The sequence below is a fragment of the Ixodes scapularis genome, unplaced genomic scaffold (assembly GCF_016920785.2).
Source record: "Ixodes scapularis isolate PalLabHiFi unplaced genomic scaffold, ASM1692078v2 PGA_scaffold1__304_contigs__length_218370807, whole genome shotgun sequence".
NCBI classification, from domain to species: Eukaryota; Metazoa; Arthropoda; class Arachnida; order Ixodida; family Ixodidae; genus Ixodes; species Ixodes scapularis.
In genome coordinates this window covers 118388844-118460932 of record NW_024609846.1, presented here as the reverse complement: position 1 = coordinate 118460932, position 72089 = coordinate 118388844, and the positions used below count along the sequence as shown (strand labels likewise).

Genomic DNA, 72089 nt, shown 5'->3' with positions numbered 1-72089 from the left:
ACGTCGGCGGCGCGCCACTTCTTGGACGGTGGTCCCCATTGTATTTTCCACCGTTCGACGGGCACATAGCATACAGGAAACAAATTGGCCTCACCTGCCGTTTCATTTTTTTTTTTTTCATTTCTTGCTTAGCCTGTCTTTTGCCAGAAATATCTTGACTGCTGCTCCTAAAGTACACGAACGCGATTTATGCCAGCGACAGGAGAAATACCGGCTTGTACCAGGAAACCGGCCCAGGACTAAGACGCTATTTTCAGTAGCTAATGTTCCTAGAAAACGGCTCAGCATTGGGACCCAATCTTGGAGGTTGGAAGACGTCAAAGCTACACCTGAGAGTGTAATGCCGTTCGCAATTGAAGAAAGAGATACATGCTTACGTGTCTCCTTGAGTGGCATGTTGTTGCTTCAAGTTCGGGAGCAGGAAGGAACTGCACGTGAATAATGCGCACGGGCATTTCCTCTTCTCTCTTGTTTTCTTTTTCTGGTCGACTTTCTTACTTCACCGTCTAAGCGAAATTCAGCTGAATTAGTATAAATTTCCATTAGCTGAAACCCTTTGTGAGAAGGGTGGAAAGTTGGGCCAGTTGGTAGTGATTCATGGTGAAGATTAAAGCGCACAAGAAACAAGGACAACAGGGAAGAAACACACATCATAGACTATAAGGGGACTGGTGTCATACAGGCGAAAGAAAAAGAGGGGAGAAGTTGTTCTTGCTTGCATGCAGAACTGTTTCTCACCACAAAAATAAAGGAAGCGAGGGGAAAGGGCTAGGGAGTAAGAGTGACTATGGATGGTGTGGCGCTTAGTCGCAACTGATCGATTTATTGTGGCCTACTAAATAAAGAAAACACAGAAAAGGTAAACTGCCCCAGATCGCCTGCGCGCATCCTACTTTGATAATAAAAAAAATAAAATAAAAGGAAAAAAAGCCGTTTACAACTCCCTGTAACGCCGAATTAGAGCGCAGCTCTTGAGGAGAAGGAGGGAAGGTTACTGGGGGGTGGGTCAAGTGACCTCGGGGGGCGGGGGGTCACGTGACCTTGGGGGTCACGCGACCTTGTGGGAGTCACGTGACCTTGGGGCGTCACGTGACGTCGGGGGGTCACGTGACCTGGGGCCACGTGACGATGCCGATGACGTCATCAGTGACGTCACTGATGACGCCATCAGTGATGATGATGATGCCGATGCGGATGCCGGTGACGTCACCAGTGACGTCACTGATGACGTTATCAGTGATGATGACGATGACGATGCGGATGCCGGTGACGTCATCAGTGACGTCACTGATGACGTCATCAGTGGCTATGACCCCCCCGGGGTCACGTGACCTGGGTAACCATCGTGACCCTCGTGAGGGTAACCCTTGTAACCCTTGTGAGGGCAACTCTCGTGACCCTCGCGAGGGTAACTCTCGTGACCCTCGTGAGGGTAACTCTCGTGACCCTCGTGAGGGTAACTCTCGTGACCCTCGTGAGGGTAACTCTCATAACCCTCGTGACCCTCGTGAAGGTAACCATTTTGAGGGTAACTAACCCTCGTAACCCTCGTGAGGGTTACGAGGGTAAGTAACCCTCGTGAGGGTAACCCTCGTGAAGGTAACCCTTTTGAGGGTAACTAACCCTCGTAACCCTCGTGAGGGTTACGAGGGCAAGTAACCCTCGTGAGGGTAACCCTCGTGAAGGTAACCCTTTTGAGGGTAACTAACCCTCGTAACCCTCGTGAGGGTTACGAGGGCAAGTAACCCTCGTGATCCTCGTGAGGGTAACCCTCATGAGATTAACCCTCGTAACCCTCGTAACCCTTACGAGGGTTACGAGGGTTGCGGTTACGCCGACGCCGACGGCGACGGCGACGCCAACGGCGACGCCGACGGCGACGCCGCTCAAGCCGGGAACGGGCCCCTAAGAGCTGCGCTCTAAAATTAATGAATAAACAAATCTTAAAACACGTTCGTCAACAATCCACATCTAAAACACACGAGATATGGAAGATTCAAGATAAAAATGAAAGCCGTTCACAACTCCCTGTAACGCCGAATTCGAGCGCAGCTCTTGAGGAGGGGGGAAGGCGCGGAGGGGGGGGGGGGGTCACGTAACCTCAGAGGGAGGTCACGTGGCCTGGGGGTCACGTGACCTCGGGGGGTCACGTGACCTGGGGGCCACGTGACGTGGGTGGTTAGGTGACTTGGGAGGTCGCGTGACCTGGGGGTCACGTGACCTCGGGGGGTCACGTGGCCTTGTGGTTACGCCGACGCCGACGCCGCTCAAGCCGGAAACGGGCGGCTAAGAGCTGCGCTCTAAAAATGTAAGACTAGAAATCTTTTAAATGCGATATTCGAGCGCAGCTCTTTAGGAGGAGGAGGGGACGGTACGGGGGGGGGGGGGGGGGGACAGAAATGGAGGACGGGAGGGTCCGTACCCCCCTCCTCCTCCTTCGTTCCCTCCGCCTCCTCCTTCTTTGTAAAAATATCAGTCTCACTCCGAGCAATGCTAATGCAGTTCTTCCCCCTTGTATTAATTTCAAAAGCCTCAAAAACTTCTCTGGCACTCTGCTCTTTAAACGCACCCAAAATCTTGGTGCAATCAAGCAGAGGGGAACACTCGCACCTGCTGCGATGGACGGCCAGGTGGCCCGAAGGTATTCGCAACTTTCAGGACCTATAGGGGGCGCACTGGTGCCTATCAAAATGGCTGTCATTTGGATGATCGTCGTAGAACAGCAGTACGAGGCTGGGTCTGCGACACCTAAGTAATCCTTAATTGTTTTGATATATACGAGCAGTATAAGAAGCTTACGTTATTTTTTCGCGTCAGGAAGGGGTAGGCAAGCCCCATTTATTATGAGGCCAATCATCCAGGAGCTAGGGAGCGCAATTCTCACACCGCGGTATCACCATCGCCGAAAGTGGCGAATTGAGAGTAAGCAGGCGCTGGGCTCAATACGTCTTTGATTGACACATTTTCCGGTCTGACCTACGTACACCTTTCCGAAACACAACGGAGTACAGTAAACCAGTCCCATACAGCGGAGACATCAAGCTGCTCAAAACTTTCATTTCGCCGTTTGGGCATTTTCACTTCAACCTGCTTCCTTTCGGAATCTTTTTAGCTCCCGAGAATTTCCAGAAACTGCTCTCGAGCATCCTACAAGGAGCAAGTGGTGTTGTCTGCCACATGGACGACGTTCTCATTTGGAGCTCCACTCCCAAAGAGCACAAATACCAGACTCCCCGCCGTCTCGCAATGACTGGCAAAGGCCGGCTTGACGCTCAGCGAGGACAAATGTTCATTCAACTTCCAAGCACTCACGTTCCTGGGCCACAGGATCAACGAGCACAGTATCCGTCCCGACGATACTAAGGTTGAAGCTGTCAAAGCCATGTCCCCACCGCCATTTAAAACAGAGCTGCAAATGGTGCTGGCGATGGCAACGTAAATGGCTAGATTCGTTCCCGACTTAGCACTCGTTCTTCAATCACTCAGCTGGGAGGCTATTTTGACCTCACAGCCGGTCCTTGGAGTTTACGACCCTGGAAAAAATAATTACGGCGGATGTATCTTGTTACGAAGTCGGCGCCGTTCTGAGACAAAAACAGGAATGGAGCAAATATAAAGTCATCGCGTATGGTTCAAGGCTGCTGAATGACACCGAAAAACGGCACACGCAAATTGAAAAAGAGAGTGTAGCGCTCGTCTTGGCTTCTGAAATGTTTAGTGATTACCTAGTTGGGCAAGTTCTTCAACCTCGAAGACCGATCTCAAGCCCCTGGTGCCCCTTTTCTCAACCAAGGCTTTAGACGGCCTCACCTCGAGACTACAACGGTTCCGCATGCGTATGATGAGGTACACTTACAGCATCACAGGCTACGTTTACATGGATACGACAGCAGCGCATCGGATCCATTTAGCGAATCGGATCCACTTCAACCACTAAGTTTACATGGATTCGGATCGACCAGCAGCGGCACCTCGTGTCGAAGGATCACAACGCAAATCTCGTGACCTTCAGATTGTTTTCGAGGTGTCCGGTTTGCCTAGCGGCAGGCGAAGCAAAGCTCCCGTAATCCCTCGCTCGAGCACTCGATTCGATCCGCTAGCGTATACATGGAGAGTCTCGATTCGGATTGACCATCTCAGACCACCCCGTCCCAGCGGATCGGATTGGATCCGATCCGATCCGATCCGAGTTGTTTACATGGACCGATTCGATTCGTTAACTGGATCCGATGCGCTGCAGTCGCATCCATGTAAACGTAGCCACATACGTGCCAGGGAAAAAAACATTTCGCCGCAGACACGCTACCAAAGGCAGCTTTAAAGCAGACTTTTCCTCTTGACCTGGATAGAGACTTTGGAACTTTCGTCCAACACATCAGGTCCACATTATCATTTCAAGGTACATCTCTTCTGTGGATTAGTAACCACCAAAACCACACAATGCCTGTCAATCCTTGAGTAAGTATTCACAACGAGCCTGGCCTAGCCGGCGAGACCTCGACAACGACGTGAAGCCCTGCTACAAGTTCCGGCATCAATTCCCTGTTGAGGAAGATGTGCTTCTCTACGCTGTTAGGGTAGGGGTGCCAGTCAAGCACCGACCCTATGTCCTACGACTTCTGTACGATGGTCACTGCTGCACTGTAAAGACTCAAACCAGAGCTCTAGGCTCAGTATGTTAATTGACCCGGACTACAAAACGAGGTGGAGGAGACAAAAAAAAATGAAAGACGTTTACAGCTCTTGAGGAAGAGGAGGGGACGGTACAGAGGGGGTATGCCCCTCTTCCCCCTCCTCCTCATCGTATGCTCTCCTCCCATTTAGCAAAAAATTTTCGCTAAATTTAGCGGGCAATTTTTTAAGCTAAGTTTTGGGGGGAATTTTTTCCCCTAGGTTTAGCGAGAAAATGTTTTTGCTACATTTAGCGGGAAAATGTTTCGGCTAAATTTAAGGGTAATATTTTCCGCTAAACTTTGCGGGGAAATTGTTTGCTAAATTTAGCGGGAAATTTCGTCCGCTAAATTTAGCGGGGAAATTTTCCCGCTAAATTTTGCGGGAAAGTTTTTGCAGCTAAATTTAGCAGGGACATTTTTTTTTTTGCTAAATTTAGCGGGCAATTTTTTTCATAATGCAACGGGCGGTTACGCCTGCTTGCATTATTCCCATAATGTAACGCGCGCGGTTACGCCGACGCCCACGGCGACGGCGACGGCGCTCAGGCCGGAGACGGGCGCAAAAGGCCTCAATCACACAGCCGTTTTCTCCCCCGTCCCGGCGAGAGCGCCGGCGGCGTTCCCCCGGGGAAGAGGGTTTTTGGACCGGTTTTCGACCCGAATTGTGCCGCCGGACCCGAAATGCACCGAAAGACGATGTTCTACGTCTCCGGCGCCAACGGGAAACAGAGAAAGCCGGCGCCCCGCCCCATCGAAGGACGGCCAATCACAAAATAGGAAAGTTTCGCTGAATCTGGCGGATCCTCGGAAGTTGGGTGACCATTGGCACGGCCGCGGGAGGGGGATATTGACCGTACTGTGTCATAACGACGAAGCCAACAAAGCTCTTTTCGGGAAGGAGCGAGACGACGGGTGCATTGTGTGACGTTTACGGCTCTTGAATAACGGGCCACACAGAGATTTGGATTTACCGCTAAGCTGCTGCTCGGAATGATGATACCACATCGGTTCCTTTGCGAAAGACGTAAATTCGATTTTAAGGAAGAACAGCCGAAGAAAGAAAATACGGTCGTGGATCATCGAGGACAAAATGTGGCGTAAGGAGTGATTGATGTGAAACGTGCTCGCGGTGGGTTTTGTCGTTTTGTTTCGAAACGTGGAGAGAAATAAACTATTCTCCAACATGTAACATCGTTATCGGCGACCCGAACGCCAGCTCCAAGGAACAAAACAATTGTGGCGGCGCCCATCGACGCCGATCGCCCTCTACATTTGGAGATCCACGCCGCCACAAAGTAGTCTCGAATAAGGGGTTACAAGATTGGTAGTAGAGATGGAGGGAAGTGTGGAATTGCGCACGGAATTAATGGGTTATACCGGTTATGCGGTTAGACGGGATACAAAATTTAGACGCAGAATTTGAAAGATGTAGAAAAGATTCTAGGCTACGGGCGCAGGCTACCGCTCAATACAGTCAGACCCGTTTATAACGAACAGCAGGAAACGCTACGATCAGTTTGATATAGCAAGTAATTCATTAAAGCAAAAACCATTTACAACGAACTTCCACGATGAGTTCATTGTAAGGCCCGAGAGATCCTCTTTGTTTCTCATCTCTTCGCTTCCGCTTTGAAACAACGGGCTGGAAAGTTTTTCTTTGTTTTGTTTCCATGCGTGCAGTGCTTGTTTTTTTAGCTTATCTTCCCTTCTGAATCGCTACTCTTCGCTCAATTTTTTTTTCGCAACTGAAGCGTTTAAAATTATCTTTCTTTTCTATTCTTTTTTTTTTTTTTTTTTTTGGGGGGGGGGGGGGGGGGGGATAGGCGAGAAGATGATTGGTTGCGCGTTTTGGAAGCCTTCCCGGGGAAAAAAAGTTCGATATAGCCAATATGTTATTCGTTATAAAAAGTACTTCTTCCATGCATTTTTATTTAAATTTTCCGTGAGCTCAATATCGACAATAATTTGCTGTACGTGGGTTCGTTCTAAACGGGTTTCACAGTATAAGCGTCTACAGCCGCCAGTATCTATCCATTTACATAGCCACCGCCGGCAGCTCCGTCATAATACATTATGGCTCCGTCGCCACTGGTTCGAACACTCCACCATCCCCGCACCGTCCCGAGTCCGGCACGGCGCCGACGGCGCTTGCACCGGGACTGGGCGAGACGCCGGCAGTGTGAATGAGACCTAAGAGCTGCGCTCCAAAAGGTGTCATCCCTGCATTGAGAACTCAACAAACAGGAAAATGCCCTTGCTTCCGACAAAATTTCCTGACAGACCATGGTAGAGGTTGGCAATAGATCCGTTTTACTATGAAGGCCACTGGTGGTTAATCGCGACCGATTATTTTTCTCGGTATCCAGAGAGAGAGAATAACTTTATTTTGTGCCTGCAGCTTCGGCCCCAAAGTTTCTAGGACGCGGCTTCTCGTTGCTTACGACGGCCTGGGGAGAGGGGGGGTGGGGGAAGGGGGGGGGGGGGGCGGGGCAGTGCCTTTTATGAGCGCCGTGGCCTGCTGGACGGCCTGGGGTTGGATGTCGTATTTCTCACTCCGGATGGCTTCTTGTAGTTCGGGCGGGAGACCTTCCTCTCGAGTGGCCTCCTCCGGTCTCTTAGTACAGACCCACATAATGTGCCCGAGTGTCGCTGGAGCACTTTTACAGAGCACACACTGGTCGTCCTGATATAGTTCGGGAAGCACGTGTTTTCCGAACACTGGGTTGAAGATGCACCCCGTCTGCAGTCTCCTAAACGTTACTGCCTCCCTCCTGATTAGGTTAGGGTGCGGAGGTGGCAGTCTGCGTCTTCCTAATCTATGGTTTCTAATTATCTCGCCGCATTCGCGGGGGTCGTAACGTGAAGCCTGGGGGTTGGCCCGGTCAGTCATCGCGCGGGCCAGCGCGTCCACCATCGCGTTCCCTGCCTCGTGTGCTGGGAACCACTTAATTGTCACTGCTCTGGGGTTGCCCCCCTTTAACACCCGCACGGCTTCGGCGCTTGCGAGTCCCGTTATGTAGTTTCTTATGGCCACGATAGAGTCACTGAACACCGTGGTCACTCCGGGGGAGGAGACGGCCAAGGCTATGGCCACCTACTCCGCACAACTACAAAGCCTGACTACGCAAGCAGTTGTAACCCACTGCAAGCCAATTTTTGCTCGTCACGGCATACCAGCTTTTTCTGTATACGGACCTCAGTTTTTTTTCGCGTAGCGACGTCCGCGTTTACTACATTTGCTATGGAGTGCAGATTGACAGATGTCACATCCAGCCCTCGCTATCCCCAGAGCAATGGGTTAGCGGAGGCCGCCGTAAAAATAAACAAAAAGTCGATGTCAAAAACAGAAGACCCCTACAGGACACTTCTCTCGTACCGTACGACACCTTTAAAAAACGGGTACAGCCCTTCGGAACTCCTTATGGGAGGACGCCTCCGGTCAAATGTATCTACAGCAAGCAAGATGCTGCTTCCAGTGACCCCCGACCTAGACCGGCTGAAGAGCTTCAAAAAACAAAGTCGGGTACAACAACAAAGGTCATACAATCGCCGAAACGGTGACTTGGTGGACATCGTGGATTGCACAATGCTTCGATTGTAGACCTTAAAAGGAGAGGTACTGTACAGCAGCCAGCGCATGAACTGAGGTCCTACATCAGGATAGCTAGGTTCGACATTGTACATGTACCTTCTTTTAGTACACGGAAGTGACGTCATCACGTCTGATTGGTTGGAAACAAAAGTGACGTAATTTCCCTAGAAAAATGTGGGCGGAGTCGGCAAAACTGGGCGGAGTCGGCTACCGGACGTGACAACAAAATGACGTTTCGTTTTGTACCGAGTACGTTTCAAAAGGTACTTGCTCGGAACTAGGTGTCATTGGCAGCATGTTTTCGGCGGCGAGGTGTCGCCGTCTCGTCACTTCGACTTTTTCTTTAATAGAGCTTTTTTTTTTTCGCCAGAAAGGCTGTATCGGGAACAACGCGATGCATTCGAGCTCCCGGAGGAGACCTTTCGGAAGCAATACCGCTTGCCCAAGATCGTGGTGCGGTGGTTGTGCGACGAACTTCGCGAGGAACCGGAGGTGAGGAGAGTGCGTACCACGTCATGACTGTGGAGCTTCAAGTGTTGTGTGCACTGCGCTTCTACGGCACGGGGAGCTTCCAAGGCATGGTGGCGAGCGACGAACACGTAGCGCGGGACCAAAAGACAGTCAGCGTTGCGGTCCGCGCCGTGTCCGTCGCTATCGTGCGTCGTCTCGGGGTCCAGCGTGGCTGGATCCACTTCCCCGAGACGCCGAGCGAGAGGTTCGACGGGGAGAAGGGCTTCAGGCTGCTCGGCAGGATACCCGGCGTCATCGGTTGCGTGGGCGGGACCATGGTCTCCATCGTCGGCCCGTCCAAGAACGACCCCACCGTCACGAAGGCAGCGTACTGGTGCCGCAAGTACTTCTACGCCCTCAACGTGATGGTGGTAAGTACACTCATGTTACGTTGTCAAAACGCGCCCCAAATCTGTAGAAAAAAAAAACGTATTGCCGATACGGTTTAAGTATGCCGTTTTATGACTGCGGGCTGTGGGGTCTCACGACTGCGCGAGCGTGTGCTCTACGTAGCATATGAGCCGTGAGACGCTTCTCCCAAAAATAATACTTGTCTGTTAAAACGTGCAAGCTTCCGTAAAAAAAAAAAAAAAACACACAAATTATTTTTGTTTCAAGGTAGTTAGTTGTACCTTGCATCCAGGAAGGTGTGTTGACATGCATGTGTCAGACAAAATAACTTAAAAGGTTCTGAAATTGCGACTGCTTTGTGAACCATAAGCACAATCTACTACTTGTGGATTCAGGTAATTACATGTCAATATCTCTCTCACTTTCAGGTGTGTGACGCCGACTGCCGGATAATGTGCATCGACCCACGGTATCCCGGGTCGGTGCACGACTCCTTCGTGTGGCAATTTTCCTGGCTCCGAAACCAACTCGAGCAAGGGCAGGTGCCACGCGACGGCCGGTTCCTGCTTGGTGAGCATACTAAATTCATTCCTTACGCACACGGTGGCTCCCACTGCTTGAAAGCCACAGTACCACACGTACTGTGCTTTTTGTGAGGCACACAGACACAGTTGCTGGAACTCCTTGAAGTGAGACAACACCCAAAGTTTGGCCATTAATCTCTGTTTATGTCCACATAACTCTCACACTCTGCAGGCTACGAAAGCCACACTACACCAATCTCACGACAGTGATAGACTGCGCAAGGCATGCGACCGCAGTGCGAGTCGCTGTCCGGTTCGGCCCACTCACTGTTACTGTCTGCCTGTACCCTCTTGCTGGTTTGTTTTTGCATGAAGTTGGAACTCTTTCACTGATACCTGGGGGCTCGCCTGGTCGCTTTGACGGTCGTCAGTTTGTACGGAATGGGATCAATTCCTCCTTGGCCACTTGGGGCTCGCCAAATCTGTCCTCGGGTCGTCTCTGTCCCACACACTGGATTCTTTTCCCTGACCCTTGTTCTTCGGTCTGCCTATATAACTCCTCCCATTAGACCCTCCGTGTCCCAACAGGACCTGACTCCTTTCCAATCTAACCACCCCCTCTCTTTTCCCCATCTCCAACTCCACCGAGGAGTAGGAAAGAGGTTCGTCGAACTGGCGCCTTATCCCCTTGCTTGCCAAAGACAAGGCCAGCGTGTTCTGCTCTGCCCGTGCCTAAGGTCACGGCCACACTCCCAAAAGCAAGAGAGCTTTTATCTGTCGGATGCAGGGGCCTAATAATGCACTTGCATACAACACAGCACCCCTAAGGAATCGTGCACACATCCCATACAACCCACCAGAAGAACACATAGTTACATGAAATAACAGGGAGTTTGCAGGCAAGCTGGTGCTAATTAATCATAATGTAAACTGATACTGTAGTGCAGAAACATTAACACACTTTTAAGTCACACTTAAGTTACATTATAATTGACATAGTTGCACACAGCTGTTTTCTTGCCTTTTATTTTAAAAAGTAAAGAATGTAATATGTTCCATCCTCTCCATGTGCAAGTGACAGCGGCTACCCCTTGGAGCCTTGGCTCATCACCCCTGTTCCCGGGAACCACGCGACCTCCACCGCTTGCGGCCGGTTTAATAAGGCGCATTCCTCGATCAGGTCTGTTGTGGAGCGCTGCATCGGGCTGTTCAAAAACAGATTCCGGTGTCTGCAAAGGCACCGGGCTCTGTATTACCACCCTTCAACAGCCACCGCCATTATTTCGGCATGTGCAGTGCTCCACAACATCTGCCTTGCATCTAGCGAGCCAGAACCGGAGTCAGACTCCGACCCTGAAGAGTCAGAGTTGGAGTCTGAGCCGAGCTCGGACGGTTCTGAGCCGAGCTCGGAGAGGTCACCGTCGGCTCCCGAGAGGCTGGCTCCTGCCGGCCCTCCGGTCGGCCTTCCGGTCGGCCTCTCGGACAGGGGGAAGGCTCTGAGGCAGCGCCTTGTCGCCCGGTTCGGAACCCGCCGCAGACGTGCCCGTGCGGAGCGCCACACGCAAGGGGTCCGCCGCCACGACGGTAGTCCCGACCACCAGGGACACCGTCGGGAAGCCCCTCAGCGCCCTCGCTGCGGTGGTGCCCAGCACGGACGCCGCCAGCGACAGGGAACCTCTCGCCACCACGACTGAGGTCCTGACCACCAAGGACCCCGTCACACCTTTGCCCTCAGTGAAGCCCTCCCCGTGGAAGCCGTAAAGTGCACACTTCGCTTCCTGCTCCACAGTCATGGCCGTCCACAAGCTACATACTCTCTTCAGCTCCTACACCTTGTGAAGTTCGTCGCACGGCCAGCGTGCTGCCTCCGGATACGTGTCGAGTGCATCGCGGTGAAATCGATACAGCCTTTTTTATTTTTATGAGCAGAAGGCACGAGACGCAGTCGACAGTGACATAAAAGGTTCGGAGGTTTAGTTGCCAGGCCAACAGGTCATCTCGATTGCCCCTGCAAAGAACTCAGAAGTAATTTAGACTACCTCTAGAAAGAAATGCTTGCTTTTGCAGAGATTGCTTTCTTAGTTGCTGATTGAACCAGGGGTATTGTTGTCATGGACATTGTTTCATTTTACAAATGCTTCAAAGCGTCTTGCCTTCTGCTCCATTTTATTATCTCTTTTATGGTACTTCATCAAAGTTAGGTGATTGTGTTATCTCAAGACAGTGCACATGTAGTTTGTTTTGAAAATTGCTTTATTTCTTTAAGAAAAACCTGTGACTTCATGAATAAAAGTGCGATAACATGGAATGTAATATTTCATTCTTGGAAGTAAAACTGAGCATCGGCTGGAACCATGTAAGCAATTGGGCAATCTTAAGTATATATCACAGATATCTTGTTAAACACTCTGGTCTTATTTGAGCACAATAGTTAAATTTCGAAAGGAAAAAAATATATATATATTCTCTGACTAGCATACCACCATATAAACACTGGACCACTTTGAAAGAATTATCACAGATGTTGCGCCAAACATTCTTATTTGAGCAGAGCAATAGCAAGTTCTCGAAAGATAAAAAAATTGTTTCTGACTAAAGCAGCCGTCACTCGCGCGCTCCCCGTTGGTTCCGCCGACCCCTCCGCTGCCCCCGGCACACCCGGCTCCTCGTGGTTCGACATTTTGGTTTGAAGAAGGCGCGTAGCGCACATCCCGCATAATATTGGAACAACTTTCTCTCCAATTAATTCTTAAATGTATTGCAAAAGGGTACAAAAAAGCGCTTTGTTTTAACAACGCCCAAAAGGTTTTGATTGTTTTTCAATACTTTTACCTGTACTAGAACAGATGCGACGGCCAGCGACGCACAGGATTGGTTGCCGTTCCTTCGCTAAACGCAGGAACTGCTCCCCGCGTCGTAGTAAATCCTACCCCGTATCCCGCGCGTAGGGACGCCTCGGGAATGCGTAGCTACTTCCGCTCGTCGGTGGTTGGCTCCGGACGTCGCTAAAACGGGTGACGGGTGTCAAGTTTGCGATGACGTAGCGGCGTCAAACTGGGCAGAGCCGCCACGTGTGTGTTGCTAGGAAACGCTCCTCCTTTGCATTACGTCACTTCCATGTACCTTTTCTCAAATGTCCAACCTAGCAATCCTGGATAGCTAGGTTCGACATTGTACATGTACCTTTTTTTAGTACACGGAAGTGACGTCATCACGTCTGATTGGTTGGAAACAAAAGTGACGTAATTTCCCTAGAAAAATGTGGGCGGAGTCGGCTACCGGACGTGACAACAAAATGACGTTTCGTTTTGTACCGAGTACGTTTCAAAAGGTACTTGCTCGGAACTAGGTGTCATTGGCAGCATGTGTTCGGCGGCGAGGCGTCGCCGTCTCGTCAATTCGTCTTTTTCTTTAATAGAGCTTATTTTTTCGCCAGAAAGGCTGTATCGGGAACACCGCGATGCATTCGAGCTCCCGGAGGAGATCTTTTGGAAGCAATACCGCCTGCCCAAGATCGTGGTGCGGTGGTTGTGCGACGAACTTCGCGAGGAACCGGAGGTGGGGAGAGTGCGTACCTCGTGGACGGTCATGACTGTGGAGCTTCAAGTGTTGTGTGCACTGCGCTTCTACGGCACGGGGAGCTTCCAAGGCATGGTGGCGAGCGACGAACACGTAGCGCGGGACCAAAAGACAGTCAGCGTTGCGGTCCGCGCCGTGTCCGTCGCTATCGTGCGTCGTCTCGGGGTCCAGCGTGGCTGGATCCACTTCCCCGAGACGCCGAGCGAGAGGTTCGACGCGGAGAAGGGCTTCAGGCTCCTCGGCAGGATACCCGGCGTAATCGGTTGCGTGGACGGGACCATGGTCTCCATCGTAGGCCCGTCCAAGAACGACCCCACCGTCCCGAAGGCGGCGTACTGGTGCCGCAAGTACTTCTGCGCCCTCAACGTAGTGGTGGTAAGTAAACTCATGTTACGTTGTCAAAACGCGCCCCAAATCTGTACAAAAAAAAAACGTATTTCCGATACGGTTTAAGTATGCCGTTTTATGACTGCGGGCTGTGGGGTCTCACGACTGCGCGAGCGTGTGCTCTACGTAGCATGTGAGCCGTGAGACTCTTCTCCCAAAAATAATACTTGTTTGTTAAAACGTGCAAGCTTCCGTAAAAAAAAAAAACACATTATTTTTGTTTCAAGGTAGTTAGTTGTACCTTGCATCCAGGAAGGTGTGTTGACATGCATGTGTCAGACAAAATAACTTAAAAGGTTCTGGAATTGCGACTGCTTTGTGAACCATAAGTACAATCTACTACTTGTGGATTCAGGTAATTACATGTCAATATCTCTTTCACTTTCAGGTGTGTGACGCCGACTGCCGGATAATGTGCATCGACCCACGGTATCCCGGGTCGGTGCACGACTCCTTCGTGTGGCAATTTTCCTGGCTCCGAAACCAACTCGAGCAAGGGCAGGTGCCACGCGACGGCCGGTTCCTGCTTGGTGAGCATACTAAATTCATTCCTTACGCACACGGTGGCTCCCACTGCTTGAAAGCCACTGTACCACACGTACTGTGCTTGTTGTGAGGCACACAGACACAGTTGCTGGAACTCCTTGAAGTGAGACAACACCCAAAGTTTGGCCATTAATTTCTGTTTATGTCCACATTACTCTCACACTCTGCAGGCTACGAAAGCCACATTACACCAATCTCACGACAGTGATAGACTATGCAAGGCATGCGACCGCAGTGCGAGTCGCTGTCCGGTTCGGCCCACTCACTGTTACTGTCTGTCTGTACCCTCTTGCTGGTTGGTTTTTGCATGAAGTTGGAGCTCTTTCACTGATACCTGGGGGCTCGCCTGGTCGCTTTGACGGTCGTCAGTTTGTACGGAATGGGATCAATTCCTCCTTGGCCACTTGGGGCTCGCCAAATCTGTCCTCGGGTCGTCTCTGTCCCACACACTGGATTTTTTTCCCTGACCCTTCTTCTTCGGTCTGCCTATATAGCTCCTCCTATTAGACCCTCCATGTCCCAACAGGACCTGACTCCTTTCCAATCTAACCACCCCCTCTCTTTTCCCCATCTCCAACTCCACCGAGGATTAGGAAAGAGGTTCGTCGAACTGGCGCCTTATCCCCTTGCTTGCCAAAGACAAGGCCAGCGTGTTCTGCTCTGCCCGTGCCTAAGGTCACGGCCACACTCCCAAAAGCAACAGAGCTTTTATCTGTCGGATGCAAGGGCCTAATAATGCACATGCATACAACACAGCACCCCTAAGGAATCGTGCACACATCCCATACAACCCACCAAGAAAACACATAGTTACATGAAATAACAGGGAGTTTGCAGGCAAGCTGGTGCTAATTAATCATAATGCAAACTGATACTGTAGTGCAGAAATATTAACACACTTTTAAGTCACACTTAAGTTACGTTATAATTGACATAGTTGCACACAGCTGTTTTCTTGCCTTTTATTTTAAAAAGTAAAGAATGTAATATGTTCCATCCTCTACATGTGCAGGTGACAGCGGCTACCCCTTGGAGCCTTGGCTCATCACCCCTGTCCCCGGGAACCACGCGACCTCCACCGCTTGCGGCCGGTGTAATAAGGCGCATTCCTCGATCAGGTCTGTTGTGGAGCGCTGCATCGGGCTGTTGAAAAACAGATTCCGATGTCTGCAAAGGCACCGGGCTCTGTATTACCACCCTTCAACAGCCACCGCCATTATTTCGGCATGTGCAGTGCTCCACAACATCTGCCTTGCATCGAGCGAGCCAGAACCGGAGTCGGACTCCGACCCTGAAGAGTCAGAATTGGAGTCTGAGCCGAGCTCGGACGGTTCTGAGCCGAGCTCGGAGAGGTCAGCGTCGGCTCCCGAGAGGCTGGCTCCTGCCGGCCCTCCGGTCGGCCTTCCGGTCGGCCTCTCGGACAGGGGGAAGGCTCTGAGGCAGCGCCTTGTCGCCCGGTTCGGAACCCGCCGCAGACGTGCCCGTGCGGAGCGCCACACGCAAGGGGTCCGCCGCCACGACGGTAATCCCGACCACCAGGGAAACCGTCGGGAAGCCCCTCAGCGCCCTCGCTGCGGTGGTGCCCAGCACGGACGCCGCCAGCGACAGGGAACCTCTCGCCACCACGACTGAGGTCCTGACCACCAAGGACCCCGTCACATCCTTGCCCTCAGTGAAGCCCTCCCCGTGGAAGCCGTAAAGTGCACACTTCGCTTCCTGCTCCACAGTCATGGCCGTCCACAAGCTACATACTCTCTTCAGCTCCTACACCTTGTGAAGTTCGTCGCACAGCCAGCGTGCTGCCTCCGGATACGTGTCGAGTGCATCGCGGTGAAATCGATACAGCCTTTTTTTTATTTTTATGAGCAGAAGGCACGAGACGCAGTCGACAGTGACAGAAAAGGTTCGGATGTTTAGTTGCCAGACCAACAGGTCATCTGGATTGCCCCTGCAAAGAACTCAGAAGTAATTTAGACTACCTCTAGAAAGAAATGCTTGCTTTTGCAGAGATTGCTTTCTTAGTTGCTGATTGAACCAGGGATATTGTTGTCATGGACATTGTTTCATTTTACAAATGCTTCAAAGCGTCTTGCCTTCTGCTCCATTTTGTTATCTCTCTTATGGTACTTCATCAAAGTTAGGTGATTGTGTTATCTCAAGACAGTGCACATGTAGTTTGTTTTGAAAATTGCTTTATTTCTTAAAGAAAAACCTGTGACTTCATGAATAAAAGTGTGATAACATGGAATGTAATATTTCATTCTTGGAAGTAAAACTGAGCATCGACTGGAACCATGTAAGCTATTGGGCAATCTTAAGTATATATCACAGATATCTTGTTGAACACTCTGGTCTTATTTGAGCTCAATAGTTAAATTTCGAAAGGAAAACAAATATATATATATTCTCTGACTAGCATACCACCGTATAAACACTGGACCACTTTGAAAGAATTTTCACAGACGTTGCGCCAAATATTCTTATTTGAGCACTGAAATAGCAAGTTCTCGAAAGATAAAAAAATTGTTTCTGACTAAAGCAGCCGTCACTCGCGCGCTCCCCGTTGGTTCCGCCAACCCCTCCGCTGCCCACGGCACACCCGGCTCCTCGTGGTTCGACATTTTGGTTTGAAGAAGGCACGTAGCGCACATCCCGCATAATATTGGAACAACTTTCTCTCCAATTAATTCTTAAATGTATTGCAAAAGGGTACAAAAAACCGGTTTGTTTTAACAACGCCCAAAAGGTTTTGATTGTTTTTCAATACTTTAACCTGTACTAGAGCAGATGCGACGGCCAGCGACGCACAGGATTGGTTGCCGTTCCTTCGCTAAACGCAGGAACTGCTCCCCGCGTCGTAGTAAATCCTACCCCGTATCCCGCGCGTAGGGACGCCTCAGGGAATGCGTAGCTACTTCCGCTCGTCGGTGGTTGGCTCCGGACGTCGCTGAAACGGGTGACGGGTGTCAAGTTTGCGATGACGTAGCGGCGTCAAAGTGGGCAGAGCCGCCACGTGAGTGTTGCTAGGATACGCTCCTCCTTTGCATTACGTCACTTCCATGTACCTTTTCTCAAATGTCCAACCTAGCGATCCTGCTCGACCGTCATCATCTCTCATCGTCGCCGTCTCTCGTTGTCACACTGCGATCACACGGTGCTTTTCGACAAGCGGTATTGTCGTCAGAAACAGTCGTCGTGCATCGCGAAGGCAACCGGGTGCTCGCGGAAAACCCGTCATTGTACGCGTAGCCATCGTTGAGCAACAAGCATCGCTGCCATTTTCTACGCTCTAGAATCCTGCCCAAACCTTGTTCCGCTTCGTGCAATAGAAAGAGAGGTTAAAAGCACGAGCGCATCACCCCGAACGATCTTGCACGAACGTTGGCTTGCACTGCGCAAGCGCGCCTGCTCGACAGGGACGTTGAAAGCCCGGAGCACGTTCTTGTAGCTCCTACACCCGCACTAGCTCGCACTCATAGTGAAACAGAGAGTAGGGTGTGTCGAGTAATACCGCAGTTAATCTAGTGACGCGACTTCCGCTATGTGCTACGTGGGTCGGACGTGGTCATACGTCACTTTGTCGTCACGGTCCGAACTCGAAGAGAGACATTTACGGCAAACGGTTGCTTTCGTGTTTCGCGAACGTTCCCATGGGAACCGCGTGGAATTATCACGCGGGCTGTGGCCAATAGGAGCGCGCGGTTCGTAGGGGGGAGGAGTTTTCGAGAAACACGAACGTGACCGTTTGTGACCAGAATAGCACCCCAGGACATTGTTTCATTTTACAAATGCTTCAAAGCGTCTTGCCTTCTGCTCCATTTTATTATCTCTTTTATGGTACTTCATCAAAGTTAGGTGATTGTGTTATCTCAAGACAGTGCACATGTAGTTTGTTTTGAAAATTGCTTTATTTCTTAAAGAAAAACCTGTGACTTCATGAATAAAAGTGTGATAACATGGAATGTAATATTTCATTCTTGGAAGTAAAACTGAGCATCGACTGGAACCATGTAAGCAATTGGGCAATCTTAAGTATATATCACAGATATCTTGTTGAACACTCTGGTCTTATTTGAGCACAATAGTTAAATTTCGAAAGGAAAAAAAAATATATATATATTCCCTGACTAGCATACCGCCATATAAACACTGGACCACTCTGAAAGAATTGTCACAGATGTTGCGCCAAACATTCTTATTTGAGCACAGCAATAGCAAGTTCTCGAAAGATAAAAAAATTGTTTCTGATTAAAGCAGCCGTCACTCGCGCGCTCCCCGTTGGTTCCGCCGACCCCTCCGCTGCCCCCGGCACACCCGGCTCCTCGTGGTTCGACATTTTGGTTTGAAGAAGGCGCGTAGCGCACATCCCGCATAATATTGGAACAACTTTCTCTCCAATTAATTCTTAAATGTATTGCAAAAGGGTACAAAAAAGCGGTTTGTTTTAACAACGCCCAAAAGGTTTGGATTGTTTTTCAATACTTTTACCTGTACTAGAACAGATGTGACGGCCAGCGACGCACAGGATTGGTTGCCGTTCCTTCGCTAAACGCAGGAACTGCTCCCCGCGTCGTAGTAAATCCTACCCCGTATCCCGCGCGTAGGGACGCCTCAGGGAATGCGTAGCTACTTCTGCTCGTCGGTGGTTGGCTCCGGACGTCGCTGAAACGGGTGACGGGTGTCAAGTTTGCGATGACGTAGCGGCGTCAAAGTGGGCAGAGCCGCCACGTGAGTGTTGCTAGGATACGCTCCTCCTTTGCATTACGTCACTTCCATGTACCTTTTCTCAAATGTCCAACCTAGCGATCCAGGAATACCTATGAAGGCCTTATGAAGGCCTTATGAAGGCCTTATGAAGGCCTTATACCTATAAAGGCACCGATTGGAGGAACAGAACTAATCTCCTTCCATACGCCGATAAAATCCCGGCGATTGACTTGTCATCACAAGGATGCCAAGGGACCCCGCATGCCCAGAGCAAGAGTGGCTGCTGCTTACAACTGCCTCAGCGGTACACTGCAGTCTTTAAAATGGGGAGATGTGGTGTGAAACATTCCGTCAGCCACCGGCTAGCGCCCCAGCTGCCAGCTGGTAGACAACGACGAGATAAAAGCGTGTTCTACGTGGCACTCTGGCCCACGACCAATTCTATTCGCGACTCCAGCGAACTAGAGAGGGCGCGCTGCTCAGGCGAAATGGCGGACGAAAGGAGGTCTTTTTCGTCGTTCAGCCCGCGGACCACCACAAATTCCTGCACTGCAGCATAAAATCAGTGTTACATTTGAAAGCAAAGCGATTTTTCGAAGGTAAAAACCTTCTTCTAGTCACTGCTTAGGAATGACACGGCGCAATTATGAGAAAAATTACTGGAAACGATGTTTGTTTCTATGCTGCCTACGAGAACCAAGCAGCGATAGCAGACGACGGAGTCGAAACGACCTCCTTTCCTGAGCTTCCCGGCGCTGCCGCTACGCGGCGTCGATTTCGCTGGAGTCGCGAATACTTACGACCACTCCATCTGGAAACACTGCAGCACGCACCTTCGGAGGGCCGAGTTTCAGCGACGCCTCGTGGCGGGGCCTGGAACTCGGTATTTTATTTTTTCTCGTATTTTTTCGCGCTGCACCAGGTTGTGGTAGCCTCCATGGTGTTGGCGGCGCGCGGGCGCAGCCAATACCATCTGCTGTTGGCTGCGCAAACTAAACAAAAAAAAAAAAAAAGAAGCGAAGTAATTAACGAATTGGACTCCTTCACTGTCCTTTGCATAGAGAAAAACATTTTACAGTGTGAACGCGCTTGGAAGCAGAAAGCGCGATCAGCTGGCACGCACCCACGGATAATAGAAGTTGAGGAGGTAGGAGGACCGAGTTTTGTTGCGCCTAGTGAAAACGCCTCTCACTACACTCCGTTACACCTTATGCTGTATTGCAGCGAAGGGTAAAAGCGCGAGCTCATAGCGTTGGCAGCTGCCCTTGGTGCACGGGAGCTTGTGCCGCCGAGATGTGCCCTAGAGCAAGGAGCTCGCGCTTATAGCCTTTCCTGCGGTACAACACAAGGTGAAACAGAGTATAGGCAGCGCTAAAATTCTGCCCTTTGCCGGAAAAAGGCACTACGAAGCTGCTTGCGACTCCTTCCTTCAGCAGAGAACGTGGCGACAATTGTTGCAGCGGAAGGGTGGCTGCTGTGTTTCAGACTTGAAGAGAGGGCGCTGGGCAACATCGCTCGTAAAGTAGCGCAAGGTTTGGCAAGGTTCGGTGATGCACGGGGCACATGCAACGTGCAGCCCTTGGGAAGATCATGGTTGTAGAGCGCAGCACTGAGCTAGATTTCAGACGCCATGAATTTTCCAGAAGTGGCGCGCGGCACGGACCTCGAGCATTTCTACAACAATGAATGGCGCCACTTTTCCCAGGATAGAGGGGCTTTATCGCTCGTATGAGCAGTCTCTTCACTGGGAACACAATCCGTAAACATCTCTTTGCCCGGCCGAACTCTCACCTAGGGCGCCAAGCAAGACGATTCGACTTCGAGGTTGGAGCTCCTAGCGAATTTATCCTTCCTCAACCACCACATTCCACGCGCCCTCCCCTGGAGATACATGGGACGCTCCCAATCCCACAGCGCAAGGCGAATGTCCCAGCGTTTGTCGCTCGCCCAGTCGCTCTTGAGCGCATAGACGAAGTCTACAAAGGTTGGGTTCATGTTCATTCAGAGTCCTCAATTAACCTTCTAAGCGGACTGCCATGGTATGGATTACCATTCCAGAAATGGGCTATGATATATCGGGCAGGCTAAATTTTGTATCGCCGTCAACCACGGCAGAACTCGTTGCCATCTGGGCTGCTCTTGAGTCTATTGGAAACACCTCGTCACCAACAAAAACTGTCGTACTCACAAACTCAAGAGGTGCTCTTCAGCAGCTTTAGGGACTTCATAATGGAACCCCACTGCTGGCGAGAGTCGCATCTGAGGCAGCGACAGTTGAAGACATGGGATGGTGCCTTGCTTTGCAATTGATCCCGTCTCATGTCGGGATTCCTGGCAACGAACGGGCTGACCAGCTGGCTGCAAAGGCACATGACGATCCAGTCCCAACCTTCTTACTGGATCGCTTCAAAGAGGCTCATCGATTCATGCATGAGATCCTCGCAGAACGGCATCCACATCCTGGGTTCGCACCGGGGAGGCCACCCCCCGTGGTTCCCCCAAGCTCCCTAAGGCGGAGACAAGCCTTCTCCACAGGCTTCGGGCTGGTTGCCCATACGCTGCCATCCGGCTCCACATGATGCGTCGCAAAGCGGATCCTAACTGCCCCACCTGCCCGACCCAGAGGACACAGAACATGCCCTTCTGGTTTGTTCCAGACATCAAGAGGCCAGAAGAACTCTTTTCCATCACCACACACTACCTGGACTGCCATATGGAACTATTACAGAACTTTTTAACCCCAGAGGAACCAGAGGAACAGCGGAGAAAGCCTTCCGCACTCTTCTGCGCTTTCTTCGTGACACTGGGCTGGCGGATAGACTGTGATTTGCTTCCACTTCGCTCCCTAACCAAAGGCTTTGAACTATGTTGATAACTAACTAACTGGGCGGATATTTATAACTAGATTAGTTGTTAAAAATTGACATTTTAACTCCTCTTTTTGTATATAATTTCATCTTCCCTCTTTCCATCCTTTTTCCCCAACAACCAGGTAGCGACTTGCCCATTAATTCAGGCCCACACATCTCCTGGTTTCCCCCTTTCCCGACACCTCATAATAAACAAACAAACAAACAAACAAACCGGAAGCAGGATCTTCCATACGAGTGTTCAGATGTCGTGGTCGTAAGTATAGAGTTGGTCGTGGTAGATACACACGCACTCAAATTTTTCAAGGGTAGAGAGCAAGGGTTCTTAGCAGTTCCAATGCGCGAGGGCTGCATCGGCGCCTCCCATTAATTTGGCCTGGCGGTCGTAGCCCTCGTTTTATTTAAAGTATAAGTGTAAAACAAAGCGTAGTTCTGCTTTACACCTGATGAGCCGTCCGAATCTAGGGGCAGATAGCTATAACTAAAACTGTAACCATAAAACTGAAAACAAAAACTTAAGGATTTTGTTTTATTTTTTACGTGGCAACCACGCACGTATTTTTTTTTTCTTCTTTCTTTTTTTTTTTTTATTGGAACGATGTTTTGCAAGGCGCGCGTGGATCAGAGCCCGTGCACACAGCGCGTGTTAATATTCCTGAACGAGTCCCGACTGGTGCCGACGTGGACAGATCGGGCCCCGGCCATGGCCATAAACACGCTCGCAGCGGTGTGCATCATCTTCTACTACATCGCCATCCTGTTCGTGGGCGTCTGGGCAGGTCGCAAGGTGCACGCCGACAAGATCCTGGCCCAAGCTAGAGGAGTTCATCGCGACAAGAAGTCCAGAAAGGAAGAAAATAGCGTGGACAATTTCCTTCTGCGTTTCTTCGTTGCCAACAGGTGCTTGCCGCTTACTATCGGATTTGCCTCCATGACAGGTAACACGGATCCCTGCTGCATGCAATGTTCCATTCAACTCACAACTTGCAGCGATTGTGGCAGTGTTAGAATCGCGCTTCCTAGCTCCTGGATGATCGGTTTCAGGATAAAGATGCTTGCTTACACCTTTCTGACGTGGAAGCATGACGCAATGCTCTCGAATTGCTCGTGTTCTACAAAACTAGAATTACGGACGCGTCGGGAACCGAACCTCGTACTCCTGTTCTACGACGATTATCACGATGACAGCCATTTTGATGGGAATAAAAGCGGCCCCTATTCGCTTTTTCTCGCGTGAGTTGAAACACGGCGGCACCACTGTGCAAAAAGACCCCAACCACTTCCGCTGCTGAACTTGACGGCGGGTTTCGCAGTATTTGCGATATCAAATACACGCGCTATCTTCTGGAAAAGGGCACTTATAGCAGTGTCAGACTTAATCCGATCTTATGATAAAAGAATTATGAGTAAAAATTTAGGAGATATACGTGAACCGGAAGTATGCCGGGGTAACTCAATAGATGGCACTACTAAATTTGGTGCAAAAAAAAAAAAAAACTAGTTGCAAATAGGTTATGTTCTACGCAGGCCATGTTTGAGTGCGCTATTTAGAGCAAATGTTCAGGACGAGCTATCCTTATTAGGAAGCTAGGACCGGAACTCTAGACGGTATGGAATGCACATTACAAAAAAAAAAAAAAAAGAAAAACTGTGCGAGCTCACTACTGATTTTTGACTAATTGCTGGATCGCGTTTGCCCGCGCCGCGAATGCTGCCACTCGTGGCGACCTTTTTGGTAGAGTTATATTACCTCTAGTCCATGTACAGCTGGTGCAGCCACTATCATCCATCCAAGGCAGACAGCGTTGTGGCAGTTGTCGTGGCAGGCTGCCATAAAAATAGCCGTGGGTGATATTTCGTTCGTGATTGAAATTGTTCGACGAAACATACTGTTGAAACCCGGCGTGAACGGTAGCCCGATCTTTGAGGACCCGGTGAAAGTTTCACGAAATCGCAGTACCGGGAAAAAGCAGCACAGCACGCATCAAAAGTCGCATCGAAAGAAGCATCGAAAGCGTACAGCGCCGTACTGGCGTCTGCTTTCGATGCAAGCTGCGCTGCTTTCCCCCGGTGCTGCGCTTTCGTTGAACTTTCGCCGGGTCCTCAAAGATGAAGCTACCGCTCACGCCGGGTTTCAAGAATTTGTTTTGTTGAACAATTTCAATCAAGCACGAAATAGCACCCGCGGTACAGTGCACTAGACCCACGGCTATTTCTATGGCAGCCTGCCGCCATAGCGCTGTCCGCCATATTACTATGATGGCTAGAGATGATCTAACTCTACCAAAAAGATGGCCGACCGTGGCCGCATTCCCGTTCATAGGCGGAGCTGGTCAAACGCGATCCAGCAAATAGACATAGAGGTCAGGGGCACGGACGGATACGAATCCAGAAGCTGCTTGTGGGCCAGTTGCCAAATGTTTGAACTTTAACCCGCCAAACTTCTACGAGATAAAGCCCAAAAATAGGCAAATGTCGATCCAGAAAAATAACCCGAAATAACCCCCCCCCCCCAAAAAAAAAAAAAAACTAAAAAGAAACTGATAATTTGAAACGTTTATTTTGAACACAAGATACAATACATTTTTTACATATCAAATAGAAATATTCAAACAACTAGCATCACTAGTTCGCAGAACAAACGGCAGAGCATGGGTACATTACTGCGGTATTAAAACGTACCAGAAAAACCTCTGAGGGAACAAAGTCCTTACAGCACTGGTCTTTGCCCCACAGTCCGAATTTAACATACAAAATACTCTCCAGTGTTTCCATCGCCATCCTGTTTCGGAAGTCCATCTTTGTGAGGGTGACTTGGCTGAACACGCGTTCTACTGCAGCGTTGGACAGTGGCAACATAAGCAGTGATACAGCCAGTTGCGATAGCAATGGAAACATGCACGATCCAGCACTGTTTGTGGCTTCTTTCAGATTCTTCTAGAATTTCGTGACGGAGTCGCCACGGAAGTCACGGAGCGTACATTACAGGACGATATACTCTGACTCCATAGCGAAAACATCGGACGACTTCATAGGCTGGGAAAATGCCTTGAACAAAAATCAAAAGAAAACTTGCTAATACGGTTACAGTGGAAGAGACGGAGCTCACTTAATAACTTCAAATCTGAAGGCAGACGTTTTAGGACACTCTTAATGCATGCAAACAAAAAGGCACGGCACCATTCGAGAATGGCAGCCTTCTCGTCCTCGCTGAGCGACGACTTTCCCAAATCATCGCGGAAAAGACTTCCCATGTGACAAGCCCTAACATGTAAAAAATGGCCTTCCCGATCCGAGTCAGGAGGGGCGTGAGCAGGGAGAATAACTCGATGAAGTAAACACTTCACGAACGAACTCACATCTTCCAGAGCGAAGACCCAGATCCATGGATCTGGGTCTTCGCTCTGGAACACTCTGTTAAGCTTGTCAAATTCGTCTACAATGGTGCTTAGGAACTGGACAAACAAAAAGTTCCGGCCATCATTGAACATCTCGACGAGCTTTTTAGCCAAATAGCAACGCTCAGTTGTCCTTGGAACATCGAAGTGGGTCTCAAGTTCCGTCCACTGGTTAAGTATCGCAGGAAGAGCACCGGTAGTGCTCAGCCATCGAGTCGCGCACACACCTACCATCTTTTTCGGCAACAAGCCACAGTTAATGGCACTATAAATCCGCTTATAAAACTCTTGTCACATTGGAGAATGGGAAACCAGTTAAATGTTTCTCGCACTAGATAATAAACCTGCGTCGGCAGTACGTCCACTGCCTCGTTTAAACAAGATGGAGAAAGTGGCAAACAAACCTGACCAACACAAGGTTAGAGTACCGATCAGTACCGATTCCGACACAGTCACCGATGGAAAGTTTGCAGCTGTCTAGAAATTCGTTCAAATGGCGGCCGTTAGATGAGGCATCCAGAATTGGGACTAGCCCCAGGAAAGTAGTACAAAAAGCATTCTTCTCGCGAGAGTAGTACAACAACAGCCAGCTCTTTCGTCGAAAAAACGTCCGTACTCAGGCACATAACCAGGGGGGCGGCCCATGGGGCCCGGGCCCCCCCTCCCCCCCCCCCCCCCGAATTCTTCGATGTTGCTGGGACCTCCTCTCCCCGCTCCCCCTCATACAGCATTTTGTTATAGGCGCCCCCCCCCCCCCCCCCCCCCTTCCCGAAACAAAATCCTGGCTACGTGCCTGTCCGCACTATCATCAAGAACAAGGGAAAACTTGCCACCTCTTACGTCGTCCAAAAGCAGCTCCTTGAAAGTTGGTCCAAGCACATTGGTGACGAGAGCCGTGCACTTGGTCCTGCCCATGAATAGTAATGACGCAAAGAATGAGTCTCTGAAGGTGTCGCTGATCAGAGGAGTAAAGTGACCCGCGGAGGCCAGTGATCCGAGAAGGGCGATATGCGCAACAAGGCGGTACTCGGCGATTTTGATTTCGCGTGTGTTGCTTGGAAGCATGGGCAGTGAAGTGACATAGGTCTCCAGTTGGTTTTGTTGATGAGGCAGCGCTATGGACAATGCCATGCTCTTTTCATGTTTTGCCGTTCTTCGGTGTGCCCACGTGTGCTCGTAGCTCCGATTTGCAGGCGCTGTAAGAGGTCATATCCCCTGACGTAGAGGGTGCGAGCCAGTCTATAATAAAGAAAAGAGGTTTAATTAAACCCCTGCAAACACATCGCCCCCCCCCCCCTTTCCCAAACCGGAGATGTCTGATGCTCCATAATGTCAATATACCGGGTGTTTGTGAGAAATCCGAACCCGGCTTTTCGCACTGCAAAAATAAACTAGACATTGCGGGGAGCTCCAACTCCGTCAAAACGTAGCCCCAGCCGTTCGAGCAAGATGCCGAAGTTCCAGTACCAACCGTTATCTTATTCAAAAGTTATAAGCGATTTTCTGAAATTTTCAATGGAAAAATGCCGGCTGACGGAGCTCTCGAATACATAGAGCTCTATGGCGCCAGAAACCGAAAACGGTAAAAAATGGGCCCCATTTTAGAGCGCAGCTCTTCGGCGCCCGTTTCCGACTTGAGCGGCGTCGCCGTCGGCGTCGGCGTTGGTGTAACCGCGCGGTGCATTACGGAGAAATTTTCCCGCTAAGTTTAGCGGAAAATTTTCCCCGCTAAATCTAGCGGAAAAGCTTCCCGCTAAATCTAGCGGAAATTGCCATTGAAAATTAAAAAAAAAATCCCTTCTAACTTTTGAATCAAATAACGATTGGTGCTGAAACTTAGGCATCTTGCTCGAACGGCTGGGGCTACGTTCTGACGGAGTTTGAGCATTCGACGATGTCGAGTTTACTTTTGCGGTGCCAAAAGCCGGGCGCGGATTTCTCACGAACGCCCTACATAACAAAAAACAGTAAGTGTTAAATAATTACAGGCTTGTGTGTTAACGTCGCACATACCTCTGAATTAAGGGTCCTTCTCCCATTACTTCCGTCCGGTTGCACTTCGCCCATTTCCCCATGGCGGCTTCGCGAGTGCGTGGAGTCCGATGACAACCGCGGGTTATACGAAGGGACTAATATTTTACTTCAAGTGAGAGCAGAAGTGATGCACTTCCTTATATAGCACAGAACACAAAGGAACCAGGAATGACTGAATACCAACCAGGATTTCAACTATATGAACACAAAAGAACACGAGTAGACGGATAGTCTACTCTATGGTAATATCTGCCCGGAGGCAAGAAAAGAATGAGAGGATGAACGATGAACCCTAATCAAGCAGACAAGGTGCAAGGGGGATAACCAACACGCCAGTACAACGAAAGTTGACAAAGGCAAACCAGATGAAAAGAACACGACCATTTCAAAGACAGACCAATGGGTTCGTCTTCCGGTTTTGTACGTGGTCTGCCAACACGGTTTTGATCTCAAGGCCTGTTCTAGAGTACTATCTATATTCTCGTTTGTATACGTTGTGGGAACCATGGGGTTCCCTCTATCCCTATCCAAGCCTAGCTTCGAGCAGGCCGTGGGAGCCGTCGTCGCCAATGGCGTCGGCCTCCCGGATACAAGGAACCACGAGGCCGAATTCCCCGAAGGGGCCGGCTCTCCCTTGCCCATTTGGGTGAACGCGCCTTCGGCACACCCTTGAGAGTTATAATGGACGCGACTGCTAGTGGCCTCCCCGGGCGCGTCCATTCTCCGAGGCTACATAAGCTGGTCCCGAAGGTGGGCCAGGGGGCTCTCGTCGGCGGAGGCCCTGGCTCTACGGAGCTCGGTTTTTCTTTGTGGGCCTCCGACTTCCCGTGAATATGTCTAATGCGGCAGCGCGGGAAACCGACCGGGTATACTGGCAATTGAGCCAGCGCCCAGACTTTTGATTGTCTAAGAGCGAAGCGTGTTGGCATTGCAGCCAATAAACATGTCTTTATCCGAACCCAAGGAACCTTCTTCTGTGTTTCTAAGTAGTAACCCCCCAAAGGGGAAATCCCACAACGTTTAGTTGACATCCTGGTTGGTGTTCGGTTCGTTTCTGGATCTTTGTGTTTCGTGCCATCTATCTTTACAAATCCGGTTGGCAAACAAACTTTTGGACGCGCTTAGACAGACACGTGTATTCTTTCTGTCCCCATCGTCCCGTATTTTAGAACCAAGATAATGAACACCGCGTTTACTGTGTACTGTACCACCCCGAAAAGGGCAGCTCAAAACCATGCACAGAAAATATGCTAGTATTCCTATTATTTTTTTTTTTCGTATCGGTACAGTTTACCTTCCGGATGGTCTTTGCCTTTTCGGTCCGTTTCAAGTCCTTTCTGTTATCTGGTGTCTACAGACTTGGTTGTGCAATGAACTTTTAGCCGTGTGTAGAAACACCTGTCGTCCCGTTTTTTTTTTTTTTTTTTTTTGTTTTTTTTTGTCGCCAGTCTTTAGGATTTTAGAACATAAATAATGAACTCCGTGGTGTGTGCTCTACAATGGTGCCGAAATGCCCCAGAAATGGCGTCCCTTGCACGTTCGGCGAACTTCCCGAAACGCTCGTACAAGCGCATGACAACATACCTTCCACTGCATTAATGGGGCGCTTACTATCGGGGCATGGTGACCAGAATGACGTCACGGGAAAACTATGAAGAATTAAACGCAAAGTATAGGTACACGCCAATCAACAGACAATTTAAAGAATGCACAGAACAGGTGCTGTTAAGGCCGCAAGGATTTGCGCCGTCACTTGATTGAGATGGAGGAATAACAGCACACGCTTGCTTTCGGGCAAGATTCGGAGGTAAACAATAGAATAGACCATTTGGTATATTACCCAAGCACCAAGGAGAATGCAGGGATTGGTGTTCCACGCGCAGCACGTGCTGGCCTCAGCAACAGTAACATTTCTAAAGCAAATACCTAAAACAAATGGCATTATGCACGTGCGTTTGTCAACGCTTTATTTTGGTTATTTACTTCGAATCTTTTATACCGGGAAGACGTGCGCGTGTGGCGCGTGGAACACCAATCCCTGCAGTCTCCTTGATGCTTAGGTAATATACCGAATGGTCTATTGCACAAGGCGCGCAATAAGCAGACGAATTTGTTTTCTGTCGCATATTTATCAGGGTTAACAGACTGAAGCGCCAAATCTTCACGTAACTTACTCTAAAAACACCATATTTGAACCCATAGGCGTAGACTATGGCGGGGGGGGGGGGGGGGGGGGGGCGACGGTGCTCGTGCCCCCCCCCCCACGGGCCTGGGCCATGATCCTTACCGAGACGCTGTTTATGTGCCATGTAACGAGCTTCTAGTAGCGGCATGTAAACAAAATAACGCGCACGTTGCCTTTATTGACAAAATACATGGGAAATGGAATTCCAGCGTGTTTTCGTTAACTTCAATCTCCAGCTTGGACGAAAAAATAACGCCCAGCACCCCCCCCCCCCCCCTCCCCCCCCCCCTCCCCTCCCGGGAAAATGGAAAGTCTACACCGCTGTTTGAACCTATAAATCCAAGTACTTTCAGGCATTTTTGTGTGCCTAGCTCAGGTCAGAAATAGCCCAATACTAGCCAAATAGCCAACCACCATTTTTTTTTCCCGCCAACTGCAAATAAAACTGGCACAATTTGGCTATTTATAGCCCAACCTGGCAACCCTGCTTGTGACTTTGGGTTGGGGCGAAGCAATGGCTGTGGCTTTGGATTGGGAAACTATACGACTGAGGCATATAATTTTGGTTTCGACCCAACTCTATTGCAGTTTATATTTCGGTGGCCGGTGTCACTACCGTGGTCATTACTGGAGTTATCGTGTTCTCTACGCAGCTTGAAGTAATTTTTTTTTGGGGGGGTGGGGGGGGAGGGGGGGGGGAGGCTAGCAGACATAATGTCCCAGCTTCTTCTCCGATAAGCTTTGTTTGCTTATTGAAATCTACATCAACGTATGTGCAAAAAAAAACAAAAAAAACGTGAAAGCCGTTTACAACTCCCTGTAACACCGAATTAGAGCGCAGCTCTTGAGGAGGACGAGGGAAGGGTACTGGGGGGGGGGGGGGGTGAAGTGACCTGGGGGGGTCACGTGACCTTGGGGTGTCGTGACCTTGGGGGTCACGTGATGATGCCGATGATGTCATCAGTGACGTCACTGATGACGTCGTCCGTGATGATCACGATGACGATGCGAATGCCGGTGACGTCATCATTGACGTCACTGATGACGTCATCAGTGATGATGACGATGACGATGCGGATGCCGGTGAGGTCATCTGTGACGTCACTGATGACGTCATCAGTGATGATGACGATGACGATGCGGATGCCGGTGACGTCATCACTGACGATGACGTCATCGGGGAGGTCACGTGACCTCGGCGGGGGTCACGTGACCCTGGGGGTGGTCACGTGACCTGGGGGGGTCACGTGACTTCGGGGGGTCACGTGATTTCGGGGGGTGTCACGTGACTTCGGGGGTCACGTGACCTCGGGGGGTCAAGTGACTTTGGGTGTCACGTGACCTTGGGGGTCACGTGACCCTGAGGGATAGGTCACGAGGGAGGGGTCACGTGACCTCTGGGGGTCACGTGACCTTGGGGTGACCTTGGTTACGCCGACACCGACGCCGACGCCGACGGCGACGCCGACGCCGCTCAAGCCGGGAACGGGCCCCTAAGAGCTGCGCTCTAAAAACAACAACAGGCGTGTTCGACATCTTAATTTAAGTTGACTTTTTATATTTGTGAAGACATGCAATTGCTTGATTAATCGTTGGATATTTGTTTTAAGTTTTTATTTTTTTTCTAAAAGGTTATCTGTATTTTTTTTCAGTTCGGGTTGAAAATTTGGTTGTGTTGCGCGGCTCAGTAAAAGCGGGTTGTATTGAGATTTTCAAGATCCCGCACAGCCGACAATACACCAGTGACGTAGGTAGAGCGGGGGCGGGAGGAGCTTTCCGGAGGAGCCCTCTTCCTCCTGGGTCTTTCTCCTACTCGTCCCTCCCCCCTGCTCCATCCTTTTCCCCCTTCTCCCTCCCGCTTGGTGCATTATGGAAAACGTCACATAATGCAACGTGCACGTCACCCGCGGTGCATTATGGCACGTTACCTATCATGCACCGCGCGGTTACGCCGACGGCGACGCGGCAAGCCGACGCTTACGCCGACGCGTTACGGCTACCGTTACGGTCGCCATCGGCGTAACCGTAACGCGTCGGCGTAACGCTTTTTCTTAACGCTTCGGCGTAACCGTAACACGTCGTCGTAACGCTCTTTCGTGACGCGTCGGCGTCGCGTAACGAGTTTTCGTGACGCGTTGGCGTCGCGTAACGTGTCGGCGTAACGTTTCGGCGTAACAGTTTATCGTGCGCGTCGGCGTAACGCTTTTTCATGACGCGTCGGCGTCGCGTAACGCGTCGGCGTAACACTCTTTCGTGACGCGTTGGCGTCGCGTAACGCGTCGACGTAACGCTTTTTCGTGACGCGTCGGTGTCGCGTAACGCGTTCTCGTGACGCGTTGGCGTCGCGTAACGCGTCGGCGTAACGCTTTCTCGTGACGCGTAGTCGTCGCGTAACGTTTCGGCGTAACACTTTATTGTGCGCGTCGGCGTAACGCTTTTTCATGACCCTTTGGCGTCGCGTAACGCGTTGGCGTAGTGCTTTTTTGTGACGCCTCGGCGTCGCGTAACGCGTCGGCGTAACGCTTTTTTTGTGACGTCTCAGCGTCGCGTAACACTCATTCGCGACGTGTCACGGAAAAGCGTTACGCCGACGCGTTACGGTTACGCCTACGGCGACGTCGCTCAAGCCTGAAACGGGCACCTAAGAGCTGCGCTCTAAAATGAAAGAAACATCAATTAATTAAGGTTTTCAAGTCAGATGGTTAAGGTTTTATAGGCTACAATGCTTCTGTGTCTAAATATTGCTGAAAAATGGAAACATCCCGGTGGTGTTGCCACAATTTGGCTCGTGCAGTGCCGCCATTCCGAGTTGGAAAACAGAGCCCGATATACCAAGGAGGATAGAACTTCATATATTTTCAGCAATATTGTTTCAAAGCTGGCAGAAACGGCAAATGTTGCCGTCATGTAGCCAGTTCAGTGCCAGCATCATGAAATGCTGGCTCTAGACTAGTCAAGCTGGTACCATATGGGGCCACCCAGGGCCACCTAGGGCCACCTTAACCATACTGAGACCAATGTTGGCACAATATCTTGTGCTGCCTGGGTATTCAAAAACTCCGTCGGCCGCCATTTTCTCATTGAAATTTTCAGAAAATCAATTATAACTCTTGATTAAGGTATCGGATTGGTCTGAAACTCTGGCGTCTGGTTGTGACCTCTAGCGCTACTTTGGGCAGAGAATGAGTGTTAGGCAATGCCTAGATTTTTTTTTTTTCCAATTAAAAAAAACTGTAAATTTTTTTTGTGACACTCTGCATATCCGAAAGCTGCTTTTTGGTGCGAATTTAACGAAACAGAGCCACGTACATGTCTGGTTAATGCTTACCTTGGTGCTGCCCCAAAGTCTTGTCGAGGTTAACGCTTCAGAATTATTTGTCGAAGTCTTGTTTTCCTGAGGAACACTGCGAAAAAAATAGTTAGGCCGATACCGGACGCCGGGACGCAGACCGTCGCTCTTTTCCGGGAGGGCCGTTTCGTAGCCTCTATTTAGTTTCAGCCCTGGCCGGCAGTCACCACAGCACAAAAGGTTGGGGCGCTAGCTGTTAGCTGAAACTAAAAACAAATGTAGCCGATATCACCCGGCAGATTCTCGTTGAAATACGAAACATTTTGCACCGTCTTATGCTGCATAAAAGTTTCTTTTTTAAAGAAATCTTCGTCAACGTCCATGAAGTCTCGCATGGTTTCTCCTGCGTACCTGCGTACCGAACAAGCCCCTCGGCGCGCCGTCAACGTCGTCTGCTCTTTTTCGTGTCCATTCTTTTCTCTGTCGTGCCCGGGCTTCCGAGAATGCGCGTCCCTGTTTCCTCGGCATCCTCAGCTCTTCTGAGTTTCCCCGTCATTGAACGTGTGTGGCGTGCGCGCCAGCGCTCTTCAACGTGGTTAGAACCACTGCCTCCGCCCAGAAACGCCGTCCGGAAGCAAGCAGGTCAAGTACGAAAAGTGCGGCGAGCAGAACGTTCCCGAATAGATAAATAACTATCGATGGCACCAGTTAGCTTTGCAACCCCCCCCCCCCCCCCCGCCGCCCCCGCCCCCCCCCCCCCCCCCCCCCCAAAAAAAAAAAAAAAAACTCTTTTGGTGATTGCTATGTGCAAACCACTGCCATGCAGTCTGGCCAAATTGCTCCTTCCGTCAAAAAACTACCCGACCGACGTGAACACGCCGTGGCACCCGCCATGTGTCAACCACCAGATAGCCACGACTCATCTGGATTTGCGAATACGTCGAGTCTTCTTCTCGTCTTGTTCCATCAACCGTGGACCTGGTCTAGTTTGGCAAACTGTACCGAATGACTTAGCCTCGAGTGCGCCGAAGTGCCAGGTGCTCGGGCAAACCGAACCTTTTTGGAAGTAAATTATAGTTAGCGCGAGCCCTTTTGTTTCCCATTGAAATATAGAGGACAGCCATATCAAAAAATCTGACGTATGTGAAGAGAAGCCGTTCACGCTTTTGTGCTTTCCATTCTCTAGCGCTTTGTCTTTTCTGAACATATCCGCCTTCAATATTGGCTTGCTCAGCTCTGTCCGCGGTTTTATTCCTCTGCCGTGTACCATCCAATCGCCTTCGTGAAGTGGTTTGGATCTTTAATTTCGTGACAGAATAAAGCAATAAGGCATAACATGCATCGGAGTCACGTGTCAGCGGTGTTTTCGAAATAGTCCGTATAGCTTTTTGTCACTTGGCAGTTGAGCACGGAAGAAAGTAGAATATGACGTCACAGGATATTGAGCCTTCCCATGCATTGAATGATAAAACCGTTTGTCACATTTCACTGCAGCACACGATGTTAAGTGGAACCAGCTAACATAAATTCAAACGAATACGCTGTCTGGAAATTTTCAGTGCAATAGATTGGGGCGAAAGTCGAAAGCATAAGCGGAACTAGTTCCCGATCCGCTTAAAACGTCCCCATTCCACTTCAAGGAAGCAAAAATAAAGGAAAAAGAACCGACGCTTTACATATTATCGTAATTCCACAGAAAAGCTTTGCTCGTTCCAATTGAAAAATGTGGAACGCTCATTTATGTGGAATTTATGTGGAACCAGATTAAGAGTGTAGCGGTGGTCGTGAGCTCTAAAAATGCGACTCCACCACTTTAAGCCATTTTAGCGTCGCTACAGTAAAAGCATGCGAGGTTTTCGTCAGTCATTATTAAAAGGTAGAATGAACAAACGTGCGCTCCAATCCAGAGCAAACTGCGTAGTTGCGATTTTTGCTGAGCCTGGTGTCGCACTCTTAGTTCACGCTCTAAAGGCACGACCACATTGGCGTTTCGGAGGCCTGCCGCGCGACGGTCGTCGCTGCCGGTTGCCGGCGGAAACCAGTTTTCGGCTTCAACGTCAGTACGTGCGGTGCCGCACACCCAACCGCTTCTTGCGCGGTTCAAGCGCGAGACACATGCGCGAAAAAGCCATGCGATCCGACGTGCGAACCGCCGGAACGACGTCCGAGGGCGAGGGTTTTCGTCGCACCGCAGCGTCGGACGGGGGCTCCGTCCGGCGCCCGCATGCGTCCAACTTGCCAGATATCGCCGCACGCACGGTCCGATTTTCGGAAGGCCGCAGTGGCCGCAGCCAATGAGCACGGATGGCGAAGGTCATGTTGTCAAGTGACTTTCGAACCGATCGGGCGAGGAGGCGCCATGTGGTTCGGGGAAGCGGATGTGGCGGTGCGCGGTGCGTCACGCGCGGCGGGTCGTGGTTGTGAAGGAAACGGACGCCATCGAGTTTTCCCGCGCGCACAAAACGAGCTGCTGATTTCGAGCGCCAAAGCAAGCCTGCCTTCTGAGACCGATCGAGCCCGTCGAAACCCGAATCTACTCCGGTTCACCTTACGATAGACAGCAGCGGACGCTACGAGCCATTCCAATGTCATGTGAGCTTCGGGAGAGACGCAGTTATGTGCGCGGTACGTAGTCATGTGATTTTTACGCAGTGCTCGTTTCGCTGGGATGGCTCTGGTCCGCTGCGGTCCTTCGCGATTAAGTGATTTTGAGCAGAAAAATAGCCTCACGGAAACTCTTCACACACGCACACTTTAATAGAAGGTAATAAAAATATTATGTTTGTTTTAAAGCCAGAAAAACCAAGAAGGGCGAGGGAGGTATTTTAGTTTTCTAGGCTAGGTGGCGCGAGCTACCGCCCGTTATAACTATAGCCATTAGTATCCGTCCATCCATTTGGTAGAGGGACACCCGAAACTGGGCGGAGCTGAACGGAGCGACGCAACGACGCGTCGGAAACCATGTGTCGCGAACCGTCCTGTGCGGCGATTCGGAGCAGCCATCTTCCCGACAGTTCGCACGCCGGATCGGACAGTTTTGACGCGCATGTGTCTCGCGCTTCAGAGCTCATCGCCGCACGCCGCAGAAGAGAGGAGCCAATGGGAGATGACGTAGGTAGTGACGTCGCGATGCCATGGCAACGCTCAAGCCGGTCCTCGGCGCCTCTCGAAGCCAAGGACGTGTTTCGTGTCGTCTGCTCCCCCTATTTCCCCCCAAAGCCTTCCCCAACGGAGCGGTTCCTTGAAACTAACCGCTGGGAAACTATAGGAGAGGAATTCGGAATTACAAGTGAGTTTCTCCGTGGCACTTGTTGCATGTCGTCTCTGTTGTGACGGATGTCGTGTTGATTTGGTGACACTTTCGAGAGTAGCCTTCATCTCTGGCGCGCCGCGGGACAGCAAAGCCCCGGCGGCGCGCCAGACCTGTCCTGTCCTTCGGTGTTTCGGTAGAACCAGAGCCGGGTACAACCAACTTGGCCGGACCCAAAACCTGCGGTACTTCCCTTCAGAGCGCGGCGACGTCGCAAGATCAACGAGCAGGCTATGATAATCACATTCACGCTGATCAACAGGTCATTATGAACTCCTACCGTCTAGACAGCGAGTGCGGAACGGAAGAATCAAACGAAGAGCAGACGACGAAAGAGCGGGAAATCCGACGGGAGGCGCGATCGCGGGATCCAGTGCTGTCACGTGACGCCTGCAAAACGGAGGCCAATGTGGACTCCTCGCGTTGGGACTAGACCTGTGCGCCGGTCAGAAATCGCCGGCGGCGGCGCGCCGGTGTTTGTACCTCCGGCGGCGGCGTGTTGACGGCGCGGGGATCAACGGATCGGCGGCGGCGTGGCGCGGAAGACAGAGGGAAGGGAGGGGGAGGGGGGGGGGGTGTAAATTAGAGAGTGACGGGGAGAGAGAAAGGAGTCGTTTGAATTTGGAAAACAAGATGCAAATACCATAAAAGGGAACACACTTTTTTATTTTAGTTTTTTCTGGAGAGGCATACATAGCCTTCGCTGTGAAGAGTGCGTCCGTTAGAAGAATCAGGTACTTCGGCGTCTTGTTTATTCTCGTTTGTAAGAGAATATGTCGCCAAATGGCACCCGCGCCGCAAGATCCTCCGCAAGACGAGGACCGACGGCAACAGGTATTTTATCACCGCGTCCCGCCTCACCACGCGCTTGTCGCACGCCCGTGCCTAACAAGTCGACCGAGCACGTCCTTCGATTTATAGAACTCGTACTCATTCGGTACGCCGCAAGCCGTCATCACCGACAACGACAGGGCCCTAACCTCTCGTTCGGCTTCGCGGTACTTTGCCGACATGCACATTCAAAGAATCCCTAACATTACCTTAGGCTCCCGAAGCTAACGGCTTTGTCGAACGCGCCAACGGAAAAATCCTTCCATGTCTGCGCGAAAGAACGTCAACGGCGACATCGACCATTGTAGCGATTATCTCCAGGCAACCAGCTTTCGAGTGAACCAGCAGGCGTACGCCAGACTCCAGAGATCACCGTTCGAACTCCTGTTCAACTTTGTCCCACGTCGACCAATGGAATTTTCTCCGCTTCCCGACGAGGTCGGCGACGTCCGCGCGAACTGCGACGCTGCAAACGCGAACCTGGCTTACCTTAACGGCATGAAGCGTTCCTACGATGCAAAACATCGACCAGCTCCATACAGCGTCAGGGACAGGGTATGGTACACGAACGGCCTTCCTACCTCGAAACTTGGCCTGCTTTTTTCCACGTACACTTAAGTCATCACCAACGTGAACAATCAAACCTACACCATTTCCAGGTTTACCCCGCAAGGCACCCGGATTGCCGCCAAGCTGCCGCAAAATAGCCTTTTCTTTTTTTTTTTTTTTTACGAACAATTTGCATTGACGTCGATATCAACCAACTCGCCTTGCACCGCAGCAGATCCTCCGATTACAAGCGCATCACTCCGACGCCGCCCTCCACGATGGATAGACGCATAACAGAGGATCATGACAACATTAACAAAATGTGAGAGGGCGCAAGGATTTTGAGCTCGGGAGTGTAAGCAAATACGCTGGCGGCGAAGACCCGTAAGAAGAGCCTCCCCGACTCGACCGGATGGGAGCTCGACTTCGACCCCCGATGCTGGATCCCGGCGTGGAAACGAGAAAAAGGACCCCTAGAAACACGACGTGACACGAACAAGCCAGGCGTGTGGATCAAAATAAAATACGTTTGAAAGAAGCCTGAAAACGGACGTGTATCAAATTATTTCACAAAGTTTTCATTAAATCGTTTTACGGTCTACAAAACCGTTCAGTCCGTTATAACACTTTAAAAACACTGGCGAGCTGGTGAAGAACTTCCATAGTAGCGGGAGACACGAAACGATAAAAATAACGCACAAGACAACAAGTCTCAAACACAGCTTTTATACCCGTTTTCACGTCAAGAACTCTAGTAAAAAGAGTCCGACTCCTTGCGAACCATTACTAATTTCCACCTTTATCTGAGGAATTAAGATATATGTAGCTGGATTCTACTATATATGTTATCAACCCAAGACGTACACGTTCCAGCGCCAAAATCATCGCTTTTTTCTTCGGCAGCAAATCTCGTAAGACTTTGCGTCGCGTATACGAACATCATTATTTCATGTATAAGCTCTCCCCCTCTGTAATGCCTTCGGGCCCTGAGGGTAGTTTAATAAATAAATAAATAAATAAATGCTCGAAACTTTCTTTTTTTCTTGAAAAAACAGGTATAGTTTATTTGAACAAGGAACGCTCTTATATATACGTCAAGACCCTCACCACCAAAAAAGAACTCTTTAAAAAAAAGGGTATCACCATACACCTTTTTGTCCCATATAACACACCCAAAAACTTTAGTTTGACGCACAGCGCACAGACGGCCATACATTTTACAAAAGGCTTGATAACGGAGCGATATAAGTGATTAAATAGCTAAAGTACGTATCAAAGACCACAGAAAGAAAGCACTGAGGTTTTGCAGTAGGGCCAAGAAAACCTCGATTATCTTTTTTGTAGTCAGTAACACGTACATTAAATATGTTAATAAGTTGTACCACACGGCTATCAAGCCTCTCGTAAAAGGTGGTACCGTCAGATCGACGTCTGAAGTTTTGGGGTGTCTTATAGGGGACTAAAGGTGTAGGGTGATACCCTTCTTTTTAAAGAGTTCTTTCAGTGACTTACACTCTAAAAAAAGGGCTTACACCCTTTTTTTAGAGTGTAAGTCACTGAAAGCCGGACACTCAGATCCAAATGATTCATGGTCACACCAACCTGTGTTGGTGTGACCATGAATCTATGACCATGAACAAAGGCGACCCCGCTTGATGACTGACCAGCCACATGCGATAACAGGCAACTCCATCAGAACCCTTACTAATGATACACGCGTGACGAGATGTCCCTAGACTCCCTACAGCGTTTAATTCGCTTAACGAGCGTCGATGAAGCGATCGTGTCGACAAAACGTGTGTCCGTGAAACGTGTGCCCATGAAAAGTTTTCTGCGATACGTGATTCCACGAAACGAGCTTCGACGAAATGAGAGGGTCCCGTACACCACTCCTGCCTGAAAAGTTACATTTGGGTTCTTATATTTTTTTCTGGCGCCCCTGAAGACCACCACAAAGGGGGTTGACCTTTCTCATTTGTGCTGAGCTTTGAAAAGTAAATTTACACCGAACCTATTTGTCACTGATATAAAGTTATGAGAGATCCCATGGTAGTAAGGCACACACACACACCATTCTTCACAACCGGTTTTTCCACAGGAGCCGAATCAAACCTTCAGCACCTTGAGCACAACTCTAACAATTACATCGTTGTGATGGCCCGCCTCCCCACGACGCATCTTTTGCAAATCAACTGCCTCACCAACCCAAAACATACGGGATTCTTTACAGGCGTTATCCATCGCAGACACAATTACACCACTCTTAACTATTTCCAAATGACAGCTGTCAGCTGCCAGTAGAGGCTGATTCCTTGCCATACCTCCAGCACAGGCCCTTTTCCGTGTGCAACAGTAGGTCTATAAGTACTTAATTCGACTGTTGCGATGGCAGGGTTGTGCAGTCCAATCGACAAGGACCGCACAACCGTGTCAACGTGTACGTACATAAGTCTCGTTTAAAAAAAAAAAATCTTGGACAACACTGGAGCAATCCACGACCCGATACACACACCCTGTTTTTGAATAAAAAGAGAACCATCAAAGTCTACGACAGTGGACTCTAAATGAAACTCCAGAATGCTGATAAAAGTATCTACATCAACCCCTCTGGCAGACTGCAACTTCACTAGACTGTCATCACAACACCTCCTGACCCTTATTAACAGCTCCGACTTGTTCATAAAGTCACATAAGTCCTTGATGTCACAGTTGTCATATTGCACCTTCGACCATGATGCGGATTCAATATTTCAATTGCTCAGAGCTTTTGAGTGACAATGGACTGTTGCTCCACTCCTGTCAGGCATTTCTAGATAAAAACCGACAATACCTTCTGCCAAGCTCAATTTTCGTTCACAACCATTTTAACAATTACAGCAGGATGAGATGTTTACAGTTGTGCTCAAGGTGTAAGGAACGTACGTCAATCCAGCTCCTGTGGAAAAAACCGGTTGTAAAGAATGTTGTGTGTGTGCCTTACTACCTTGGAATCTCTCATAACTTTATATCAGTGGCAAAGAGGTTCGGTGTAAATTTAGTTTTCAAAGCTCAGCACAAATTAGAAAGGTTAACCTCCTTTTCGGGTGGTCCTCAGGGGTGCCAGAAAAAAACACGTGCACAACACGTGCCGAAACTATTGATGGCGTCCGCCTCAATTATCTCTCTAACAGTCTTATCTTTGTGCCTAGCGAGAACAGTGGAAGAAGCAAATAATGGTTTGCACCTGCAGTCATGCGTGGTTTCAATCGACTTTGCAGAAAAAGAGATAGTGTATTTGCGGTCCGCGGCGGGGCCACGGATTGGTTGTGATGTGGTGCGGTGACGCGGTGTGTATCTACGCTGAGGCTCTTGGATTAAATCAGTTGAAAGTAAGCGCTCAGTGGTGTTCTTCCTCTGTCTATGTCTTAAAGCGAAATCATGTTTTCTCACGCACAATACCAACTCGCCCAACAATCAGCAATGGTAGGAGAGTTCTGAGGGAGACCATGCGTATTTTGACCTCTGGTAATTGAGTAAGCACACCGTCCTTGGCATTGGACAGCGACATGAAGCGGTTTTTTTGTGTGTGTGTCTGTTTTCTAAGAATTGTAAGGGCTGTGCTGGAGCTGGAGTTGCCTGTTATCGCATGTGGCTGGTCAGCCCTCAAGCGAGGCCATCAGGGTGGCTGGTTGGTGTGAATCATTTAGGTATGTCTGAATCATGAATCATATGGGTTCTGTCTGAGTGTCCGGCTCTCGGTGACCTAGTGAAGAGGAGGTGTTTCTTTTTTGGTGGTGAGGGTTTTGAGGTATGTGTAACAACGTTCGTTGTTCAAATAAACAACAAACGGTGTTTGAGACTTGTTGTTTTGTCCGTTTTTTCTTTTTATCGTTCCGTGTCTCCGTTTTTTATGGAACTTCTACATTTATTGATATATTTACAGGAGTAAAAATGAAAGGCAAAAATATCTATTCATTTTTATGCATAATATAGTCGGTAAAACTCATACAGAAGCAGAAAAAAAAACACCAATACCCGCCCCTCCCCCCCCCCCCCCCCCCAAAAAAAAAAAAAAAAAAAAAGATGGCGGCGCCGGTGGCGCGCCGGATTTATTGTGCGGCGGCGGCGGCGGCGGCGGCGGCGGCGTGCTGGCTCTGGGGATTCCGGCGGCGGCGCAGGGCGGCGAGAGCAAAACAGGCGGCGGCGGCGGCGCGGCGCGGCGGCGCACAGGTCTAGTTGGGACACCGGACGGCGGTGCCGCCCGGCGACGCCGCCCGGCGGCGCCGTTCACGCTAGTGTGGTCGGGCCTTTACACGGGGGAAATTTTCAGCGCTGGCGGCGGCCTCTGCTTCGCCTATTGGCCAAACTCTCCCAATATATGACTCTGGTCTCGCGCAGAGCCTCTGGTCTCGCGCAGTGCCTCTGGTCTCGCGGACGCGCTCGCGCCCCCTGCCCGAGAACAACGAGACAATGCGCCGAGAAGGTGAGGGAGAAGAGGCGATCAGAGCGCGTGGGGACGTCAGAACGCCGAGTTCTGATTGGAACGATTAGTGGGTAGACTTAAAGCTATACCTGCCTTTGTCTCCACTTAACTCTTCAAAAACGTTAGAACGCAGAACGCCGGCATCCAGCGTTTGGGTCGGCGTTCTGACGTCTCCTCGCGTCTCCTCCTTTCCCTCACCATCTCGGCGCATAGCTTTGCCCATAGTCATCGTCAAATTGCTGACGCAGCAGCGTTGGGCTGCGAGGAAGACCGGGTGTGTTTCGGCTCCTGTTTTGGGTCATCGTTTGCCGTTTAAAAGAGAAAGAAAATAAAATGCATTTCCTCGTTTTTAGGGGTTTCCATGTGCCGAAGACTACCGTGGTGTTCTGGGCGCTACTGTAAATCTCATTTTCGCCTTCCTCAGGAACCCTGTGACAACTGTTGGCGAACCACGAGAACATGTGGTTCGCCGCGAGAACACAAACGTACACCGCTACGAACTTAGCATTAACATCTACAGTGCTTTCCCACATCAACTAGGAGAAACGGGTAAATGTGATGGCCACCAATGCTCCGATCCCTGGTCCCCAACCCCTTACCTCACCAAGAAAACACCACAACCAGCCGCGCCCGACCAAATACAAAGAGAACGTCATCACTCGCAACATCAGCCCCTCATAATTGTCCACAAGCAACACTTGAGCCATCATCGCCAGTTTTCTTATATTTATGCAATGCCTTTGCATCATCATTAGACGCGGCACCGGAGGTCTTCATGGCACGATGGACTGGACTTTATATGGCGCAGCGGCTCTCCTGACCTAAAATGAATATTACCATCATCATCATAACCATAGCCGTCCACCACTAATTGGACCGCGCCATGTTTTCTTTGTCAACTAAGGCTTAAGCACTTTCGATCACACACCACGCAAGAGGCGGTGGTGTAGACCAATTGAAGAAAGTACTCGTGGCCAATGCCATTTTGAGTGTTCGTGCGTATGGCGTGCGCTTTGGTCGCGTTCTGAAGCGACGAACGGCCGGGGTGCAGAGCTGTAGATTTCTGATTTCTATACACGCCTGCAAGAGAGGCTGCTTTCTGCTGCTATTTCAAAAAGATACTGGTGCTGCGTAACGTTTCCGTCATGTTCGGGTGCTCTAGGGGTACGTCATTGGGGTGCGCGAATGTGGACCAACGATAAAATGCAGTGGCCATGATGAGTTCTGTGACGTTTGGCCATGTGTAAGAGAAATAAGATCAGATCGGCAATTAATTACTGGGCTTGCTCAGATAAAGGTTTGTTATTTCTGTGCGTAGCCGGATTGTACTTCTTGCGGGTAAGCACTACGCACTCATCATGAAAGACGTCAGCGAGGCGTGCACCTTGGTAGTGGACTAGCTGCCAAGTCAGAGGAACGTTGGCTGGCAGCAATAGGTTTTGCGCATTCTGATATGCGCTTCGAGACTTTTTTTTTAAGTTTTCCACTTGATCCTGGTTTGAGTATTGCATTTAATTGTTCGTTCTCTTTCTCGGCTAAGGACAAGACCTCCCTGTTGAAAAAAACAGCACAAGCTGGTCCCAGCATCCCAGCTTCATGCTGGGTTATTGCTCCAGCATGCCCAGCTTGCCGTGCAGGTCAAGCTCGTTGGATGCTGGGTCGTGCTGGGTGAATTCTGGGAAAATGATGGGTCATGCTGGGTGAACTGGTCATGCTGTTTGAGCTGGTGGACTGGTGAATATACAGGATAAACAAGCCATGCAAACTCTTCAGAAAAGTCAGCTTGGCATCGAATTTATTATTTTCGCATTCGCGGCCTGCTCACATGAGCTCATATGCTACAGATCATTTGCGCTGACACAGTACTAACCGACGCACAGCAGTGGTTCTCAGTGCAAAACAAAGACAAGGCTATTAAAACTAGATTGCTTATCTCTCAACACGAAATATACTAGACAAACGCCAAAAACTGACAATAACAGTAAAAAAAATACTATGCGGATGAGAGAAGCGATTCTGGGTATGGCCAGTAAGGGGGCAAGCGGCCTCTTGCGTAGTCGGCAGAGGCGAGGAAATCCGTGTAACTTGGGATGGCATTGGCGATACTCCTCGGCGCCACCGTCATTCACGAGTACTCACATGTTCGAAGACACGGAACGACGCCTCAGTCGGGGCGTCCGACCTCTTCCCGCGCTGAACGGACTGCCGCTCGCTGTCTCCTCAAATCCCGCTTCGCTTGCACCACCGTTTACGTAGTCTCCAAACAACACGCACACAGCCGTCCCTTCGAATATCTGCCCAAGATAGCCAAGCGTATCTTAAATTCTCAGTTTCTACCACTCTATATCTCTCTCCTTTTCTTTCTTTTCACACACACAAAGGAAGCTAGCAGCGCGCCTGAAGCGCCCGGTCGTCTACCAAAAACGAGAGGACAAAGAACAGGACGTGGCCTCGTCCCCGCCCCAGCCGACCTTGGCGCGCGCGCTTCCAGCAATGCCAGTTCGACAAGCTCTGGCTGGGCTTGGCGTGCGCGCTCCCAGCAAGACCTGTTTGACCAGCTCGAACCAGCTTGGGCCAGATTAAGAACCAGCTCGAACTAGCTTGACAAGCTTGAACCAGCTCAAGTACCAGCTTGCCCAGCTGCAGTGCCACCTCGAACCAGCTTGAACCAGCTTGACCAGCATGAACCAGCTTGACTTGCTTTTTATTTATTTACATACCTCTAAAGGCTCCACAGGAGCATTACATAGAGGGGGGTGTCGTATAAACTTTTACATAATCATACAATATTTTACAAGAAAAAATAGAAGACATCGTGTCACGCTAAACAGAACCATGAAGGGAAGACATTACATAACAAAAACGCCACACACGCACTCACATCATTGGAGGCAGTCGACGTGCTAGAAAAAAAGCAATAGACCCAGCGAGCGAGTAACAAACATACAGGGCAATATATGATTCATTCACTTTAAAGATTCACGCAATAACAGCATAAATGTATCATGATCAGTGACCGTCGCAATTTCGCTTGCCAACTCATTCCATTCAGTCGCCGCTTGTACGAACGGGGAGTATTTGAACAGATTAGTTCTTGCAAATGGAATATGAACTTTGTAACAATGATCATGACGAGGGGAAATGCGAGCCGGTGGGAGAATGTTGAACTAGTTTTAGTATCACCACGAACCAGCTCAAGTACCAGCTTGCCCAACTGCAGCGCCAGCTCGAACCAGCTTGAATCAGCTTGACCAGCTTGAACCTTGATTACTACCTAGACCAGCTCGTACCAGCTCGAACCAGCTAACCAGCTTGACCAGCTTGATTTTCTTACTGGTTTTTCACTAGGGCTGTATGTTTTATAAATACTTTTTTTAGAGTCTCTCGAAGCTTAGTGGTGTCTGCGTCATTAAGAGACGCCTGGAAACATTGTACGACATGCAGCAAACTTCCTGGTTGGAGTGCAGGTCTCTTTCACCTCGGCGTGCGGTTCGAGGTTAGGCCGGTATCCCCCTTGCAGATGCGTATAGGGCGTATTAAAGTGGCATTAGGGAATATTAACTGGACGCCATATTTGAGTTCACTGTTCACTGGCCATGCTCAGAACAAGCTCATACTCATAGGTTCCCAAGACCGGCAATCTCGATTATGCGAATTGCACGTTATAGAAACTCTGCGGAAGATCGCCGTCAGCACGCGCCGGGCAGCTACACACTCAGCTATGGCCATTAGTGGTAGCCCCTACTGCCGACTCCAACTAACTATAGGTAGCGCCACTCATCTTTAAAAATGGCGGTTATAGTGAGGGTCGGAGTTGCGTACGGCTGTTGAGCCTGTCTAGTGTGCTGGCTTCACTGAGCGACACAAATTATATCTGGTAACACGAGGAAGCTAGGGTGTTATGAGCGCAGGTCACCTATTTATCCTAAAAACAAGAACGGTGTTTAACGTAATATTTACGCAAGAATGCGCGTTTCAATTCGGGAGCGATACCGAAACTAACCTTTATTCCGGATTTAATTTATCGATATAGGTCTTAATTTCGGATTCTTTCATAACTCAAGATGTGTCTCACATCGTAATTATTTAGTTAGAAAAGTGGTTCGCAGAAACTTTTTTTTTTGTGACATACATTTTCGATCCAGGCTGATATTGGTAGTTGCAATTGTAGCTGCTGAAAAAAAAATCAGTGCTGATATTAGTGTGGTCTCGCTGCCTTTTCTCGCTCAGAAAATTGTCCCGGTAAATAATTACCTGTGAGCCTTTTAATGAGTGTTGGTGTATTTAGATGATTAATTGGTTTAACATTGTTCCAAGCACAAGAATAAAAGAATAATTCCAATTTCACAATATGTTCACAAAACACACAAATTAATGAACGCTGTTCTCACTGCAACAACCCAAAGACGGAATTCGTTCAGACAGTTGAAGTGTGTGTGTGTTTATTTTTATCGCAACACGCGACGCATAGGACTTTGTTACATCCAGTGTCTGATTGTTTGTCTATCTTGATAACGATGTCGGAATGTTTCATATGCTAAAAAGAACAAAAAATTATACCTTTTGGGAAAGACTATTATGGTTAAATGGCTTTTTTTCGTGATCTTGGCGGTAATTGGGGCTATACATTGCCGCGATCTCTATTAATAGTAATAATATTAAAATTGAGATATTTTAATACGCAATTTTTCAAGCTCCAAAATAATTTGTTGCTTATGATCTAATTTCAAACGCGCGAACAAATATGACAATCAAAAGTGTGCTAATCATCATCACTGGTGCCAATTGCAGCAGTTTGAATTACCAAGCAATAAAATAAAAATAGTCTAAAATCAATGAAAACATTCTAGCTAATGTGAGAAATCCATGTAAAATTACATTAATTGTGGGTAAAGTACATTTTGCTACCATAGCCGCGACTTCTAACAATCGTCCAAACGTCCAAAGTCACCGCCAATATCCTTCCAGACAAATGCTCGAAAGAAAAAAAAAAGAAAAAAAAAAAAAAGAAAACAATTTTTTTAATTATCAATTTTTTCATAACATTTAGTTACTTTCATTTTTACGCTCGGTCGTTTTGCCAATCTCAGCCTTTCCAGTTCGAAGGAACGCCTACCTGCTTGCACGTCTGCTCACTGCAGCACGTTTCGTTGGCGTTGGAAGCCGGTAAAAGAGAAGCGAGTTTTAGTATTGCGTATACGAGAGAACGCAATCGCTCTGTGTTTGCGTTAGCTCTGCGTGTTCCACACTGCGCGTGCGCGGAGCCCAAAATTGCGGTCTTGGATGGCGCATGCACTCTAAGAAAAAAGATGGTCTCAAAGGACTAATGGCAGCATTTGGTCCTCTGAACTCCCATTTGCTCCCCGAAGAGACCATCTGGTTCGAGCTAGGTACCGTGCGCAAATGCTGGGGACTAACTGTACTCGACCAGGACTAACTGAAAGGCGCGCGGGAGCAAAAACAGCTGCGGGTGCAAAAGCGCAGGAGCAAAAGCAGCGAAAGGCGCGGGGGAGCATGAGCGCGGGCGCAAAAGACGCGCGGACAAGATGGCGGCGCCTGCTTCATCGCCGATGGCCAGCGTTAGCGATGCACTTACTGTTTTGGAACGCATGGGGAAGTATCCACAGACAATCGTAGCATCAAAAATTGCTAGAAGTTTAAGGGTTGAAGCTGACTTTATAACAATCGCAGCCTCCGTACCAGCAAGTCCTGGAAGCCGCTGCTGACTCAAGCGCAGCCATTGTTGATGCACTGGCCATGCGGCTTTTGAGCACTGTCCTGGCGTCCTTCTCTTTGCATACTTTTGAACGTGCTTTGAGAGCGTTTATTGTTTTCTTTTTGGTTTAACTGGAACGTAGAAAAATATTTTTACCACTCAGCACGTGGTAAAACGTTTTCAAAGACAGAAAAGATAAATTCTGGTTTATTTCCTTTTTGTATTCTTTACAATCTTTTTTTTTTCGCAAGAGACGACGCGGTTTCCACGGAGACGCGCATGCGCAAAGCAGGGCAGTCTATGCTGGGAAGCGAGAACATGGCTGCCGGGAGCCTATGTGGACGCTGTTTTATAGACTGTCACAAATAATTACGGTATGTACCGTTACTTCTTAGTAAGAGATACACTTGTTTTAAAGTTTAGCAAGGAGAACAATTTTGGTTCGAAAGCAGCACCATATTTGTCACGTCGTTCACGGTTGACATGGTCACGGACAAAACGACTCTTCTCGTATGATCAGTATAAATGGCGCATGGGTAGGATTTGGGGTGGCGATTGGAATAGCGTGTCGTCCCGTGTGTGTTGTGTGTGCCATGTGTGTTATATTTCCTTGTCTATGTTGAAATGTGTATCACGTGCGCAAATGTGAAATAAGCGTTGTTAATATGTGAATGTAATGAGCGCGGAAAAGATCTACCCCAGCGATACCATATTTTTCTTACAAACTTTGAATTTGACGTTGACTAGCGCCACCTGGGTGTGTAAGGGCGCAATTTGCTACAAAATAAGGTAAGGGCGCAACATTTAGTTCCAGGGGCCTAAATGCAAGGGTGCAAAGGATACTCCTGGGGGTTCAACTTTGAGGGACTAACGGTAGGGGAGCAAGGGTTGCTCCCGTCACCGTTGCTCCCCTAGGGGACCAATGGTTGTGTCAGAGCATTTGGTCCCTTGAGGGAGCAAGTCACGCACAACGTGGGGCACGCAACTCGAACAGTTCTGCCGTGCTCGCTGAGCTGGAGAATCGGGGGACCCTCACTAGAGCGCTTTACGTTTCCGCCGCGGGAGGGAGTACGTCGAGCTGGAGACGCGAATAGACCTTTCCAATGCTTACAAAATCAAGTACAGCGTGCGATCTTCACAGCCCAGCACGTGAGTGTTCGTCGCTTCGGAAATCGAGTAAAGCGCACGCCATACTCACAAACACTAAAAATGGCACCGGCCAGACGCTTTTGTTTTTTGGAAAGGTATGAAAAGGCGCGCACAGTTATGGACTGGCGGCCATAGCTGTGCGCGCGACTGCTGATAGCAAGCTGATAACTATAGCTTCCACAGCTTTTTTGCAACGTGCATTCCACACCATCAAGAGTGACGGTCTTAGCAGCCTATTCGCTCGTTTTCGTTCACGTAAGCTCGTTCTGAGCATGCACTCTAAACAGCGCCCTCAAATATGGCACCCAAGAATACCCCCTATTATCGACGTGCGTGATCAAACGCGTCGCTGTGGTCAGCTTTCCACGATTGGCCAAAGCACGGCATACGAACATTGTCAGACGGTCCACGTCCACTGTGTTAGTTTCGGAGTACGATGGCTCCTAGCTTCCAATGTGCTTTAAAAAAACAGACCTGCGAGCTTGCCGTCACAACTGCTGAAAAAAGTGGACAACTCGTGACGTCAGGGCGAGGCAAATCCAAGTCGTAACGTCACGGATGGAAACCATAAGAGGGCCACCGAAGCATCTCGGCGCTAATACATTCGAGCGGTGAATTGACCATCAGCATTGTATAAACGATTGCAAGCAATGCGACTGGCCGCCGCCATGTCCCTGCTCGGGCGGACAAGCTCGTGCAATTGCATGCTTGCCAAAGCTATGTTTATGCGCAAGCTGCACGTGCTTGCACGCATGGGGTACCAGTCGAAACGCCATGATTGTAATTGTCTATACGGAGAGACACTAACGGACAGGGAAAGATCAGAGCGTGCAATAATGTCTGATGTGAGAGCCCTGATTGAAAAGATCAGTGGGAAGACGGAATCAAAGGCTAGCTGCCTTTCTTCCAACTTCCTGCCCACTGTATTTCTGCATTTAGAGCGAGAGAGAGTGTCATCTGGTCTGCGCGCATTGTTCTGGCTTTCGGCGTTCATACTCCAAACGCATCGTTCCATTATGAAGTTCCTTAAGCTGACACAAATGGTTTTTACCAGACTACTGCAACCCTCGGCGTAGATGCGGGCTCGACTGGCCAGAAGGCAAGGAGGGCAAGTAGAAGAGGGCCGGAGGCCTTATAGTTTTGTCAAATACTTTACTATAGTCTGTGACAGGTTAAGAGTGAAGTGGAAGCTCCTCCCACCTCCTTCCACTTTAGCAGAGCGAAAGCTGGAGAGGACATTGCCTCCCCCTTCTTAGCCTGTCACCGGGTGAAGGATAGATACATTTTACTCCATTCATATAAATTAGACAGCGTGTAGAATGCCATTTACTGCCCTGATGGTCTGGAGACACTGCGTTCGAGAACGCATGTGCGTGCGAAATAGTCAACTACAAGTTAGTAATGCCGCCACAAGCTCCTCCCACGCTATCATTACCGCCAGCCAGTGTTCCATCGCAATGCGCAGAAAGTCCGTTAGAAAGGCGCACGGCGCGCCGACGTCCATCGATGCATACTGCTCACTCGCAACAAAAGTACATATAAAAAAAAAATATCAACGCAAAAAAAAAAAAAAAAAAAAGTTGTGTATAGGGATGGGGCTACGTTAAAAATGGTGTACGTTCGCCCTTTTTGCTTTTATAAGGCTGGATGCACTAGGTACTTCAATTTGTTCCAGAAGACAAGTTATGTAGAGAAAGCACCTTATTTCGCGCACCGTTTTCGAAGAAGTGAAAACCATTTTAAGGACTAGCTTAGGACTGCATGCTTTTTGACTGATTGGGACGTACGCATGATCACATTGAGTATCTAGCCTTTCTAATTAAAATCTGATAATCTTCCTCAGTACCGACTGTTATTTAAAGCAAGGGAAGAGACCTTACGGCAAGATAAACACACTTCAATGAAAAGCGCTGGTATCCTCAGAAGACATGTGTGGAGCTTTACGCCGCATGACACTGCTCGTACCTCATACAAAAGACATAGTTCCCTGCAGACACAATAAGAGAAGTGGCTGCGGAAACGTCTCACGTATGTTTGTAACATGTTTGCTTCATACATATAGTATATGCTTTGAACATGTCGGCTAATTAATTGAAATTCGTTAATTATATTTTAATTAGTGGAAGTAGTCGTATGTTTCCAATCAGATATTTGCTGAGCGTCGTTCAAATCCCCTAGGTCAGTAATTTTTGAAGGACTTTGAGCGCGTGAAAAGCGCAACAGTGTGCTGAAGTTACTACTCGTGGAGCAGGTACAATGCTGGGGCTAGCTAAGAGACGGAAAAATCGCGCGGGCGCCTTACCGCAACCGCTAGCCTCGTGCTCCACAAGTGGTAACTTTATTGTACTACTACACTTCTCACGCGCTTAAAGTGTTTCTGAAAATGACTCATTTAATGGCTTTCGATAACACTTAGCAAGTTTTTAATTGGAACCATATGTCTATTTTCACTAATTAAAAAGTTAACCAATTTTAATTAATTAGCCGACTTATTGCAAAGATTAGCCACCCACACAATGTCCCCCTGGGCGTATAACTCACTCGCACAAACCGCATAAGTGTAGCTTTCATGGCTTTCTTTAAACAAATCTGTAAGAATAAAAAAAATCCTGTATATGTACAGTACTTAGCAAAGGAACACGCGACTGTATTACCTCTTAAGATTGCATCAATCTATGACGTAGCGCACAAAATTGTTGTATTAAGCATTAAGCGTTCGGCCACCGACAAGTTAGCACGTTTATGAGGTAATGAACAGTCTGTGTGTTCCTACAAGTTTCGGAAACATTGCACATTGCCAAAGGAAAACTGTGTTTGAACTTTTTGACTTGTACCCTATACTATAAACGACTTATTTTTCGCGGGCTCAATATTTCGCGATTGAGGTAAAAGTTGAAGATTTGGAATCATTCGCGGGTTTTAATTTTCGCGATGCGGCGGGGTCCCAATATAGATTCCAATGTGTTTACATTTTACCAGAATCGTTCGCGGGACCTATCTTTTTTTTTAATTGTAGGCGATTCGGGAAAATTAGTATCTTTCGAAAAATAAGTCGCCTACAGTCTTCGAAATCTCCAATTCTGAGCCCAATTGGCTTTGCCGGAAATACGTTGAGGAGCACACCACCATTCAAAGGTATGCCAAACTGCTTAGGATGTTAGCAAGGACACGATAACAGATTAGGTACATAATTTATTGCTAACGGCCTTTTATGTCATTAACGCTGTCAAAAATTATTTATCAGTTATTGCTGCTTCCCAGACAAAAATAAATCGCCTATATATTTCTTACCGAAATGTAATATCCACTTGACAATTCAACCACTTGAAGGAATTAGAACTGTCCATACGATACATTTTTCCAAAGCAAATTCACAGTGCACATTTTAATAACTGAAAGGCACCATTCATAGTTACCTCTAAACGAACTTCAACGCTGCTGGCAGCTCAGCAGGGTACTTTAGGTTGAGACAACAGTATGTGGCGTACATCAGCTCCATAGCAGAGAGGAAGCTGACGCCTTCGAAGCACCTGGTGCCATCCAGTGGCAGTTGAAGATGCTTCTGTCTGAAAAAAAATTAGATCTTTTTAGTCATAAAGGAACGCTGAACCAAACGTTTATGATTGCAATTGTGTTTGAGAGCATTAATACCTAGGACTTTTGGGAGTTATACTATTTTCAAACATGGCACACCTTTTCAGTTTTTATCTGGGGAGAAGATTTTCAGTTTCTTCCGGTTAGCATGTATACCCATGAGTTTTATTGCTTTATTCTGGTGATATGTATAGTATATTCCTTTAATTCACAACGCAAAACCGCACTCCGTTGCGGTGAATGAACTTGATACGCGATGAAAACAAGTCAAATCCCATCCTCTAAAAAAAGGGAACTTGACACACAAAACCTAGGGTGCCTTCATGTGCGCTTTGCTTAGGGTGGTGGCATCTCGCCATTTTGTCACACACGTTTATTTTTATTTTTTGTTCGGAAGCGCGTGAAAGAGCGTGTCGCTGCACGCGCTTGTGGCGCTGACTGCGCTATGGCGACATTTTGTTTTTGTCGATTTCTTTGTATTTTTCTCGTGAGCGCGTGCTGTCGGCATCGGGTACTACAAAGGGTGGCATTAGGGTGCCTCAATGTCTTTCTGTTTAGGGTGATGCCACCCTTTGTAGTACCCGATGCCGACAGCACGCGCTCACGGGGAAAATACAAAGAAATCAACGAAAACAAAATGTTGCCATAATACAGTCAACGCCACAAACGCGTGCAGGGCCACGCTCTTTCACGCGCTTCTGAACAAAAAATAAAAAGAAACGTGTGAGACAAAATGGCGAGATGCCACCACCCTAAGCAGAGCGCACATGAAGGCACCCTAGGTGGCATCACCCTAAACAGAAGGACATTGAGGCACCCTAACAAAACCCAATTACAATTCACGAGCATGCTCATGAATGTGCGAGGCTGCATGCACAATGCAGCAATACTCTACGTAAAAAGGGTGTCCTTCTCAGGCCATAAGCGGGAGTTCACCCTGAGCATGTGCAGCGTTCAGAGAGCTCCAATGTGGCGTCGAGTGAATACCACCTATTACAATAGAGGTTTCGACTCGACCGGGGTAATTTCGAAGTATATTCGTCTATCAGTAGCCCGAGTTATTTCGGAAATATCAGTCCCGAAAAAATGCCATCAATTTAGTCCACAAAACACCTGGAGTGACGGAGCATGCGCGGCGCGCACACGAGCATTAGCAAGACGATGATTGATTACTGGCACAGCGCGGATAAGTTTACTGGGAGACTCAAAATATCGCACGATAATGCGTAGCTATTCCTAAGATGCAAAAGCCTGCATTATTTCTCTGCATCAAGCAGGTGCCACCTTTATTTGACCGCATATTCGAAAAGCTGCCAAGAACGCTCACACGGTCGAGAAGCTGAGAAACGCAGTGCTCCGCTATGCCTTTCAGACGCATAAAAAAAAAAATAATAAATAAAAAGTTAAAAACAAGCCCCTTTTATCGAACGCTGTATTGAGAATATATTACGCTTTCGACCTTAGGAATATACTTCGTTCCTTAAAACATAAATGACCAATGTTCACGTCTTCTAATCCTATCTTCCCTCATTCTCCAATTGCCCCATCCCCCTCCCCGATCAAGCGCTGAACTTTGAACCATGTGAGGTTGAAGTTAGCGGCGAATCTAGTTTAATTCGACGCGCTTAAGTCACGTATGTTGACAGCGGCTTGGCATAATAATGCGGGAATATTGCGGAAACCATGCTCTCCTAGTGCCCAACCACTAAATAGGGTCGGGCAGTATGTCGCCCCGAATCAGGAACTATAAAAGGCCTAGCTTTATGCGGCTGGGAAGACGAGACGCTGCACGATGGGCATCCCGAACTTGGAATATACGACACCTTTAGAGATAGTAAACTCACACTGGCGTTAGGAACAACTTAACGTATACGTACCTTGGAAAACGAAGCCGTCTACGCACCGTAGAACGCCGCTGACGAAGCGACAACAACGCCAAACTCGCCTTCCGAACGGGTAGCAGCATTTCGCAGCCCCCGGGCCCATGCCGGCCGGCAGCGGCTTGCGCATGCGCGGGAGAGAGATGTCTTCCTTCGCGCGGCGTAACTCGGCTCACGGGCGCTGTACTTCCGCGGTCTGATTGAGTTCCATAAAAATTCCTAGATATCCGGCACTTTTGGGCGCGTTCAATTCGCTTATACCAGTTGAACAGACTATAAACTGTAATCTTGTAAGGCTTTTTTTATTGATACGGATAAGCTCATACTTATTGCTTAAATAGCACATTTCAATGCATATGGTACAGTTCCCGTTCTTGAAAGCAAACAGCACATTATGTGCATTTCCAGAAAACGGGACATGTTCTATTCGGTTTTTCCACGTAGATTGATGGAATTTTCTAACAGTGTGGCGTAAGCCCAATAAACACGTTGAAAACGGACTCACTGTGTTGGTCTTGTCTCTCGTCGACCGGTGCCCAGAAAGGCAGTCAATGGACAGACCCGGTCGTAGCCGCTAAAAAAGTAGACTACGGTGTGGGTACTTACCTTAATGAGGACTATAGGTGTTGATTAACAATTCCCACATTTGGCCGCTATAACTCTCAAGGGTGTGCCGAAGGCAACATTCACCCAAAGTGGGCAAGGGAGAACCGGCCTCTTTGGGAAATTCGGCCTCGTGGTTCCTTGTATCCGGCAGGCCGACGGAATTGGTGACGGCGACTCCAACGGCCTGCTTGAAGCTAGGCCTAGGTAGGGATATAAAGAACCCCGTGGTTCCCACAGTTGTGTCGTCAAATTTTCGCTAAATTTAATGGAGAAACTCCCCGCTAAATTTACCGTCGTCTTTGGGACGACGCTAAATCCTTGTCGTCCTTGAGATCACCTCAGAGGTCGTCCTTGAGGTCATTCTAGAAGTCGTTCTTAACGACGTCCTATCGACCCCCTTCAAGTTCTTAACGACGTCCTAACGACCTATACGTCGTTCCTAACAACTTCTAGGTTATTAGGAGGACCTAGACGTCGTTAAGAAAGACGTTTAGGTCGTCCTAGACGTCGTTTTTGACGCCGTCCTTAACGCTGTCTAGGCCGTCGTCGAGGGCAACGTCAAAGACGACATCTAGAACAACCTTTGGGACGACCTCTAAGGCAGCCTCAAGGGCAACCGCTAGAAAGACCTCAAGGACGACGTTTAGGACGACTTCAAGGACGACCTCTAAGACGACGTTGAGGACGACGTCAAGGTGATCAGGTTTTTCGAAGAGGGTGCGAATGTGAAGCAGTGCGTACTCCCGCTCCGCATTCGCGCGGCGCAGTGGGGTGCAAGCTGAGTGAGCTGAAATGGTCTACTGCGCATACCTACTGCGCAGTAAGAGGCCAAAATTTACATAGTAGAACACCGCGCATCCGGCCATACCACACTAAGCGCCCATATCAAAATTTGTAAGACGTGAGAAAATATGCACAGTACATTTATATGTAAAATTGATGACCAGAAAACTGCCCATCTCCCATTTTTTCGCGATTATCTCTAAATTTTGAGTGGGCGCTTGCCCGGTATTTTACGGTAGCTGAAAATGTTAGTATATTTCGTTTCAGCTTAACTCCAGACGCAACCGATGCTTCAAGCGCGAGCATGTGGCCCTGAACGGTGCTTGCACTGCACGAGCGCGCGTGCTTGGCCGGGGCGCTGTAAGCCCGGGGCGCTGTAAGCCCGGAGCGCGCGCTTGTAGCATCGGCTGCGTCTGCACTTAAGCGGAAACGAAGCATGATAACTTAATAATGCTGTCGCATTAAAAAAAAGAAAAAAAAAAAACTTTATCTAAGGAAGTCCAGCAATGAAGTTCTACACCTTCGTGCACCCTGGGCCTCCGCCAACGTTTTTTCTTCCACGTGCCGACATGCAGACCTATACGTTATCCAGTACAAGTAACGAAATTACTTCTAATCCCTTAGATTTATTTGTAATTTTGTAAAGGAATCAATACATATTTCAGAAAGTAATTGCGAAGTAATTTTTTTACATGCTTACGAAAGGAAACGATTGTAATTCGTTACATTTTATTTTTTTTTTCCCGGAGAAAAAATGCGGGCACTTAGAATATTGACAAATATATATTTTATATTTGGGGGTAAGCGCTACCGGAATCAGAATATCACCTGCATTTACAAAACGCAAGGCCTGTCATTCATTAAATGCTCAATGCCTTTCTTCATGTCACCTAAAACCCCGTCTCCAATCTTTTTTTGTTTTGTTTTTGTGGGGTTTGATCGTTTGTAAATCGTAACTCGTCAACTTGCTCGCCCACAACGAAGTAAGAAGCACACTCATACAAAGAACCAGACTCTCTATGCAAGGAATACTAGGCAAGCTCCCGAGTTCAAACTCTTTCCTTCCAACAAAAAACAAATACAAAAAAACAACAAAAAAACTCAAGGTATACGCGAGCTGGTGTAGCGGATCTGTGCGCCGTCTTTTCTTTTTGTCTCTTCACTCTTTCTTTGCTTCCTTCTGGCCGAGGGAGACAGCAAAGATGACATTTTTCTATCAACTTCAGGCACCAAGATAATCTACACTGGGGAGAAAAGCGAAGTTTGGTGGAGCCGTAGTTAAAACACAGCGTCTCAATGGGCCAACAACATATAGCTGAGGTTTTGGATGTCGAGCGGGTAGGTGAAACCTTCCGAATGCGTTGTTTTTTAGTCACTAAATTGCGCGTCCAGGTGGCAGCACCTATTTGGGAAAAAAGGTGGATTGGAAAGGTGTTCAGTGCGGAGGACGACATATTCACGTAGAACCAGAGCAAGATGTCCTAGGAGATGTTTTGAGAGCCAGATGTTGCTCGAGGTCACAAAAGTGTGAGTTGTGGCAGCAATAAACACTTCCATAACACTTGTGTATTGTTTCTTACCCTAGGGCAGTAAGGTTGAAAGCAGCGCCGCAAAAGTAACGGATTACATTTTGAAGTAATGGTTACTTCTATGTAAGTGTAATTGTAACTTAAATTAGTTATATTTAGCCATGGGTAATTGTAAATGTAATTCCTTACTTTTTTTTTAAAGTAACATGTAGAAGTCTGCCCCCATGAAACATAGCTCATCTATTTAATCAGATAAAATCAACTCTTACCATTTCATCTATAAAAGAAATGTGTAAGAAGGCACTTTTTTTAATTTTTGAACCAGATAAATAAATTTGTGCTGTCTTACGTTTTAGAAACAAACACACTCACCGGGCTGCAAGAGACACCCAATTGCCTGTTTCCCACGACGATAAATGGCGTTACTCACCTCTCTCAATTCAAAGCTGAAAACCACGGGGCTTTGGCGAATTCAGCCGCATGAACTACTCGTGGAGTGAGATGTAGGAGTAAGGTATTTTGTTTCAAGTTACGGATGAGAATCTTTCGGGAGAGAAAAAGGGGGCGGGGGGGGGGGGGGGGGGGGAGGGTTAAGCTGAACCAAATTTATATCGCCATAATGAAGCTGATAAACATGCAACGATATGCCTCAACCAGTATTATTTTTCAGCGACATGGGCCGGAGGAGGCTTCATTAACAGGACGGCCGAAGTAATCTATACCAAGGGCCTTGTCTACTGCAACGTCCCTCTGGGCTACATGGCCAGCCTCTGCATCGGTAAGTTAAGACAGAAGGCGTAATTGGGGCCTATCTCCAGGGTCACCTCCGTCCGCATTAACAATTTATTATACACCATAAACCGGACAATCTTTGGCCAGTCAAAAGCACCACATGTCCACTTCAAGTCGGGAGTTTGGATCCTTGCGTGTCTGGGTTTTTGAGGCTTCCGTTTCCTTTCCTTCTCGTACGGGAATAACGTTAGAACGCAGCAGAGGGGAAATTTGGGCCGGTTGGTTTATAATCAAAATACAAAACGCAAAAAAAAAAGACAGGACAAGGAGGAGAGTAAACAGGAGGAGGCGCCTCGTCCTGTTTACTCTCTCCTTGTCCTGTCGTTGTTTTTTTTGTTTTTTTTTGCGCTTTGTATTCTGTTCTGAACGTTGGGACGGCAGGCTACTCCAGCTCACTTCCATCCTGCCTGTTCTTCTCATAGTGGTCTTCATCAAAATTTACGTACGAAAAAAGTAACAATTTTTACGTCCATTTTATTAACTAGCACGGAGTTACTTAGGCTAAATTTTGTAGCAGCAGTGAGAGTTATATCATTTATATTAACTTTTGCATAAAGCTCGTAACCTTCGAAACTGATGTTATTTAGCTAGATGTGTGTGGAAAATGCCGTGACACAAATCAAAAGCGCGACAAGTGATAATTTAGAAGGGCGCGGAACCTCTCTTTTTTTCGCCCGTTTCAGAAACCAGATGGCGCTCCGAGCAGGCCCTCCTGCGCGCCATCTGGATATTGAAAATGAAGAGAAAATAAAGTTTGCACGCGCTACTTCTAGATGGAGCAAGCATCGGAATAAGGATGTGGGGTGTCAAGAAAATAGATTCCAAACGTGGTCATCTGGTGTCGGTCAGAAGAACTTTCTTCATTCTCTCGCACGATTGCAGTTGTTGCTTCGTTATGAGTTACGCTCTATTAGTCGGGTCAGTGGCTACGTAGCTGCTCGGAGGCAATTAGGATCTCTACCTAGAGCCATCTTTCCTTTGTGGGTAGTGCCACTTAGCAGATACAAAGCTTATCGATGTGTACAACGTTGCCACTCAAGACAGAGTCGCGTGTGTATGAGGACGCTACTTGAAGGCTTTGCTGTTTACCGAATGATCGCATCCAATCTGTGTGGACGGTTTAAATATTACTGGTTCGGGTGCAGGATTATCCTCTTTGGAGTTGTAGTATAACCGCCGCATGATCTTTCTCAACTGTGAAATCAATCAATTGTGTGACGTTTCTTTCTATAGTTTCGACTTTTACCTCAAAAGACGTACAGTAGCGCCTTTGCTGAATCGTACTTTGCCACGAGCGATTGAGAGTCCGTTGGGCATCTTAATGTGGTCAGTACTACACGCTCATTCATGATTTCGTGCAGCGACGTAAATATGTCTTGGTCCCCAAAGTGTGTCCGAGGGGCGCAGTAGAAATTTAATAAAAAATCGTTTTGAAGGCGCGCGAATGTCGGTAGGTAAAAAAATTAAAAATTTGAAGATTTTCAAATTTTCGAATTTCTTAACAAAAGTACGACGAAATTCGACCTTCCGAACAAAAGTTCGACGAATTTCGAACCAAGTTCACCCCCATAATCTCAAGCGGTTCAAGGCAACAAATACAGATAACACAAAATGTCATTGTGTGTAGTGGAGTCGAAATTGTACTAGCTTATCGTGCCACAAACGATTCGCCTGTAAAACGCTGAACGACCACTTTGGTGTGGCCTGAACCTCACACCTTCTTCTTTCGACTTCCGCACAGAGCGTCTTTCGCGTACAACTCCTCGGGGTAACCTATGGGCCAACAGATCCTTGATCTGCAGGCTTGAAATTCAACCGACGCGCTTCGCTGGGAGCGTCCTTCATATAATTAGTTGTTTTTGAAAGCAAGTCCTCCGATTTCCTCGAGTTAAGGAAAGGCGCACGCGCAGCGCGACGCCGATGCGCTGCGGCGAACGCCGAATCAGAGCTTAATTTATTATCATTAGTAACCAGCTGCATTTTAGAGCGGCCAATTCCTCTATTCACCGAAGAAGATCCAGGCAGCGACAATATGGTTAGCCCGATAACAACATGTCGTGACCTTCCCATCCCACGGGTCATCCCGCCGAAAATAAATGCCAGGAGGAACTAAAGCATATCGGGAAGCCTGGGCGCCTTTATGTGCACGCGTTGTCCTGCATATTTAGTTGTTTTATACCAGCGCTACATCTAGGCGACGTTTGATATAATTGCTATTAGTTCGCAAGTAAGTAGGCTGTACTTTCATCTCACCGCCTCAGAGCTTTTTCCACGAGCCGTTCAATCACTTAAACACTTGTTTCGTAAGTTACGACAAATAACGAGTAATACAGGCAGCGCCGTCAGTACCACAGCGCAGAAGGAAGGAGTATATTCAGGGCATAAGAGAAATAGGCAACATTTTCAGCAAACCTTGTAGCGAATTTCGCGATTCTTTTTAGAGCTCACGAGAACTTAGTTTGAAAGAGCGAAATTTGATCTCTGTCCGCAAAATAAAGGACTTCCAGCGTAAAATCGAAACTTCCGACCTTTCCAAACTGGTGCCCCAAAACTTTCAAAATTATTGAAGTCTTCAAATTAAAATTAAAATTCAAAGTTTATTGATTTATCTTCACACAAAAAGAGACTTGACTCCTAAATATTTTCGAGATGTTCGAAGTTTTTGAACGATCGATCAAAAAGTTTCGAAATCTTCAAACGCGAACTTTCAGAAACCTTGACATCTTCAAATTATTCGACATCAAACTCAGCGAGGTTCTAAAGTAGCGAACTACTGAAATTCTCACGAGAATCGAAATTTTCCCAACCTTCCGACCTCGAATTTCGGGAGGTTCGCGGTATTTCTATCCTTGACTGTTGCTGACCTGCAGCGTCATCCTCTACGTTGATGACTGCTCAGTGTTGCCTAGCTTTCTTGATCGCGCGCTGGGGTATCGGATATGTCCTCGCTTTCATCTGCGCGACCGGAGAGCGCTCGGCCGCGGAGCCCGGATGCTCAAGCGCGATCTAAACCAACGCGATTTTGTGCGCGCGTAGGCCGTGCGTCTTCCGGATATTGCGTAGTTCGTGATTTTCGATTTCGTAATAAATTTTGAAGACATTTAATAAAATGCTTACCTGCTTGCATTTAGAGAATTTTGTAAATTGGCTTCGAAAAGAAGAGTACCGAATTGGCCGATTTTGAGCATTTTCATGATTTTTTGTTTAAAATATAACTAAAATTCTAATAAAACATTTGTTTCTTTTGATTTCTCGATAATGCGTCGAGGCATTTAAAGCTGAAATTGGCAAAGAGATTCGTGCAGCCGTTATTTTGTGACGATATTTCAAAGTTGGCGAAATACCTCATGTATTCTTTATGGAGCTCTGAGGGGCGCCAGCATGGCTGAATGCCGTGCGAGTGGCATGCAGTAGAAACGTAATTACGAGCGCGTAAAATTGTCAGGGCTTGGTTGCTCGGGAGAAGCAGAGCTATATCGTAATAGCCGCGTTCTTGCCTTGTCCAGCACAAAATACAAGTCCCAAAGAGTGGATTTAACTAGGATAGCATTTAGCTATACACCTGTTCAGCTTAGCTCCGAGCGTGGCCAAAGCTACGGCTGGCCGGGGCCAATCAGACGCTGGTGATAGGACGCCACTTTGCCTACACTTTATATATCACTCCGCGCGGAACCTGCGCAGATGTGCAGACGAGTTAAAGAAAGACATTTTGTCTGCTACGGGAGTATTGACGGCATCTTCTGGTACATAATTAAAAATGCTATTTCGCGTTCCGCAATAAAACTCCGGTTCAGTGCGATGACTCCTGAGCTTCGCGGAGGCCCGTCGCACTGCCGGTAGGGGAACCCCGTGGCTGGCCGTAACCGCCCTCTCTCCGATTTTGAACGAAGCAGCGCACTCTCTCCACAAACGCATAACAGCAACAAAAGCGCGGCCCTCCGGTTGAACTGGAGTACACATTTTCTTGGCGCTCCACCGACACCGCAAGGTTTTGTTTTTTCACCAGAGAGCTCGAAAACTTCAAGCGCTCATCCCAGCGCGCCACTTGGAGGGCAGTTTCTCGAGGAACCGTAGTATGTTTAAACAACAAAATAAAGGGTAGCTTATTTGTTTTCGAATTCACCTACTATTCTGTTTTAATGCTAAAATTCCACACTGCAAATAAACGTACGTTCCGTCATAGTTTCGTACTGTTCAGTCCTTTCCTAAGAGCGCAATCGCTCTCGGGGAGGAGACAACCGACACTCACATTGGCCACTGTAGAGCTTACTGTTCAGACCAGCGTTCCAACATGACTATCCGCACGTGATCGATTGCATCTAATCCCTCAAGTGGTCTTAAACTTTTTAATCTAAGGCAGATTGTCAACCTGCGATACCCCGCCCCCTCCGATCACGGCCCGACCAGCGACATTAATGCCCGACAGTTTACGTCATCTCATCTTGTTATTACACCACTGATACGCGAACACACGGTCACATCGGCGATAATTCTAGTCTTCTGTTCACAACCCACAACCCTGCCATCACGATGTTGCTGACACGCAGAAATACAGAACCACGTTGAACGCCGGTTGGCAACGGAAAACAGAACCGAACTCAGCACGAAAGGCACCGAGGCAGCCGGCAGCAAAACCTGCTTGTCTTAAACGCAGTTCCTGCGATTTCCATAACGCCGAAAATGTGGACACAGTTCCGCGCGGTTCCGCTAGCGCTACTATAGTTCCGCGTGGGTCCCACAATCCGGAGACGGCCATCTTACCCAGTGTACGGAGTGCTGCTGGCGCTGCTCCGGAACTTCGCCGTTTCTAGCGGCTTCGTTTGCTCGTTTCGTAAAATTAGTGATAAAAACGTCATTGAAACCGAAATGTTTTGCACGTTTGGACTAGAAGACGGAATTACTGGCGGCCTCCGCTGGCGCTGAAGCTCAATCAAGTCAACAACATTTATTAAACAACGTGCGCGACCTGCTCGAAAAACGAAACCGAAAGAAGGTGAGTCGGGAGGGCGAAAGCTTTCTCCCGTCTGCCTGGAGAAGGAGGAAAACGTCTCGTTCCTTCCTTTTTCTCGTGTCCGCTTGGGGGCGCATCAGTAGAAGGGAGGAAGACGCGCCGTTGGTAACTTTTTCCTCCATTTTTCTTAGAGTGTAGGGAGTGGGTTTGACGAAACACTGTAGTCTTTGGGTAACAAAGAAACACGCGAGCCATAAAAATACGACGAAACCGCTTTAGTGCGCGTCTAAGACGGCTGTTTTAGAGGTTTTTGGAGGGTTTTACTTGTTTTCTCTTAGTTGGGCCGTCCCGTTGCTTTCAGGTGGATGGCTGTTCGCCGGCAAGATGCGGGCCACGGACTCTCTGACCATGCTTGACCCGTTCCAGAAGCACTACGGCTGCTGGATGGGTGTCCTGCTCAGCGTGCCCGCGGTCTCCGGAGAGCTTTGCTGGACAGCCTCTATACTATACGCGCTCGGTAAGGAGTTTCGCCAAAAAGGAGCCGAGAATACAAAGCGCTGCGGCTGAACGGTTCGTAAATTTGCTTCTGCTATACGCATTTTTTTTAATACAACATTAGAAGAATTGTCTAAATTATTTGTTTAAGATAACTGTACGTTCAAATACAAACATAATGAACAATATTTCCGCTAAAAATTCTGAAAAAGCTGTAAATCTGCTCAAAAGAACCCTCCTTTTCCAGTTTGAGTGATGTGGCGACGTTGTAGGTCCCCGAATCGCGGCAAAATAGAAGTGTACAAATACGCGAACAGCCAACCTAATGAACCTAACCTCCCCCCCCCCCCTTTTTCTACAGGGTGAAACAAGGACACGCTAGGCTCTTTAAATCGACCGGAAAATTCGGTTTCTTAACCTATTGCGCTACGACTTTGTGCAGCGTTGCCCACAGATGGTGCATTTTTTTTTTTTTTGTAAAATTTGCGAAGAGCGAACTTACCTGAGGAAAAAGTAAAAAAAGAAAAAAGCTTAGCTCCTATGGAAGCGCAGCGACGCCACCGGTCTGCAAACAACACGGCGCCGTTTCGCACGGAAGACAAGAGATGGCGCAAGCGGTCGCGACGCCAACTGCCGCCAACGAACGAGCAGACGACGCCGAGAGCCGGCCCTTTAGCAGACAAGGAACTGCAGTTCCTTGCTGTTACAGCGCCTGTCTTTTTTGTTTCTGCGACTGTCGCCGCCTGCGCAACGCGCGCCGCTTTTGAGTAGAAAATATCGTCTGCTGAAAAGGCCTGCTCTCGGCGCCGTATGCTCGTTGGTTGGCGGCGTTTGTTGCGCCATCTCTTGTCTCCCGTGCGAAACGGCGCCGTGTTGTTTGCAGACCGGTGGCGTCGCTGCGTTTCCACAGAAGCTAAGCCTTTTTCTCTCTTTACTTTTTCCTCAGGTAAGTTCGCTCTTCGCAAATTTTACAAAAAAAAAAAAAAAAATGCACCATCTGTGGACAACGCTGCACAAAGTCGTTAAAGGTTAAGAAACCGAATTTTCCGGTCGATTTAAAGAGCCTGGCGTCTCCTTGTTTCACCCTGTAGAATGTATTAGGCGTTGCGAAAGGCCTTTCGAAACTTCTTCCCGTTGAATTGCTCTAAAATTAATGGGGAAGAGCAGTCGATTGCAGCGTCTATAGAAGTATACATGGAAGTGTCAACCTATTTAGAATTTCCGGTTCGCTCTTTTGTGAGCAACACGGTGGAAGCAATATACAAAAAGTTGTGAACGATTATACTTACTTAATTGTAGGTACGCGAAATGCAACCCAAATTTATTACACCTGTTTTGTTTTTCTTTGTTTTTGCTATACGAAACAAAAAGTAACGCATAGTCATTAGAGCACACAAATGAGTAGACATTGTTACATTGTGCAGAATAGTAACGCAAACACACACGGACGAAACGAAAGGTATAGACAATCGCAAAAGCACATACATGTACAGGGCACTTTTTTCTGGTTAGTGTGTTTTTTTGCGCTGCTTTTCTTTTTTATTGCAAGGCAACAGCGGGGTAAACCACAAGCGTTTCTGCCATTAAATTGGTTTCGGGATTGCACTACGTCGTTATCAGCACTCTTTTCATAAAGGCAACATTGCCTGATGTGTGCTAAGGGAAGGAGTGCTGGGTACGTTCGGTACTGGCTCGGCCGTTTTCCATGGAGCGGGATAGAAAGTCATTTTGATTCGCGTGTTCAACATTTTTTCACTTTATTCTTGTTAATTTATTTCGCATTGTCACAACCAGTCACCACCGGGCTTAAGCTTTCGCTGCACATATTAAGAGGTGCTAGCTCCACGTTTCTACAAGTCACGTTCCTGCCAATGGGCGGTATCGTTTCCAATGAAGTAGGCGAACAGGCAGCATCAAGGATGGCTAAAAAACATGTGAGGAGAACCTACTCGAAATCCTACGAAAATTGGAACACGACAAGATAATTCGCCGCTATTTTCGCGAAGGGAAAAAGTGTGCATCCAAAATGCAAATATGGTTACGGTAAAAACTTATCCGCATATATAATAAAAGAAATAAAGACACGCGTACTTCTTAAAAAAAAAAAAAAACGAAATGTCGTGGAACTATATTTTTAAGTTGCGATATTTGTGCGCGATTTATTCTTCGTTTTCTTTCCGCACGTATACACCGTCCCAAGCTGGGCTTCCTAGCCAGCGCCATTTTAATGACTGTAGCGCCGCCTACCCTCATCCGGGCATTTGGGAGAATCTGAACTCGCCCGAATGACCGACCGCCATTACTGGACTGTTACCCTGCTCACCGAGTCACACCGATCGCAGCTGCTTCTGCCGGCACGGCTGCCGTATTCGGCGCCCTCGGCTCATCGTCTTCGTCCATGGAGGAAACCACTATCCTAATTTGTATGTCAGGCATGGGGAAAAGTGCATCCCGCTTTCCTGGCATCTTTTTGGGGGTAATTTTTAGCGCGGTTCTGGGGCAGTCGTCGCTCCCACCCGAACTCGGCGTTTCGATCGCTAGTGAAATTGACGATCGCTAGTGAAATTGAGGATTGAACGAAGCCAGGATGGCACGAATTACGGCATGTGAATTTGCGCTAAACTCGAGTTGTCGTAGCTTGGGGGCGCAGGGAACATTTGAACTAACTGCGCGGTTAGCGGCTCAGACCTGCGTTGTAACGTCTGCTTTGATTAAAATAGTAGAAACCTCAAATTTAAATATGAATCGATATATAAATACCGAGTACAGATGGCAAGTGCGACGGATCCGTTTTTGTTTTTCTTCTGATTTGGAATCCACTGTAAAAATATTGGCACATTGATGTGCCTCTCTGTAATCGCCTCGCGTGAGAATTATTTGTGCGCAAACTGTGTCGTGGCGTGTACTATTAACTCAGTAGACCAGGAGTCACGCAATTGTTTTCTTTTTTCAATGTCTAAGCCGCCCTCCGCTAAACTTTTGGTTGTAGCCCAGGCGAAGGAACGGCACGGGGTTCTCCGCAGTTCGCCGGCCGTCCAAGAAATGGTCGGACCACACACGACTGCCCTTCGATGGCAAGAAGCCTTTCCTGTTTAAATTCGCCAGCCACCGACCTCGCAGGTCTGGAGCAGCGGGGAACCGGTGCAGCAGAAGCATGCCGCACCCACATTCATCTTGTTCGACAGCGTGGGTCTCGCACACTGAATCGGCGTTTATTTTACTTTTTTTGTTGTTATTATTTTTGAAAACAATTACAGCACAGTGCTGCCCGGTCGATTCTTCTCTTGCATAGGCCACGTCACGCGCGAAAACGCGCTATAATATCAAAGCGGCGCCTAACATTGTCGAAGCAACTTGCCTCCGTACACTGCGCACGTGCTTTCTAACAGTCCACTCCGTGAAGCAGACGAGCTTTTGAGAAAAAGGGTAAGCGAAGGCGTTGATGCAGCGCTCTGGTTCGAGAGTGTTTTTCCCTTTCTGCATCGACCTACTTGGAACGGTGTAAGACCGTCAAATGAAACGAGGTCATTGCGATTGCCAACTCCAGGGGTGCCGAGTCAGCAGACTTTTCTGCGGCACTATTAACTGCCTTTACAGACGCTCTAAAAGCGTTCTGTCAAATGACCTGCTCTCACTTTCGGACGCAGGTTCCACGGTCGAGACGATCGTTTCCATCCACGCAGGACTCTCCATTGTCGTGTCCGCGGTGGTCATCTTGTTCTACACGTCGCTGGGAGGACTCTTCTCGGTCGTCTACTGCGACAGCTTTCAGATAATCTGCACCACCGTGGGCCTGGTACGGTTCTACGCGTCACGCTTGTTCTCATATGCCGCATGACGCTCTGGTAGAGGTGCTGACGTCATTTAGGAAACGCTGCGTAGATCCCTTAGGGACGACGTTGGGGGGCGGGGGGGGGGGGGGGGGGGGGGCTTTGTTTTTAATCGCATTGTAATCTATACAAATAGTCGAATTACTCATATTCGAATACTTTTTAGAATAATTTTGTAATAAGTTTAATACATTTTTTGGAAGTAATCAAAACAATGAGCTGATTACATTAGGAAGTAATAAAATCAATAGTACTTGTTGCTGTTTTTCTTTTCCCCTTTCTAATGGCGCCCATTGTTTGTTCAAGTTTCCCTATCAAGGAATCCTCGGCACAAATCTCCGACACCAGGATGGCTTAGCGAGATTGGCGGATTAAGAATAAAGTGGTTTGAGGTTCTTTTATTCAAAATCTACAATGTACAGTGGCAACTATTTGTAAAAAGGGGTTACCTTTTGCAAGGTCAATTACTGTTCTTCTCAAGTAACCAAGCAATCTAACTCAATCCTGTTTAACCGAGAGTCATTTTAATTATGTTCGTTTTTTTTTGTTTTTTTTTAAGTAACGTGTGTAAGTGCGTTTAGGATGTTTTGGTACGAGTATACTCGGCGCGCGATTAAGGGCATGCTTCGAAGTGGCAGCGCGAGCTTCCGGTGACAAGGTCGCCCTACACGGTAGAGCCTTGCTCAAACTGCCTAACACCGTGTTTAGGTGTCCCGCTATCAAAGGCTTTATATGACTTACTACCGAAAGCCCAGCAGCTAACGCCAAAGACGACTATAGGATCGCATGGGCCCGTCTTATATTCAGAGGGATACGTTCTTTGTCGGCTCGCTCCGCAGTGGACCTGCGTACCCTTCATCCTTACCAACAAGGCCGTCGGGCAAATTGGGTCCGATCAAGGAGACTGGGTCGGCCGCATCCAATTGATGGACGTCCCTCAGCTGCTGGACATCTCTGCCATGACGGTCTTTGGGGGAATCCCGTGGCAGGTGACTCAAACATTGAGCTCTTTATTCGTAGACAGGCGACGAAAAACACAAGAACAAGAAGCGACGTAAACACTGGCGCCAGTGTTTACGTCTATTCTTGTCCTTGTATGTTCCAGCGCCTGTCTACGATCATGCACAAACTGGCCCACATTGCCATATTAGTTGATCTCTGTAATATATTTGTGCCGAGCGAAACCAAACGGAACCCAATTTCAGGGGTTGACGCTGTGAGCCGATTTATTATATGGCATGAATTAAACGGCGGAACACGTGACCGAACACTCTTCGAGTGGGAATACCGTATTTTCCTCACCCTAGTTCGTACCCGATTTGTAGTCGGCCAAAACAAATTTCGGCTTTAAGAAAAAATTTAATTATAGAATCACCCGAGGCTGCGGTGATGACAGAAAAGCGACAAAAACGACACGAAGAAGGACAGAAGTCTCAAACGCAGCTGAAATATTATTGCCACAGAATGTATTAATATAAAGTTTGAACAAAAAAGAGAGAAAGGAAAACCCCGGGGGCAAGGGAAAAACCCGCAAACGACACACTCTCAAGGACAAAACACACCTTACGTACATGAGCTGTATCTGTCAGTTTGAGGTCAAAAGGACGGTTGAAGGTGGGTTTTCCAACCAATAGTTCACAGTTCGAACAACCGTGTGTAAAAGAGGTGACCTCAAAGCCGTGCATTGTAAAGAACACACGTGTGCACACGGACGTAATCTTCACAAAAATAAACCAGATCAGAAAAATATTACAGTAGGACACTTAAGACATCTTACGTGTAGGAATGCAAAACCATTTGTATACGTAGCGTATTCCTACTAGCTGCGCGCCACGCCATCTGCCGAGGTCAGCCGGGCAGCCTCTGCGGACGCCGGCCGGCCGCATTTTGGGGAGCGACGTGTGTGCTCTGCTGCAGCAGCGCGCGGGAGCAGCGCCGCTCTGTGGGGTGGCGTTCCTTGGAACTATCCGGCGTGCCAACCGCGTCGCAGACATTTTAAGAGCCGTTCCCCGGATGGAATTTCTCTGCCGTTTTTCGCGGTTACAAACAACGCCGGCTCCGCTCCACGGATAGTCCATGCTTTCGCATTAAAAAAAAACAGACGATTTTGACTACATATATTTTCCTCTCCGAGAGAAGTTAGAGGTCAAGATATCTTCTAAAATCTAAACTTTTCTCCTTGTATAGTAGTCCTCATTCGATGCGCTGTCCACACCTGGTGTGTGCAATGTAGGCTCATCATAAAATATATCATACGTAGCATACCTTGAAAAATACGTTATAAACATAGTCTGTAACTCAGGGAATTCCATCACGCGTCGTAATAAAAAATGACATAGAAAAATATTATTGTATAGTCCGCACCCGTATGTGTAGTTATGCACCGCGTCACATTTTATCTTTGAGACATGTATATAGTACGCTTACTATAGTCCTGGTAATACGGTACACCTTTCTCCGCGAAAATCCTAGGGCCTTGGCACGGACATCTTTTGTGTAGTAGGAGCGACTGGATGCGCGCCGCCTCGGGGTTTCGGGGGAATAACTGTTACCACCTATCGTCATGGACAACCTTGGAGACAGCGGAGACAGCCGTCTCTGCTGTCTTGGCGAATCCGGTGTCTCTGTGAGTCGGGTCAGTCACGCAAACTGAATGCGCCGGGATCCATCGCTCTTTTTATGAGCGTTATCCGTTTAGCTATTCATATCAAAAGTCACATATCATGGTCTCCCTAAATGAACATACCGGCTTTTTTGGATGACGTGGCACTTCAATATTTTATATCAATGGCGTGCCTAGATTTATGGTTAGTTTAAATCAATTGAAAACGCTAAAATGAGAGCAGACAAATCTAAGATAGTATGATTTGTCAAGTTTATACCTACCTGCATTGTTCCAATGAAGATTGGAGAGTCAAATATTTTAACCTTTCAAATTAATAATAAAAAAGGAAATGCTAGCAACATACTTGCTGTCACCTCAAGGGGTTAAGTAAGACAGGTCCGGCTGCTGATGGAATGTTTTAGGTTTTTACCAACGAAATGGCTGCGTGACGCGTAGACTGCACCCCTATTGAATGGAGCTTTGGAGTGTTGTACATTAGAATACCGATACCAAATCCGGGCTAGCGCTACGGAACTCCTCATTAACGCAAGAACTGCAACATTGCCTCAGTAGACTAAGTAAATACCGTTTTTAATGCGAAAGTATTAAGTGTCTTATGGAGCGAGCCGACGTCATCAGTTTGAAGCGCGAAAACAGCACCTAGTTTCCTCAATCCCAACGGAGCGAAGTGAAGCTGATGGATTTTGCGTTCCGTTCCACTGGCTGGCGCGCGTCAACGGGGTTCCCATTGGCTGCTGCGCTCGTCAGTTTCCACGACCGCTCACCCCATGGCGCTGCGTGTCCATCAGCGCCCAGGGGAGCACGCTCGCTGACCGGCGACCAAAATTACGCAGCAGGCGAAAAAGGGAGCGGACGAGCGGCTTGCATGCTTTCGTATTCAGAACTCATAAGAAATGCTTAGGTGTACCTGGAGCTTTTTTTTCTATTGAGCAAAATTTATCCTTACAAATGTTTTAATCCCTTGTTTAGACTATTTCTCAAGTAGAAATTTCTTCGCATCTAACGTGCCATATATCGTGCTCTAATACCCCGAAAGATAGCCCACCTAAAATTGAGAGGAAATGGAGTGGAAATAAGGAATGGGCTCATTTTCGGCGTGCAATCATGAAAAGTCTTAAAAAAATGGAAGTCACTTACAACTGCTTATAACACCGAATTAGAGCGCTGCTCTTGAGGAGGAGGGGGGAAGGATACTTAGGGGTGCGTATACCCCTCCTCCCTCTTCCTTACCTTCTAATCCTGCCTAGTACTCGCCCCTCCAAGCGGCGTCGGCGTTGCCGTCAGCGAAACCGTGAGGTCACGTGACCCTCGCGACGTCACGTGACGCTCGTTATCTCACGGGGGTCACGTGACGTCACCGGGGTCACGTGACCTCACGGTTACGCCGACAGCAACGGGGACGCCGCTGAAACCTCAAACGGGCTGCACTTCTGCAGCCCGTTTCCGGCTTGAGCGGTTCTCTGCAGTTACTGCCATTCTCCTCCGTTTACCTCCAGTGATCGGGCGTTTCTTCGATGGAGTTTTCGAGCATCGTTGCCGCGTTTGAAATTCCGCTTCATTATGAAGATGGGGCCAACACTAACGCCTGTTGCGTTGGCATGATGCTAGCAACTTAATCTACGGTTTAAATGCAAAGAATTTGGAGGGCCGTCTCTCAGCGCTTTCATGTCCATGTCATGTAGCCTCAATGGTGACGTTACGCTGATGACATCACAGTATTTCCGTGACTTCTACATGGTTTTAAAACGCTCATCATGACGTCATTACGTGAACATCATAATTACGACATGATGTTCATGTGGCGTTATCAGCGTAACGGTCGTTATGTGACATCATGGCGTCAGATGACACTGGCGTCGTGTGGAAACATAATAGTACGTGACTCCGTGTTGTCAGGTGACATCATAATATGAAATCGTTACATCACCTCAAGTGTCCTCATGGCGTTACGTGACATTGGGATTTCATGGTGCTCCATTACGTCCAGTAACACTATAAGTATGACATGATATTGTCACGGGTGGTGACTAATAAACAAGAAATAAACAGAAATAAATAAACGTTTAATGTGGCGAACTTGTGCCAAAAATAAAGAAGGAGACAGAAGAAAGCAGAGCGTCGCGGGCGTCGAAGTCGGCGTGTCAGCAGAATCGAGCGCTAGGGCGAGACTGCTCGACAAGGTCGCGGGCGGCCTCTTATCTAGAGTGCGCCGCTATCTCGAAGATTCGGCGAAAGCGGTTCGAGCGTCGCGTGATCGGGGCGAGAATGAACACGTACTTTCTAGAAAACAAAAGCAGGGATAAGTGATAGAAGTTACGTGCGGTACATGAATAAACGGGAA

At 48.4% G+C, this 72089-nt stretch overlaps 1 protein-coding gene across 1 annotated transcript; it reads left to right on the top strand.

Moving 5' to 3' along the window:
* Positions 1 to 22442: 22442 nt before the first annotated feature.
* On the top strand, positions 22443 to 63490 carry LOC121835801 (high-affinity choline transporter 1-like). The gene is made up of 4 exons (XM_042290304.1): positions 22443 to 22677; positions 57725 to 57832; positions 63159 to 63314; positions 63444 to 63490. Exons 1-4 carry the CDS (start codon positions 22443 to 22445, stop codon positions 63488 to 63490), a joined length of 546 nt encoding a protein of 181 aa, XP_042146238.1.
* Positions 63491 to 72089: the final 8599 nt, after the last annotated feature.

What these genes read in the sequence shown, in the direction of transcription:
- LOC121835801 (XM_042290304.1), top strand. Translation starts at nt 22,443, where the DNA reads ATGGCCATAAACACGCTCGCAGCGGTGTGCATCATCTTCTACTACATC. An exon ending in CGGATTTGCCTCCATGACAG is followed by an intron (nt 22,678 to 57,724) that starts GTAACACGGATC and finishes ATTATTTTTCAG; the next exon opens with CGACATGGGCCGGAGGAGGC. An exon ending in CATGGCCAGCCTCTGCATCG is followed by an intron (nt 57,833 to 63,158) that starts GTAAGTTAAGAC and finishes CGTTGCTTTCAG; the next exon opens with GTGGATGGCTGTTCGCCGGC.